The sequence below is a fragment of the Henckelia pumila genome, chromosome 3, assembly GCF_033568475.1.
Source record: "Henckelia pumila isolate YLH828 chromosome 3, ASM3356847v2, whole genome shotgun sequence".
NCBI classification, from domain to species: domain Eukaryota; kingdom Viridiplantae; phylum Streptophyta; class Magnoliopsida; order Lamiales; family Gesneriaceae; genus Henckelia; species Henckelia pumila.
In genome coordinates, this window is record NC_133122.1 from 44528516 (window position 1) to 44600604 (window position 72089).

The 72089-nt window shown below is 34.9% G+C and overlaps 5 protein-coding genes across 8 annotated transcripts in view; 2 read left to right on the top strand and 3 right to left on the bottom strand.

Annotated features, from left to right (window-relative positions):
* Window positions 1–9774: 9774 nt before the first annotated feature.
* On the top strand, window positions 9775–22330 carry LOC140891429 (mediator of RNA polymerase II transcription subunit 15a). 2 transcript variants are annotated; one of them, XM_073299908.1, is made up of 11 exons: window positions 9775–10275; window positions 11658–11769; window positions 11907–12027; window positions 13788–15167; window positions 16863–16933; window positions 17570–17644; window positions 17907–19274; window positions 19376–19717; window positions 20711–20911; window positions 21008–21096; window positions 21960–22330. In XM_073299908.1, the coding sequence occupies exons 1-11, from the start codon at window positions 10124–10126 to the stop codon at window positions 22165–22167; spliced, it is 4119 nt and encodes a 1372-aa protein (XP_073156009.1). In that variant the 5' UTR covers window positions 9775–10123; the 3' UTR covers window positions 22168–22330. The 2 variants fall into 2 exon arrangements, with proteins under 2 accessions (XP_073156009.1, XP_073156010.1); XM_073299909.1 differs by having other exon boundaries at window positions 16872–16933.
* Window positions 22331–27087: 4757 nt separating this feature from the next.
* LOC140890874 (PRA1 family protein E) lies at window positions 27088–29801 on the top strand. Its single transcript, XM_073299007.1, has one exon. It carries the CDS (start codon window positions 27154–27156, stop codon window positions 27637–27639), a length of 486 nt encoding a protein of 161 aa, XP_073155108.1. The 5' UTR covers window positions 27088–27153; the 3' UTR covers window positions 27640–29801.
* Window positions 29802–30906: 1105 nt separating this feature from the next.
* LOC140891783 (ankyrin repeat protein nuc-2) lies at window positions 30907–41486 on the bottom strand. The gene is made up of 13 exons (XM_073300427.1): window positions 41337–41486; window positions 41186–41248; window positions 40576–40746; window positions 39849–39980; window positions 38263–38402; window positions 37309–37395; window positions 36641–36766; window positions 35596–35748; window positions 35120–35185; window positions 34183–34284; window positions 32023–32193; window positions 31814–31893; window positions 30907–31212 (listed from the first exon to the last, which is right to left on the bottom strand). The coding sequence occupies exons 1-13, from the start codon at window positions 41365–41367 to the stop codon at window positions 31158–31160; spliced, it is 1377 nt and encodes a 458-aa protein (XP_073156528.1). The 5' UTR covers window positions 41368–41486; the 3' UTR covers window positions 30907–31157.
* Window positions 41487–62056: 20570 nt separating this feature from the next.
* LOC140891784 (uncharacterized) lies at window positions 62057–63959 on the bottom strand. The gene is made up of 2 exons (XM_073300428.1): window positions 63209–63959; window positions 62057–62460 (listed from the first exon to the last, which is right to left on the bottom strand). Exons 1-2 carry the CDS (start codon window positions 63771–63773, stop codon window positions 62375–62377), a joined length of 651 nt encoding a protein of 216 aa, XP_073156529.1. The 5' UTR covers window positions 63774–63959; the 3' UTR covers window positions 62057–62374.
* Window positions 63960–69721: 5762 nt separating this feature from the next.
* LOC140890991 (uncharacterized) overlaps window positions 69722–72089 on the bottom strand; it is a 4089-nt gene continuing 1721 nt past the window's right edge. For all 3 annotated transcript variants that reach the window (XM_073299188.1, XM_073299189.1, XM_073299190.1), the window contains exons 2-7: window positions 71931–72089; window positions 71291–71376; window positions 71105–71195; window positions 70912–70983; window positions 70664–70774; window positions 69722–70263 (exon numbers count right to left, since the gene is read on the bottom strand). The exon at window positions 71931–72089 is cut by the window's right edge. In XM_073299188.1, coding sequence (XP_073155289.1) covers window positions 69976–70263; window positions 70664–70774; window positions 70912–70983; window positions 71105–71195; window positions 71291–71376; window positions 71931–72089 — 807 coding nt within the window. In that variant the 3' untranslated portion in view covers window positions 69722–69975. The remainder of the gene's footprint in view (window positions 70264–70663; window positions 70775–70911; window positions 70984–71104; window positions 71196–71290; window positions 71377–71930) is intronic.

Here is a 72089-nt window from a genome sequence, read left to right on the forward strand (position 1 = left end):
TTTTTACATATTTGTTAGATGAACTGATAAAAAAGTAATATCGATGACATAAAAATTAATATTTTTTAATAAACTAGCTCACATAGAAGATCCATCCACCTCATATAATTAACAATGGACCATCTTGCATGTTTTTGTAGTCAAGACAACTTTAAATTCCATTTTTGATCTAATAGAATCATTGATTCTTATATATAATTTTCCAAAATATTTTCCAAAAGATTTGCTTTGTCCAAGTGTACTCCTATTAATTGAATGAAAGAAGACGATCATAATTTTTTTTTTTTTGGTCACTTGTTTGTGACTTGGGTCACAAGTCAAAACCAAATTTGTAACTTCATTGTTTGACCAATTGATGTAATTAAATTATATGGATAGATGCATCTTGGCCATTATTGAATGAAGAATATATATGTAATTAGTGTATATTTAAGTATATTTGTTCGCAATATTGAGATTTTTATTAGAATAATAATTAATTTCATATTTATTTTTTCAGTTTATAAATAATTAAAATGTTAATTTATCCTTGTATATAATATGAGTGTCGTCGACATGACAGCCATTAAAATAATAATTATATTCAAATGATTGTTTGTAATATTTTGGACCTATCACTTCACCATCATCTTATAAATAATTGTGTATGTTATCGTTTTGTTTTATATTTATACTTCAAGCATTAATTTTGAAAAAAGTCATTTTATTAGAAAAAACGAACACATAAATTTATAATGTCTATGATACACAAGTTTTAAAATTCGACTCGAGTATTAAAAAGATAAAATATATCAGATTATAGACCGCGTGTTCGAAAACAATATACGTGGATGTAGTAATCCACGGATGCGTGACACAGTACAAAAAAAACAAAATATATCAGATTATACACCACGTGTTCGAAAATAATATACGTGGACGTGATGATCCACTGATGCCTGACACAGTACCAAAAAAACAAAATATACCAAATTATAGTCTATAGACCGCGTGTTCGAACGTAATATACGTGGATGTGGTGATCTACAGATGCGTGACACACACACACACATATATTAGTGTCATGTATATATGTTGCGTTTTTTAACCGTTATAATATTGTTTGTATTATTTTAATATTTATTTGGATGATAGATAGACCTATGTTAAATATGTAATTTGTAGAAGATAATTGTGAATATTTAAAAAAGTTAATAACAATCTTTGTTTAATATAATTTACATTCATTAATGTCATTTTCTTTGTCTTTCTTCATATTGTTATATTGTGATATACTATTGATGTTTTGATAAAGACCTTGAATATACTATAGTGTAAGTAAGATGAGATAGTGAATGAAGAGAGATCACTATTATGAAATATGTAACACCCGGAAATTTTAATACGTAAATTCGCATGCATAATTAGGAGAAATTAATTTTAAAATAAGGGTTAAATGAATTTATGTGTTATTATGTGATTTATATGCATAATTTAAGTTATTTTAGCATTTAACCCAAAATTAGTGATTTTTGTGATTTATGGAAATTAATTGGTTTTGATCGCGCAGACGGGACCGTGGACGGACGAGATACCAAAATATTTAGCCAAAAATATTTTATGAGTTTTATGAGCCTTAAAATAATATTTTAAGGTATTTTGTCAAGAAAATTTTAGTATTTAATTATATATTTATTTAAGGGGCTATTTTTAGCCAAAATTAGTCTCTTTATTGACTTTTATTAATTTTTAAAATTTGCCTATTTAATAATTTCGAGATTAGGAGATATTTTATCAGATTTTTATTATTATTAGAGAGTTTTAAATTATATTTTTCTATGGTATATTATCTATATTATTTAGTTAATATTTATTATACAAAAAAAATTATCCTAAACCAAACCCTACACTCTAAACTCACGTCTAAGCCGCCTCCATCCTCTCCCTCACCTTCTCCTTCATCGGCTTCAACAGAAACAACAGCCCCATAACCGAAAGCTTTGAGTTCTTTGAGTTATTTTGGAGGTTCGTCATCCCGGAGTCCCGTAAACGCATCGTTCGTTGTCAAATAATTACGAAAGGCATGTTTAATTCTTTTCTCAACACCATATAAGCTATTATTTTGGTTTTTACAGCAGAAAGTTTGTGGTATATATGTTTGTTGTTCAGAAGTATATGCAGATGGTATTTTCCTTTCCTTTTTCTCACGTTTTGCTTGATTTTTCATGAGTATGATCACGTTTTTTATGCATGGTAAAGGTCCAGGCGGCTAATCCACATCTGAGGGCATGTCTTAGGGTCCTTGTGGTCGTGTGGTCCTGTTGGTTTTGTCCATGGTTGGTCTGAAACGAAGCACTTCTCCTCTAGTGCACCAGATCGCGCAGATTTGTGTTCTGAGGGAGAAGGCTTCGTTCTCCCTCCTCAGGCCACTATTTTGGGTGAGGTTTGTTGGGTTGGAACCTACTAGATGTTGGCTGAGTTTTTCAATTGGTTTCGCGATTTTAGGTGGTCGGAATCTCGAGAACGAAGCAAAACGCCACAGCTGCTCCTGTCTGCGCGCGAGCTGCGGGTAGGCAGTTTTGCAGAGCTTCGTTCTCCCTCTATACTTGATGGTTTGGGCTGGTTCTTACATGGTTGGAAACGTCTTGAAGAGGGCTAGAGGTAGGTGGTGATGCTCCGGCCAGTGGACGGCCGGAGCATGGCGGCAACTGCCCCGGAAGGCTGCTGCTCGCGTAGCCGAGGGCAAGGAGAGGGGGCGTCGGGTAAGGGGGGTTCTGGGTGGTTCCGGGTCGGGTCAGGGTAGTGGGTCGGGTCAGTAGGGTCTAGGGTCGGGTCAGGCAGGTCCGGGTCCGGGCTAGGTGGGCCGGGCTCGAGTATTTTAATTTTATAATGTTTAATGCTTTAATTGGATTTTTGGGCCATTTAATTAGAAATAAAATTATTTGGGCTTCCAAATAATTTTATTTGGGCTTTTTAAATTTATTTTAAGTTAACCCAATAATTTTATGGGCCCGTGGGCCCATCGGAATTTTTGGGCTAGTCAGTGATTTTATTGGGCCAGTCTAGGAATTTTTATGAATTAATTATTTATTGGGCCTAAATATTTTTATTTAAGCCCAATAACATTTAAGTATTTTATTTTAGTAAAAATTATAATTTTTAAAATTAATTATTTAATTATGGGCTTTAAGTTAGTTAACAGGCTTTAAGTCAGTTAAGGGGTTAGTAGAGAGACCAGCAGTCTGGACCAATCCATGAAAATAAACTAAGTCCGGAATATATATTTAATTATTTTTATGCATGAAGTCTATTTTAAGTAAAAGTATATTTATTATTAAAATTAATTAAATATATATTACGGACATATTTTAAGTGCATGCATACATGAAATATTTTATGATGTGTTTATGATTAAGATTTGAGCATGAAAAATATTTTTATGGAAATTGAAGTGATGTGACAGCATAGAAGTGGGTTTTACCACTGACACAGAGGTAGTTCTACTACCGGCATAGAAGTGGGTTTTACCACTGGCACAGAGGTAGTTTACTACCAGCATAGAGGTGGATTTATCCACCGCCACGTACGATGGTTCTTTAGACTGATCAGTCGGCACAGTTATCAGTCACATTCATGGATATGACCATACACAGTTTTTATGTTTATGACATGCTCAATTATGTTATGTATGATGAATAAAGTTATGTTATGTATAAGATTTATGATTAAGCATTTATGTTATGAAAAATGTTTCCACGCATGCTCATGTACATGTATATGTATTAGTATTTACGTGATGCATTATTTTTAACCTTGTTATAAAGGATTAGACATGTTGAGCCTCTAGGCTCACTACGCTTATATGGTGCAGGTGAGTATGATGTAGCTCCTACCGGTGGCGAGGACGTATGAGCGAGCATGGCAGTGGCCCCGTGACCGTCTCGTATTTATGCATGAGTTATTTATTCAGGATATTTTTATGTTTTCAGTGGTTATGATTACTTATTGATTTTTCATGATTTTAGTAGACATAAGTTATAAATTTTCATTATAGACATTATTTTATCTATTGCATGACTCAAGATTTTATCAAATAAATGTTTATGATTTTATTAAGCGAGTTATTATTTGTAATATTATTTTTAAAGTTTATACATATATGTATGGGCGTATATGTATATAGTATAGTATAAAAAAAAAAAAAAAAAAAAGTTTTTCCGCATTTTATTAGTAGTAGGCGTTTCAAAATACATCTTATAGTCACTGTATATTCTAAACAGTTCCTAGTCAATTGAGCCGTCCGCTAATAAGGATAAGGATCGCTCGAGATTGAGACTAGCATTTGTGATGCCAAGTACCACGTTTCATTGGTAATGAACATGGAGATGTTCAAAACATGCAAATGGATATTCATATGATGAATGATCGAACTACTATTCGGACTTTCCAAGTGGTTATCACTTATCGAGTGGATAAAGTCCGCGGTTTTGGTTATACACCATTAGTCCTTACTACTTGAAACATCATTGAGACTTTATATGCTAGTACTGTACTTTGACTCGTTTATCGGCTTTATTGGGGTCATCAGGTGTCGGGATTGGGTACAGTTACGACACATATAGGAGTCGATGCTTTGTTGTCAAGGATTCACCACATACTTGCGAGTGTGGATATCCTATGCTATCTGAGGAGATATTAGTGTGACGAATCTCTGGCCAGAGTACATGATGTGTTTTAGGTTACTTGGTTTTCCTAGTAACACATGCGATTTCACTATTTGATCTTCAAGATGTAATGCATAGTTATCGAATCTCGAACGACTCTCGATGCACCAATGGTTGTTGATTCGATCGGGATATATGGATGAAGGGACCGTACTGTACGCTAACCAAAATCTACTGGTTCTTGCAGACACTATCAGTGATACCTAGGGAATCATGGGGCGATGTTGCTAGACGCTCTTACCATGATTCGTTGGGCAAGTCGGAAATTGTTGTTCCGAGTCACAAGGAGTTGTGAGCCCAAGGCTAGCTGTATCCCTGAACCATTGAGGGTCACACAAGTAATGGATTACTAAACCCCGTTGAGATAGTTAAATTTAAATAGTTAAATTTAATGAAAGAGAAGTTGGACTTCTTAACTAAAAGGGAGTGAAATTTCCTAAAATGACATAGGGATGGGCATTTTTGGAAATCACTGAATTCGGATTCAGAAAAATTATCTTGACTCTAAAAGATGCAGAAATGGTTTCTGTGCACATTGGTGAAATCAGTTTATCAATCGGAGTCACGATGAATTTTATGTTAATTTTTATATTAACAGGCTTGGCTTGTTGGGCTTGAGTTATGGATTGTGGGCCATAAGGAGTTAGAGTCCTAATACAATCATAACTTAATCTAGTCTAAAAATTATCTATAAATACATGTGTAGTGTTCGAAAATCATAAGAATTCTTCTCTTGCAATTTTCAAAATCACACATATATTTTCAAGGGAAATTTTCGAAAATTCCTCTGTCCCTTTAGATAAAATTCGGTTTGTGATTTTTGTAAAAAATTACATTCCGAATTAACAGATCAAATCTGTTTATTCTCTTCGATAAACATCTGATTGATTTCTAGTGCAATCAATCAGAGGGTTTCTGTTTTCTGTTCGTGGACCTGATTCCGGAGATTGATCGTGAAGCCATCGGTTTCCGGGATATACAAGAAGAGCAGATTAAATTCTGTTGGTGTCCATAATCAAGCCGTTGCTTGAATAGGTAAAAATTTAATTGTGATTTTATTTTTACTTGCATAATTTAATCGTAAAGTTTTGATACCCATGATATGGAATCGTTCCATATCGAAAAATAAAAATTTTTAAACTTCCGCTGCACCGGGTATCAATTCTTAATTGATCTGAACACGTTTTCCAACACTACGGATGCGTGACACACACACATATATTAGTGTCATGTATATATGTTGCGTTTTTGAACCGTTATATATATATATATATATATATATATATAAAATATTGTTTGTATTATTTTAATATTTATTTGGATGATAGATAGACCTATGTTAAATATGTAATTTGTAGGAGATAATTGTGAATATTTAAAAAAGTTAATAACAATATTTTTGTAAAATCAACTGAAATCTCAATTAGTAAATTTAAACAATGAGTGTATAATTATAATTTTAAACTATTGTTATTTTGCATTTTGCACGTGGTTTGTGCGTTAAAGTTGAATAGTTATCTAAACATGATAACTTATTTAATTAGAAATAATATAATTTTTAAAATATAAATAAAGATACGACCAAATTTATAAATAATTATAAGATTGATTTTTTTTGAAAATAAACAAAAACTTTTGTGAAACGGTTTTACGAGTCATTATTTATTGTATTTTATCTATCTAAATATCCAAATATATTCATCTTTCGAGGTCGAATCCACGAAGAAACTTACCTATCTAATAAGTGGAAATAAATCTGGGCTTTGTGGCATAATTATACCGTTGCTTTCAAAATCGGTGGATTTCCTTCCGTCCCAGTTCATTCATTTTTCTTGCTTGAGATCTGAAGCTACTAATTAAAATTAGATTATAGATCGCGTGTTTGAAAACAATATACGTGGATATGGTGATTCACTGATGTTGACACAGACTCACAGTACCAAAAAAATAAAATATATCAGATTATAGACCGCGTGTTCGAAAAAAATATACGTGAACGTGGTGATCCATGGATGCGTGACACACACACAAATATGAGTGTCATGTATATATGTTGTGTTTATGTACCTCTCTCTCTCTATATATTTTTAAATATTATCGTTTGTGATTATTTTAATATTTATTTGGATGATAGATAATACTAAATTAAATATGTAATTTGTAGGATATAATGTGTGAATATTTCAAAATGTTAATAATAATATTTTTGTAAAATCAACTTGAATCCCAATTATTAAATTTAAACAACGAGCATATAATTATAATTTTAAATTATTGTTATTTTGCATGTGTTGTGTGCTTTAAAGTTGAATAATTACATAAACATGATAATTTATTTAATTTGAAATAATATAGTTTTTAAAATATAACGAGTGTATAATATATAGTTCGAGCATTAATTTTGAAAAACAATCATTTTAATTAGAAAAGGCGAACACATAAATTTATAATGTCTATGAAACACAAGTTTTAAAATTCAAATCGAGTACCAAAAAAGACAAAATATATCAGATTATAGACCGCGTGTCCGAAAACAATATACGTGGACGTGGTGATCTACTGATGCGTGAAACACACACTATTATTAGTGTCATGTATATATGTTTTGTTTTTGTACCTCTCTTTATATTTATATATATATATATATATATAATATCGTTTGTGATTATTTTAATATTTATTTGTCTGATAGATAGAACTAAATTAAATATTTAATCTGTAGGAGATAATATGTGAATATTTCAAAATGTTAATAACAATATTTTTGTAAAATCAACTAGAATCACAATTATTAAATTTAAACAACGAGTGTATAATTATAATATTAAATTATTGTTATTTTGCACGTGTTGTGTGCTTTAAATTTGAATAATTATCTAAACATGATAATTTATTTAATTTGAAATAATATATTTTTAAAATATAACGAGTGTATAATATATAATTCGAGTGTATAATTCTAATTCGAGCATTAATTTGGAAAACAATCATTTTAATTAGAAAAAAGCAAACACATAAATTTATAATGTCTATGACTCACAAGTTTTAAAATTCGAATCGAGCACCAAAAAGGCAAAATATATCAGATTATAGACCGTGTGTCCGAAAACAATATACGTGGACGTGGTGATCCACTGATGCGTGACACATTACCAAAAAAACAAAATATCAGATTATAGACAGCGTGTTCGAAAATAATATACGTGGACGTGGTGATCCACGGATGCGTGACACACACACATATATTAGTGTCATGTATATATGTTGTGTTTTTGTACTCCTCTCTCTCTAAATATATATATATATATATATATTATATTGTTTGTTATTGTTTTAATATTTATTTGGATGATAGATAGAACTATTTTTGTAAAATCAACTTGAATCCCAATTATTAAATTTAAACGAGTGTATAATTATAATTTTAAATTATTGGTATTTTGCACGTGTTGTGTGCTTTAAAGTTGAATAATTACCTAAACATGATAATTTATTTAATTTGAAATAATATATTTTTAAAATATAACGAGTGTATAATTATAATTCGAGTATTAATTTTGAAAAACAATCATTTTAATTAGAAAAAGCGAACACATAAATTTATAATGTATATGACACACAAGTTTTAAAATTCAAATCGAATATCAAAAAGGCAAAATATACGAGATTATAGACCGTGTGTCCGAGAATAATATATGTGGACGTGGTGATCCACTGATGCGTGACACATCACCAAAAAAACAAAATATCAAATTATAGACCGCGTGTTCGAAAACAATATACGTGGACGTGGTGATCCACGAATGCGTGACACACGCACATATATTAGTGTCATGTATATATGTTGTGTTTTTTGTACCTCTATATATATTATATCGTTTGTGATTGTTTTAATATTTATTTGGATGATAAACATAACTATTTTTGTAAAATCAACTGGAATCCCAATTATTAAATTTAAACAACGAGTGTATAATTATAATTTTAAATTATTGTTATTTTACACGTGTTGTGTGCTTTAAAGTTGAATAATTACCTAAACATGATAATTTATAATTTAATTTTAAATAATATAGTTTTAAAATATAACGAGTGTATAATATATAAATCGAGTGTATAATTATAATTCGAGCATTAATTTTGATAAACAATCATTTTAATTAGAAAAAAAAATGAACACATAAATTTATAATGTCGATGACACACAAGTTTTAAAATTCGAATCGAGTATAAAAAAGGCAAAATATATCAGATTATAGACCGCGTGTCCGAAAACAATATACATGGACGTGATGATCCACTGATGCGTGACATAGACACGGTACCAAAAAAAGTAAAATATCAGATTATAGACCGCGTGTTCGAAAACAATATACGTGGACGTTGTGATTCACGGATGTGTGACACACACACACACATGTTAGTGTCATGTATATATGTTGCGTTTGTGTATCCATCTCTCTATATATATTATATCATTTGTGATTATTTTAATATTTAGTTGGATGATAGATAGAACTAAATTAAATATGTAACTTGTAGGAGATAATGTGTGAATATTTCAAAATGCTAATAACAATATTTTTGTAAAATCAACTGGAATCCCAATTATTAAACTTAAATAAACAACGAGTGTATAATTATAATTTTAAACTATTGTTATTTTGAACGTGTTGTGTGCTTTTAAAGTTGAATAATTATCTAAACATGTTAACTTATTTAATTTGAAATAACATAGTTTTTAATATATAAATAAAGATATGACAAATTTTTAAATAAATTTAGAATTGAATTTTTTGAAAATAAACAAAAAAAACTCTTGTGACGGTTGGCGAGTCATTATTTATTGCATTTTATCTATCTAAATATCCAAATATATTCATCTGTCAAGGTCGAATCCATTAAGAAGCTTTCATATATAATAAGTGGAAATAAATTTGGGCTTTGTGGCATAATTATAAGGTTGCTTTCAAAATCGGTGGATTTGCATTTAAGTAAGTAAGTAAATAATAATAATAAATAACAAAAATCTAAAAACAAAATAGGTTTGAACTTTCCATTCTTTCTAGCTATCCAAACAATCCCTAACTAAGCATTCCTATATTTTCCTTGATCCTTCCACAATCAGCCCAACTCCCCATATCATTGACCTCCACTGCCCTCCGTCGCGACGGTGGAAAGCCTAGTCTCCCGGTGGTTTCAACTCGATTTAAGTATCAATTCTCTCCACCGGCCGCCGTGTCCTTTCTCGATGTTTCGAATTTTCCTCTCTCGTAATTATGATATCCCTTTTTCCTTGTTGTTCGATATAATTATTCGGACATTGAAAATGGAATAACTTCGTCCTGGTGGGCGTGATTATATTTATTGGTGATTAGAGTTTGTGGGTTATCGATTTGGTAATTTTTCAAGTTTGAGAAATGGATAGCAATAATTGGCGGGCAGCTCAGGCCCAGATGCAGATTCCGGGTCAAGCTATGAGTAGTGAATCGGCGGTGCCTCCGGGAATGGAAGCAGGTGACTGGAGGAGTCAGCTTCAACCGGATTCTAGACAGAGAATTGTTAATAAGATGTAAAATTCTCTAACTTTTTTATATTCTGTTTACTCCATACAGTAGGTGTTTTTAAAATATACATACTTGTTCTAAACTCGAAACTGTATTAGTGCTTGTTGAATTGCCTCTTTTTTTTTTTTTTTTTTAAAGCAAGATTGATGGTTTTTATTTTTATTCATTTTTGGTTGGAAGGAGTATTAAGAGGAATGAGGTGCTAAGAGGAAATTGTTTTTGAAGTTTCTTGGCATATTGGTTGAAACTTGTTGGTTTGAGGGAAATTTGGTTTGCTAGTTTGGTAGGTAAATATGATGGCGACAAAATTCAAAGAAGTCTATCACATTGAATCTTGATTTACTTGTGCATTTCGTAACACCTTTTTCATGTTGACATATGCATGCATTAAGCTGGCATATTTCAAGCTAGACTAAAAGAAAACAGAAGTTGTGGCAAGATGCAAATCCTAGTGCATGCAAGTTGCTGTTTTTCTGGATACAAAGATAAGACTTGAGAGCCATAATAACATGGAGATTGCCTGTTTTGACATACAAACTTAAAGCAAATACGACTCATTGAAATGTTGATAAGGACTGTTGTCTGAGCTGTGTCGAATGGCATATTACTTAAAACACGTCTTTGTTTGCAACATGACACATACTTAAGACTCTTTTTATGCACTTAGGCGCCAAAATAAGCATTTGGCAATCAAGAACTGGTATGAATCTTCCATTGTCAGCCTGTAAACCACTTACTCCTATGTGGATCTGATTTTTCCACTTAACACAAACATATTGTAGCAATCTTTCTGGCTCCAGAAATGTCTGATTTCTGCATGTGCGTAGTTGACTCATTTTTGAAGGAGCTTTTTTCTTTCTGGCCATCTAAAATAGCAATGGTGTTCTATCGGCGGTGCATAAACGGACTGTTGTTTACGTCTTCTTATCGCTGTTGATTGTTATCACTGTTGATGAGTAGAAAAGTGCCGTGGATGGCACTGTTGCCTCCACTGTTTTTTTTCCTTCCTTTTTTTTTGGTTGAAATTGGTTTGAATCATTGAATGGATCTAACTTCTAAAGGAATAATCAAAATTATGAGGATTTTCAGAGGAAAACATAAACTTTTTTATTTCTATTTCCAAACATGGGGCATTTTCAAATTCAATATTCTGGAGAATTTGGATTGACCATGGGAATGTGCTGCATTTTTTGGCATATTAGAGTTGGCATCCAAAGTTATAGCTTGTCGGTTGTCCGTGGAGTAAAAACCTTGGAATGTTGCCAAACAGGCCCTCTAAAATTACAAAGCTCTGCGTGGTTATCCCTAATAGACTTGTTCTTAAAATATTTTTGTAATTCTTTGGTTGAACTATTAGCTGATGATGCTGACATTTAAAAATGTATAGAATGGAAACCTTGAAGAGACACCTTCCTTTTTCTGGCCAAGAGGGACTTGAGGAACTTAAGAAAATAGCCTTGAGGTTTGAGGAAAAGATTTACACTGCAGCAACAAATCAGGTAATTTGGTCCAGGCCTTTTTTGACCTATGCGTTATGGAAAAGTTTACACTTTTGGCTTTTGGGACTCTTAATCTTAATTACGATATCAGTTCCATACGTGGTCACTTTTAAACAATTTTCTCATCAAATTTGCAGTCAGATTACTTAAGAAAGATATCTTTGAAGATGCTGACGATGGAGACTAAATCACAAAATCCTATGACCAATCCTCTTCAACCCAATACTGCAAGCAATAGCAAAAATCCCCAAGATCCAGGTGATAAATATGCATGAACTTGACTGTGCATTGACTTGTTATTAGCTTTTAGCAACTAAGCTTTTAGCAACTATCTTCTTCATTTGATAACTGAGTTGCTGGATAGAATGAATCTAGACTCGCTATTTTTCAAGACAGATTAATTTTTTCAGCATGTACTCGTGGGATCAAACCTTTTATTCTCTTTGTTTTGTTTTCCTTTTCTCCTTTAAGACCACTTCACGTTTGTTAGAACTAACTGTTGGGCTTGAGTATCCATCCACTTTGTGACTCGTAGCTGCTGAGCTCTTTATGTCACTAGTTATGAATTTGAACATGCTCTTATAATTCCTTCCATCACACTTCATATGCAATCCATATTCTTTTTCTCACTTGATATCTGAAGTCTCTAATTGATATTATATTTCTTGGTAATGAAGTTGACAGAAAGTACTGAACTACCATAACCTTCTTCAAGAGTAGTACTTATTAAGAAATTCGAAAGGCTTAATTAAAAAAAAAAAGATCGGTAACACACTTCGTCCAAAATTCTTGACTTGCCATCGTGCTGATTTTAGATTTCAATGTCAGAAAAAAGGTCTTCTGCTTCTTGTTTGGCAAAGTTTTCGATTCTCACAAAAATAATTCAAATGAGATTTTAATTTCAAGTAGATAGAGCAATTGAAAATCTTAACTCCCGTTTCTGCATCTCACCTAAATGATGGATTTTCATCACCTTTTTCTCTTGTTTCTATATGCCCTACCATATGAGATGAGTACATCATATAATGTCGATTACTCCATGATGTGATATGTGCGAAGTATAGATAGACTGTCCATGGTGGATGATTCTTTTGGAAGATTGAGTGGCACGGAGTGCCAATTAACCTTCTTAAATCTCTTTTGCCGAAATTTTTTTGTTGGTGATAAATGCTGACACAGCATTGGATATCCATATGGTAGTATTATCTTAGTCCAAACTCTAAAGTTAGAATATTATATTTCAGTTTGAGGGGAAATATTGAAAAATACATTATACTTTGGAATATGTAATATGCTTAATTTAGTTAACTTAATCAGGATTTTATAACTTTTTAGGTTTTTCTATTGGTTGACTCCTCATGGCTCTAGTTATTTCAGCATATAAAAAAGATTTATACCATTATTATGAAATGAAAATTAGGAAAACATCAATAATGAGTAATTCTCTCAGATTCCCTACTTTTGTTTCTTGCTCCAATAAGTCGCCTGATGTTCTGACTCCAGCAATCCAGTGTTTATTTAATGGATAAAGCTGTTCAAATCACGATTGTTTCATGTCAAAACTGTGAGACTGCTACTTGTCTGATATTTTATTGTTTTTCATGTCATGTTGCCTAAATCCGATAATTTTAGTTGTCTTTCTGTACCTAAAATTTAGTTGTCTTTCTGTACCTAAAATTTAGTTGTAAGCACTTCCATTTGAGAATAGTGTTTTCACTTTTTATGTAATATAATATAATAATTCATTTTCCTTATTTTATTTATTGAGTTTGAGTCAATATTAATACTTGTCTCTTGCTTGCAATCCTTTGTGATTCATTTCTCGCTGAGTTGTGTATATTACAAATAACATCAATGGATATAATGAATCTGGATTTTAGTTCTCTTTCTCTCAAAGTGTTGCTTTATTTTTGTTTCTTGAACTGCCTTCACATTCACAATCTCCCTTTTTCCTTTCATTTTTAATTTGATATGGTGATTATAACAATGCCCATGTGTTTTTCCTGCAATTTTGCCAGCTTCTCAGACAATGCAGTCTCAAATGCAAAATCAGGTGCAGTCACTGCCTATGAATATGGTTTCCAATCAATCTCAAGTGCGGCAACAACTATTGTCCCAGAATATTCAGAATAACCTCACATCATCTGGAGCTCAGCTCCCTGGTGGTGGCATGACTCAGGGTGCTGTGCCTAATGTTTCTGGTCAGAATCCTAACATGCAAAATATACAGAACATGTCTAATGTAACTCAAAGTGTAGTAGGGAATTCTATGGGGCAAAGTATGCAATCCACTATGTTTGCCAACTCTCAGAGACAGATGGGGAGGCAACAACAAGTTGCATCACAGGATCAACAGCAACAATCTCAAAATTCACAGCAATATCCATACAACCAGCAGCTACAACAACAACTTATGAAGCAAAAGTTTCAACAAGGAACTGTCCCACAATCTCTTATGCAAGCTCAGATCCAGCAGCAGCAGCAACAGCAACAGCAGCAGCAGCAGCAGCAGACCCTATTGCAACCAGGCCAGCTCCAATCCACTCAACAGGCTGTTATGCAGCCTTCTTTGAGGCAACCATCAGCTTCATCCACTCTTCAGCAGAATCAGCAGCCGCCTCTTCAACAGTCAACTCAATCTATGCTTCAGCAGCAATCACAATCAGTCCTGAGGCAGCAACAGCCTTCTGTCATGCATCAGCAACATACTTCTTTGCCTCAGCATTCAGTTCTACCTGCACAGCAACATCAGCCGCAACAGCTGAGTGGACAGCAGCCCAATACCTCAAACATGCAACAGAATCAACTGATTGGGCAGCAAAACAATGCCCTTGATGCACAGCAGCAGCATCAACAACAACAAAGGATTATGGCTCAGCAGAACAGTATCACCAGCCTTCAACAACCACAGACAATTAATCAGCAAAACAACCTTCCAAATATGCATCAGCAGCTGTCAACTGGGCAGCAGAATAACCTCCAGAATGTGCATCAGCAACAATTAGGCTCTCAAACTAATTTATCTGGTTTCCAACAACAGCAAATGGCTGGAATTCAGAATGGTGGCTCCAGCTTGCAGCCTAATCAGCCGGTTCATATGTTGCAACAACCCAAGGTCTTAGTGCAGCAGCAAATGCAACAGAACATGGCAAACTTGATACCTAATCAAGCTCATCAGTCGCAGTCACAACCACCGCAACAGCAGTTGATGTCACAGATCCAGTCACAACAAGGTCAACTGCAACAGCAATTAGCCTTGCAACAGCAGGCAAATCCATTGCAACGAGATATGCAGCAAAGGATTCAAACGTCTGGTCCCTTGCATCAACCACATAATACTATTGATCAACAGAAGCAGTTGTTACAGTCTCAAAGAATCATACCAGAGGTGCCTCTACGTAAGTGTATGATGTTAAGGTGTTTCCAATACATGTTCATTGTTGCCTAACATGGTAGTCTTTTTAAATGACATATTTGCTTTTTTGCCTTTTCTTTTTACACAAGCATGTTATTCTGCTTAGGTAGTGTTTGGGATTGCTAAGAGCCATATACTCTTTCTTGCTTTGTCAAGGGGTTATTGTTTCGTAATTTAATTTAAAGCAAGTGGTGGTTTTACTTCTGGTTCTTACGTAGACTCTTTTTCTTCTGTCAATTTCTATCACATAGGACGAAAGAAACTAAATGGTACTTAAACTTGTTACCTGTTGACTCTGAGGTGGTTGCAAGCAAAAGAAAAACACTTTAAGAAGGGTTATCATAATATGAATTTAATATCATTCAAACTTAAAGGGGATATGAAATCATGTGCGTCAAAATAATTTTTTTTAAAAATTATTTTAAGAATTTCTATTGATTTTTTCCCTTGTTGATTTAGGTATCCCAACCTGTAAAAATGATTATCTCTTGACAGTACACATACCCTCAAATTTTCTATTTTTTTACAAAAAATGATTGCGGAAGTAACTCAACAATTTCTATTTATCCTTTATCCTTCCTCATCCTTATTTTTCAAATAAGAATTCCATATATGAATTAATTGATTTACTCTCAAAACAATGTAAGAGTGTTTTTATTTTGAAATCAGCCAGGATCATGCCTTGATATTGATGCATTTCTTATCTTTCGTTTGTTGTTTGCTTTCAGTAGAGAATAGATAATAATGATTCATGAACAGGCATAAAATTCATATTATATTGCTTTCATAACAATTTCTGGTTATTTTATGGAATATGGGACTCCGAGGTCCGAGTTACTGAAATCCTAAAACTCGAGTTGTTTAATAGCTGATTAAAAAATCCTTGATCATGTTATGTTTCCAGCAGTTGATCTTTCTTTATTTTAACCTTTTCATTACATAAATGTGCTTTGAGGTTGACATTATGATGTTAACTCTTCCTGCTTTACATTAGGAGGTAGTTCCTGGAAGAACTTGATTCATAAGATTTCAGTAATTTATTGTGTACAGTTCATCAATTTATTTACATGGAAAAAATCTTGCATTAGAACTTTTATCATTATTCTAAAATAGTTTTTAAGTAAATTGTAGAACACTATGATTATTTTTATGTCTGTACCCATCATTTTTAAGTGATGTTGTATATCTGACCTTATCACTGATGTTTTTGGCCCTTTAACCATTGTTTCACATAAGAATAAGAATATCATATTAGTGCAATTTCTAACATGACTCTGATTAGTAACACTTGAAACCTAGTAATGTTATTTACTGTAATCTAGTTGAGCTTCTAAAAATTGCATCTCTTTCGGAGATCGGTATGATCAATTTGGATACTCACTAGTGAAGGCGATGAAGCGAGACTAACTTCAGCGTTTAACTTGGTGCAACCTGTCTCTGTAACTGAAATATTTCCTGGATATACCAATTCTTGCATTTTAGTTAACTAAATATGCTCTTTTTTACCCTTGTGCATTTACTAACCGGATGGGTGAATTGTCTTTTGCTAATGAATCAACATTCTCTTAACTGCTACTTCTTTTGTCATGATAAATGTCTCTATACATGCGCTACTAACATATGCACAAGCATTTTACTACTTTAATACAATTCAGATAGCTAATGTGCATCATTGTAGCATCTTTAGATCCCTCATCACAGACTGGAAATTCGAATGGTGGTGACTGGCAAGAGGAGGTTTATCAAAAGGTACTGCATTTATACATACATTTTTCCAGCCAACTAATTTGCCCAGTATCATGATACATATGGTTTTCCAAGGCTTAGTTATTGTGTTTTAGTGACAAGAGTGTTAGAATAACATACAAAATATGCTGTACTCCCAACCTTTGCACCTAGGGACATGCCAAGGCACATAATGCTAGTGTGGGGCGTTTTAAGCTAGTTTTGAATGAAATGATTTTGTATTTTAACTGAATTTTATTTCCAAAAATTATTTGCTTTATTCTTGATAATGGTTTTGTAATAACATATTATATACTATATGACAACTTTCTTCATATTTCTAAACTTTGATTAAAAAAAAAATTTAATTGGTTCTCCCAGTCCCATGTTTGATAAGGTGCACATTCTTGTGCCTTGACTCTAGGCTAAGGGTACTTGTGCATGTTTAATAACTGTGAAGCATGTACCTTGAGCTAGTGCTTGCCATCTTAAGCACGGGGTATATCACGTTTCCTAAATATTTCTCCAGCAATATATTTTGTATATCATCCTAGTTATTTCTCCCACCATATATTTTGCAATTTGTATATCACGCTTCCGCATTATTTCTCCCTTGAAATTTTTTACTTTGAATCTGAAACTCCCAAAACTTGTCTGCAGATCAAAACCATGAATGATATGTATTTTCCTGAATTAAATGAGATGTACCAGAGAATGGCTGCTAAGTTGCAACAGGTAGGATTTACCCTCTACTCATTATGCTTTATTTGATCATTTTTTGAAGAAATTGATCTCCAAAATGACTTGAACTAAATGATAAATGTTTGTGTTGTTGGGTGTTTCTTCTGGAGACCAAGGTTTCATTTTGTTTGCTTTGTAGCTTCTGAAAACTAAACCTAATGAGCTCAATTTTATCGTTTTCACACATTCTGCTCCACTCCCCAAATCTTTCGTAGCTCTCCCTTTTAATGATATTGCATGATTTCCTGCATTGCAGCATGATTCCCTTCCTCAACAACCTAAGAATGAGCAGCTTGACAAGCTCAGATTCTATAAGCTTATGTTGGAACGTTTGTTATTGTTTCTGCAAACTAACAAGAATGATGTTAATCATTCTCACAAGGAGAAGATTTTGGGGGTTGAGAAGCAGATTGTCAATGTTATTAATTCGAACAGGCCACGGAAGCCTGTTTCTTCTTTGCAGCAAGGGCAGATCCCCCAGCCTCACTTGCCTGCAATGCAGCAGCAGTCTCAGCAGCCACAAACTCAAATTTCTCAGATGCATATCCCAGAGAATCAAATGAATTCTCAGATGCAGCCGATGAATGGACAGAATTCTGTGACGACTACACAGCAGAACAATCTGAACAACTTGCAGCACAATTCCCTATCTTCTGTAACTATTTCAAATTCTCGTCAAAGTTTGATGGATACGCTCCAGCCTGGCTCAAATGTTGATCCTGGACAAGGAAATTCTCTTAACTCAATCCAACAAGTACCTTTGAGTTCTCTGCAACAAAATTTGGTAACTGGCGCACAGCAAATGAATATTAATTCAATATCATCACAAAATGGGTTAACAGCAGTGCCATCAAATATGAATCCCTTGCAGTCAAATTCTAACGTACTTCAACCCCATCAAATAAAACCAGAGCAACAAATTTTTCCAACACAGCAAGTAAAACAGCAGTATCAGCAGAGGCAGATGCAGCAGCAGTATGTGCAGAGACAACAGTTAATTCAGCAGCAGCAGCAGCAGCAGCAAACAACTCAGCAGTCAACTGCTCAGCAAATGATGCAGCTTAATCAGATGAATGACAACAATGATATAAAAATGAGACACCAGATAAGTGGCAAATCTGGAGTCATTCAGCAACATCCTTCCTCTGGCCAACGCCCATCATATCATCACCCCCAATTGAAATCTGGAACTCCGTTCTCTATTTCTTCTCCTCAGGTCCTTCAGGGTGGATCCCCTCAAATTAGCCATCATCCTTCACCACAACTTGACCAACAGAATCTTCTGGCATCTCATGTCAAAACTGGAACCCCTTTGCAATCAGCAAATTCTCCTTTCATTGTCCCATCTCCTTCAACTTCCATGGTTCCATCACCCATGCCAGGTGATTCTGAGAAAATCAATCCTGGTGTTTCGTCGCTGTCAAATGCTGGAAACATTGTGCACCATTCAACTGCTGGAGTATCTGGACCAGCTCAATCTCTTGCAATTGGGACTCCTGGGATATCAGCCTCACCTTTGCTTGCAGAATTCACCAGCCCTGATGGCACTCATGGTGCGGCGTCAACCATTGTTTCTGGAAGCAGTAATGTTGTGGAACAGCCACTTGAACGCCTAATCAAAGTGGTTTGTGGAATTTTTTTTGTGACACTTGCTCCATTTGTGAATGAACCTCAATACCATCATCTATTGTAATTTTGATTACATTTGCTGTTTCTTTTTATCAGGTGAAATCTATGTCACAAAAAGCTTTGAGTGCCTCAGTTAGCGACATCAGCTCAGTTGTCAGTATGGTTGACAGAATTGCAGGATCTGCTCCAGGAAATGGATCACGGGCTGCAGTAGGTGAAGATTTGGTTGCTATGACTAAATGTCGTCTTCAGGCCAGAAACTTTTTTACGCAGGATGGACCCAGTGGAACCAAGAAAATGAGACGTTATACAAGTGCAATGCCATCCAATGTTGTTTCATCTACATGCAGTGTGAGTGATAATTTCAGGCATATAAATGGAAGTGAATCTGATGGAGAATCCACTGGGGCATCGAGTATCAAGCGGCCAAGGATTGAGGTATTTCCTACCTGTACTTCGTTTTTAAAAAAAGTTTTATGGCAGTTCAGGTGCTATTGATCAGCAAATTTTACTTTCGAACTTAGCATTTTGATTAAGATTATTTAGCAGTTTTGCTGATCTCATGCTATCCATAGTCTTCCATATTTTTGTTACCTTTGAAGGTTATCAAAAGCAGAATGTTGCTCATGAATGTGACATAAATTGAACACACATTGGTAAATATTCCCATGAGATTTTAGAATGGGGGTTTCGTAGATTATTATGCTTCCATGTAGATATGGTCGGTATGACTCTCGCAATGAGCTACTTAGTGGAACCGATAAAAGCATTTATTAACTAAATATTACATGCGGAATCGTGAAATTTACAAATATGCTATCACACCTCTGTTGCTAGTCATTCAAAGTCAAAGTCATTAATTGATCTCCAGGTGCTCCAGGTGCAACTCAGTCCACCTGGAGGCACCCTAGGCACATTGACTTTGAAGAGGTGCGCCTACATGTTGGACCTCAAGGCGCGGCCTGTGCTAGCTTGCTTTGAAGGAGTCCCATTGCGACGAACTCTAAATTACTATCCTCCAGCTACTGTGACGAGGGATGGTTGGTGGGCTCCAGTGAATTTGATTTTGCAATATTTAGGTTTTGTATCATTGTATGGTGATTGTTTTTATCATTTGCAAATATATTTCTCAACCCAAATCTTATAGGTTCTGTTCTTATTTCTTATTTTTAAAATGCCGTCAGTCCAGAGTTAAAAATTATTGGACCTTCTGCCATGCATGTGCATGGCTATGATCCTTGATAAGTCAACTTTTCGTTGTTGTATTGATGTTTCTTAATTCATTTTAATTGCAATGTTTCATGAAATTTTGTTGTACCTACTTTATTATTATTATTATTTATTATTATTATGATGATGATGATGATGATGATGATGATCAGGTAGAATATTATTGGTTCTAATAAAGACAAGATTCATAATTGTTTGTAGGCTAAGCACGCACTTGAAGAAGAGTTGCATGAAATTAATCAACGACTTATAGATACTGCGGTATATATAAGTGAAGAAGATGTTGATCCAACTGCAGTTGCTGCTGCGGCTGAAGGTGGTGGAGGAACTATTGTGAAGTGTTCTTTCAGTGCTGTGGCACTGAGTCCAAATCTGAAATCACAATATGCTTCAGCACAAATGGTAAGCTTTTATGTCCCGTGGACCCTTTCTGGATTATATTTCAGTTTCTCGAAATTGCATCCCTGATTTACATTGTGGTTTTGACAAAAAATGCAGTCTCCAATACAACCTTTAAGGTTGTTAGTTCCCAACAACTATCCAAATTGCTCTCCTATACTTTTGGACAAGTTTCCAGTTGAAGTCAGGTGAGGATTCAATGCAGTATGCACTTCCTTGTCTATAGCTTGGTCGTCCGGTTTCATTTGTTATTATCATCATTATCATTGATACTGTTATTATTGGTTAATCTTTTTTATCCGCAAGTCATGGAATCCGTTTTGCATGCTTTGTAAACAAAAAGGCTTGATTGTGTTTGCATGCATCTAGAAATTTAGTTGACCGTGTTAGTCAAAGATCTCAAGCACACACGTGTTAGAAGATCCCATTTTTGATAAACTGAATTGCTAAGTCTTGACTTCAGCATATTAGATGTAGTGACGTGGTATGAAAGGGATATATGAGAGCAGTAATTAAGCATCCAAACTCTCCTGTGTTGTTTAAAAAGTCCCCTGACTCGAATACCAGAAAAGTGTAGCAAAATTGGCTTGTGAAGCGTAAACCCATGGTTCCAAGCTACTGGGATGTGGATGGCTTGAGAGATATTTTCCTCTGTTCATAATCTGCTCAGAGTAGTTAGAGTCTAATAGATTCTGTCTGTCAATATACCTTGCAAGAGGCATTTTTGAAAACCATCTTAAACGTCTGATCGACCATTTTCCAAGAAGCATTTATCTTAGGTGTTGATCTCACCGAACAAGGTTGTTGGACATGGTATGATAGCCAGAGTAACCCAAATTCCAAGTGATGATTGAAGTTTAGATAAATGCTTTTAAAAATACTAGATATGTTGTCTACCGCGTCATTGAAATTGGTCAACAATCGGGAGAGGAACGACTAGCGCTGCTGGAAAGTTTGGGTCAATGAATCCATACATTTTGTATTCTGAAATAGATTTGACCACCTATTTTTTACTTGAGTTTTCGCTGATAACTGGAGTGATGAATTCCAGTAAAGAATATGAAGATCTATCCAGAAAGGCCAAATCAAGATTTAGCATCTCTCTCCGAACTCTAGCACAACCTATGTCAATCGGGGATATAGCAAGGACTTGGGACATTTGTGCTCGTGCTGTTATCTCCGAATACGCCCAGCAAAGTGGAGGGGGAACCTTCAGCTCAAAATATGGAACTTGGGAGGACTGCTTGAGTACATCATGATCATTATGATGACTCATGCAAGAATATGATTGTGCAAAACAGTGATTCTACTGATTTCTTCTCATATTTGCCAGTAAAAAAATGTAGACCATGTAGAAATGTACTTTGTGGTGATCTTCAAAATGTTGGATGGGTAATTTCAAATTGCTCGATCCTTTGAATACTTTTCTGAGGAGGATCAAAATATCACCGTCTTATAATATAGGTGTTGTGCATAATGTAGGCATGTATAGTTGAGTTAATATGGTTTATTTCTTTAGAGATTTAAATTTACAATGCTTTGCTTGAACGTTTTCTCGACTTTTAGGTACTGTTTGGGGTATTTGTGAAGGTGAGATGAAATATAATTTTTTTTTATCATCTCATGTTTGTCTCATTTTTTTAGTCATCTCAATTTTTTTTTTATCAAATGGTATGTGATGACACTATATATTGCATTAGACATCCCTCTTCACTTATCAACGTGTTGTAAATGTCATATGCACGAAATTTTATGATTATAACGTATGAAAATCATAATTGATTTATATTTTGTACACACATTCAAGGCATTATGAAATAGTGAATATGATAATCATGTATAAAGTAAAAACCTATTAATATATTATTCATTTTTATGGTCATTTCTAAAAATCGAAATTATTTCACCTTATTTTGAAGTGAATCGTTTAGAGATTAAAGAAGCAAAAATATGAAGTATTTGAAAATAGAAAGTTTGAAAGTAACTCAAACTGAAGTTTTGAGTGTTCGCAAAAAAATTACTTCAAACTTAAAGTTTGATAAAATGACTATCTTTTAGCTTATGTAACATTTTTTATATAACTAGAAAATTGCACGTCACGTGATACATTATAATAACTTTATTAATTGTTTGCTTAGCTTTTTTAATTAAGTGTTATATATTTTACTATTAATTTCAAACTTTGGTTATAATGATTTGATCTCTAATTAGTTATTGAAGTGAGAACATTATGTTTTTTATTTTTTCTCTTTACGATCGATTTGTGGTATCTAATCGATGCTTTTATGTTTTACACCTTGGATTTAATTTATTTTTTTAATTAATGACTTTAAAACAATAACATATGTTATATATTTGTCGAGAAATGTAAAAAAATACATTGATTTTTTATAAACCGTAAGACTGAGCGTTTGCATTTTATTAAAAGCTATATATAGTTGATATATAATTGTGCAATTCAAATATTTTAATATGTGTAACAGTTCAAACACTACATTTTGATTGTTTTACATAGCAAAGAGATAATTATTGTACCCAATAATCTCCTTCCCAATAATTATGCTTGCAATCAATGTGAATCGAAGTCATGATCTTCACTTTGATACATATTGTATGGCCGAATGCTTATTGCATTTTCAATAATTATAGTCATTGGTAACAATACTAATCCAATATTTTAAACTATGTTGTATCTCAAACATCATGTTTCGATTGTTCTTCACAGTATGAATAGTTATTGCACTTCAACAAAAGTAATATCTGTTAAATAATAATTTTACTTCTATTGATTTGTAAGTTAAAACAGTAATTTATTTGAAAGTTAAAACAAAAATTTATTTGAAAGAAAATAATTTTTTTAGTTCCATTAACACATCACATTTTACTTTTTAGTCAATTGATTTGTCAAATTTAAGTTTTAATACACTAACTTTTAATTTTAACTATTTTTAATCCAATTGTTGACGTGACATCTAATAAGTCAAAAATTTTTTAAGTTGCATCATTATTATAATGCCCATGTCAGTATTTTTCGATGCAAAATAAAATATTTTTCTGTGTCACCACAACAATTAGGTATAAATAGATTAAAATAAAATTTAGTATACAAAAAATAAATTTTGAAAACTTAGTGACCAAAACCTAAATTTAAGAAGTTAGTGAAAAATAATAATAATTTTTTAATTTAAAAGTTTTAATTGAAGATAAAATTTGATCTTCTATGAATAAAGTGTATATAAATCATATATATTTTTTACGTCTGATAAAACATGATGTCTATATGACTTGCTTTGATTTTCAAGTTTTTTGCTCATGCATAATACATTCACAAGTTTGTGTATATTTTCTAGCGTATTGAATAACTTTGTTTCGTTAGCTTTGAAAATCAAATTTAATGTACATTGAATAATATTTAGCATATAAAATAATTAATGTCCTAACAAAAATACAATACAAAATAAATTTTTCTAACATAAACTCTTATGTTAAAGTATTAACAAATTTATGCCAAAAAATTAATTTAGTCGTACAATTATTTATTTAATTAATTATAAACATAATTGTTTCATAATTTTGTCATAATCTTATTTTAAAATTAAAAATATTAATATGTAAATGTCTCTTATTTTTTTTTATCTTTTTTTGAAAAATCATATACATATAATATGCAATAATCAAGGTAAACTTTTTTTATTTCTTCAAATCTTGTAATATTTTTTTTCAGTGAACTATCATAGTTAGATTACATAGTCATCACCATTAGTTTTATAATATTAGTCCTACAATCTAGAATACCAAAATTTTAGTTAGATTACTAAATTCAAAAAAAAATTAAACAAATTAAAACAAATTGATTGGATAAAATATGAGAATATCTTTCATTTATATGTGAAATATAGTCACAATTATTTATGATATGATTTACTTGTCTTGAACCAGATGACTAAATTAATGATTCTATTCATTTTTTTCGCGAAACTATAATGACCGAAATATTATGTTAAAAAGTTTAGAAGACTAAAACATAGCGATGGTGATAAAGGTTGAAAGTAAGTTTTAAAATTAATATATATTTTTTAGATTAAAATAGCTTTCAATTAATAAAACTTTAACTTTAGAACATGAATTAAATATTAATAATTAATTCACATAAATAAATAAATAGACATAAATTAAATACTCATTTAAAAAGCTACAAAATGACATAAAATAACCTTGAAAATGACAAAAAGTTAGTCATTAAATGAAATAAAATAAATACAAAACTGTAAATTCATAACTAAATAACCACTTTTATATAAATAAATATTATATTATAATGTAGTTCAAACATCAACAAGAAAGTTGGTTATAATTATATATTTTTTAATTTGGACAAAAAAATATCAGTGTTGATTACACTTTTAGTTCAACACTAAAATATTTTTAATCCCAAAATTTTTTTAAAGGATTACATAGTTAGTTATCACCATTATTTTTGTAGTCCCCCTTCTTAAAAAAATGGAATTTCAAATATTTTTGTTAGCCTACCAAATGCAAAAAATAAACTAATTGATTGAATAAAAGAGGGTAATACATTTTTAATACAAGTGAAATAAAATCTCGATTTATGATATGATTTTATTTATTTTTAACAAGTCGATAAAAGTTAATAACTCGATTGAAATTTTTTGTTTTCTAAAAGTTTAATACTAAATTATGTTAAAAATTTAAAAGACTAAAAACATAGCAATGAAGATAAAACTTGAAAGTAAGGTAAAAAAATTAATAAATTTTTTAGATTTATAGACAAATTAAAAATATTGCTTTCAATTGATAAAATTTTCTTTTCGAACATGAATTAAATATTAGAAATTAATTTTATCTACAATAAATACATAGATATATACAAATTAAATACTCATTGAACAAAACTATACAATGAATAAAAAACTTCAAAAACCTTAAAAATGACAAAACTAATTATTAAATTCATAAATAAAGTGCTACTTTTACCTTCGATTCGATAAAAAGTATAAATGTTGTTGATTACACTTTTAGTTTATCACTGAAATATTTTTGGTCCTTAAAGTTTTCTAAGATATTACTTAGTTAGGCATCATTGTTAATTTTATAGTTATTCTTCCTAAAAACAGGAATACAAGAAATTTTAGTTAAATTACCAAATTTCAAAAAAATAAACATATTGATTGAATAAAGTATGAGATACGTTTTCTATATAAGTAGAATATAATATCGATTTATGATTATAATATGATTCTACTTGTTTTGAATTAGATGATTAAAATTAATGATTTGATTTAATTTTTTATTTGTTTAAAAGTTTAATAATCAAAATATTATGTTAGAAGAATGAAAACTAAAAGCATAGCGTTGAAGATAAATGTTGAAAATAATTTCACAAAATAAATAAATCTCTTTGATGTAGAGAAAAAAAAATTTAATATAGTTTTCAATTAATAAAACTTTAATTTTAGGACATAGTTTTTAGGACATGAATTAGAATAAAAAAATAGTGACATGCAAATTAAATACACATTGAATAAATTTATAGAATGACATCAAAAACCTCAAAAAAATTTGGAAATGACAAAAAAATTAACTATTAAATGAATTAAAATGATGATAAAAATGTAAATTAACAACTAAATTTTAATTTTAGAACATGAATTAAATATTAACAATTAATTTTACTTAGAATAAATAAATAGTGACAAATTAAATATGCATTGAATAAATCTATAGAATGACATAAAAAACCTCAAAAAGTCTTGGAAATAACAAAAAATTAATCATTAAATGAATTGTAATGAGAATAAAAATGTAAATTCACAACTAAAGTGACACTTATATATATAATAATAATAATAATAATAGATAATAGATAATAGATAATAGATGAATTGATTGGAACTTCGTTGTGTAGAAGTTGAGTGAGATCCTTTTTCCTATAAAAAAATTATAGGTATGACAACAACAGCTCCAAACTTGTTTGACATGAAACTTCTCCCAAGACAAATAAATTATAATTTTCAACTAATCCTAAGTTGTATACAAAAAAAAATATAAATAAATAGTTTTATAATTTTAAAAAACGTTGTATGATAATCATACAAATTATATTTGTGTTAGAAAATTTATATATATCGACAAATAATTTTGATTAATGGAAACTTAATTCTTCAATCTGTCCTCAACAAAGAAAGGGTATTCTTCTCAGCTGTGTTTCAAATCCAAATCGAAAAATGCCCATAGCCTCGCCCTCCACATACTACGCCGCCCGCCGCCGATGGAGGGTCTTCTTCGACATCTCCGCCTTCTCCCTTCCCTTCTCTTACGCCGAGGCAATGTCACGATTCCGCCAAAATCTCAACCATTTCCGCGTCAATTACGCGCTCATCATCCTCATCATCCTGTTCTGCAGCCTCATCTACCATCCTATTTCAATGATTGTTTTCTTGGTCGTATTTGTAGCCTGGATTTCCCTCTACTTCTTCCGAGACGACCCAATTGTTGCTCTGGGCAGAATCGTCGATGATCGTCTCGTTTTGGTTGTGCTGAGCTTGGTCACTGTGGTGGCATTGGTGTTTACTCAGGTGGGGATGAATGTGCTCGTGGCTTTGATTGTTGGGGTGGCTATTACTGGTGTTCACGCGGTCCTTAGGGGTACGGAGGATTTGTTCTTGAATGAAAGTGAAGCGGCCCAAGGTGGATTGATTTCTAACGTGTGAAAATTTGATCTTGTTTGGAATTTGGATGCATGTGGATGGGATATAAGGGTTTTACAGACTTTTTTTCTCCCCTAGTATTTAAGGGATCTCAGGACAAAAAAAGAATCTAATTTCATTATTCTTTTGGATTTTAAGGAATTGTGTGATGTATGCTTGGAACTTGGATTAGGTGAGGTCAGTAGTTTCAACGCTTGGTAGAATTAGTTTTAACTGGTGGCATTTGTGAGGTTTAATTGGTATTGTTGAATGTTGAGTCCTGAGAACAAGATGGTATTGTATTTCTTGTTGTTTTTCATTAACATGCATGGATAATTGGAAGCTGAGGAGAAAGTGCTGAGAAGTTGAATGAGGCAGTACTATTTCTGAAATTTTTTTTTTGTAAGTCAGATAGGAGAGTCTTTTAGGCTAGCTGGGAAAGTGATCTTCATTTTGTCTTTCTTTAAGCTTTTATTGTTTTTTAAGATGTGACGGTGAAAAACTGGTTTGACTATGCTTTACTGTCAACTGACTACTGAGGAATACATAGGTCTTTTCATTCCGACATGAGAATTCAGTTGGCTTTCCTCCATTAAACTTTTTACAAATTCAGCCTCACCTAAACAAGGCTAGGAAACAATATCGATATACTATTGACACCCAAGCCCGTTTCGTTGGAGCTGAATGGATTTATAGGACCAAAAATAGTAAGGACGACCCCAGATTGGACAGATGATTGTCACTTAAAAAATTGGAGTTTCTGGAGTTTATAAGCACGTGTGTTTTGGTTACAATTTCTCTTCCCGATAGGTGGTTTTAACTATTTCACTATGTCAGAATTATATAATGTGTATGAGGTGAAAATTAGAAAGGCATCTACAATCACTAAACAGGTGCTATTCTTCTTTTCCTTCTATTCACTGTTTCCTCCCCAAGCCCTTCATTTCTTGTTCTATTTGTGCTGTCAATTGAGGTGGGGCAATAGCTATTAGTGGTTATAAAAGAAGTCAGGTGGTTGTGGGGAGAAGTTGATGCCAATAACAGTTCACCTGGATGATCTCATTGAACTAAGAATCATAAGCTGGGGCTGGTTGGTCAGGAATCCATGAGGCAAGTGGGTGGGGAAAGTAATACTTCATGATAAATCACGGGTTTTAAACCACTTATAAAGAAACTAATGGGTAATCAGTAAAGGCTTGGAAATTCCCGTGGTGGTGTTCATGAGATCTTCAGGAGCAGATTGAAAAAAGTCTCAGCGAAAGTTTGAGCCTATTTAGACTTGAAGAGCTTCAAAGGTGGATGCTCCAAACCAATGATTCAGATAAACTGAAGAAAATCAGCCCAAGTGGTTGATAGATGATTGGCCTTCAATGTCAACAACTGATACCTGCCTTATTGCTAGCCTTACCATGCTGAAGAAACAAAACTGCAGATGTAGGTGGTCACTGGTCATGTGAAAATCAATAAACTCTCAGATGTGAATAGCCCAGCCATTAGATTCTGTTCAGTGGAATTTGGCACTTCAGGTGTCATGCATTGTCAAACCAAATAGATAACTCATTTACCCTCAGAAGAAACACGGGACCGTGGAGGAGCTATCAGAACTGTTGTAATGGGGACACAATTCTTCACTACATGGATCAACTACAGCAATATGTTTTTGGTTTTTTTTTTTCCCTTTCCCTTCTTAATTGAATATTTTACTGGCTCATTTAGGTGTGAACTTCATTATTCCGTTCAATTGCTTTTATATGGTGATTGGCAATGATTGCTGCATTTGAATCCTCCTAGCTTATGTTTATATTGGCTGGTAATAATTGTGTTTGAGCAGCCTATTTAAGAGTTAACACAAGCCCATGTCCTCCCTCTCAAACATCTGATCCATAGTTAATCAAAAGCTGAAAAAAATTACTTAATTCTTAATGTTCGTTAGAGAATGACAAAAGAGGCCCCGTCTCAGACCCCCAGCCTATTTTCTTAGGCCCCGTTTGGTTTCAAAAGCTAGGCCAAAAAAGCACTTTTTTAAGTGCTTTTCAGTTAACAAGGTGTTTGGTTGACCAAAAAAGTGCTTAAATAAGCACTTTTTAAAGTCAAAATTAGAGCTTTTTTAAAAGCAAAAAATTGTAGCTTTTAAAAGCACTTATTTTAAAAAATCTCTACAAAATCCAAACGGGCTCTTAAGCTCAGCGTTTAGTGAAAACCCGTGCCATTTACTATGTACCGTGCAATGTAATTGTTATTCAAATTGGTTGTCTGTTATATTCACGTTAAATAATATTCATTTACTTGTATTTATTTCTGCCTATATTGAACTCCAAGCAACAAATTTATTGATTCGTTGAATTTGTAGAATATTTCTCCCTCCTTACTGGTTTGGTTTGGGTACGCACATGCCTTACCTGTGTCTTGCACCTTAGCTTCAGGATATCCACGCCTCTGGAGCTCGTAATATAACCAGGACTTGTAGATGCTATTCAGGATGAACTTTGAATAACATCTTAACCAGGACTTGTAGATGCCATTCAAGATGAACTTTGAATAACATATTATCGCCGAAGTAGATGATAGATGTTGAAACATACAGAAGGAACGCTCCAATCATATTCTGATTTCTGAGTTGTTATAGCCATAGGCCCATAGTATCGAGTAAATTCCCTAGGTTACTTTGTCAAAGACTATACATTTTACCTGCAGCAAGGGGAATAAATGACCAGCATAACTTCTCTTTCTGTGCAATACTTTGTTGGCATTCATTGAGTTTGTTCGGCAGACGAAAATTATATGAATTTTGCAAAATGCGTGCACCTAATCAAGCCTATCCTATATCAAAACATTTTGAAATATGCATCATTGGAACGACTTTTCTGGAAAGATAGCTTGTATACAGATGCTAGAATGATGTACCATCGTATCATTCAAATGTTCTAATGTTTAGAAATGCTTAAAAAAACTTATTCTCAACTTTTCTTTATTATTGAAGTTCACTTTCTTTAAGCATTCTAAACACTAAATCAAACATAACTAATCAGCTAAATGGGTGCCAAACAGGTTAAACAAGAACATAATCTCCATGCTGTCTCAAGAAACCCTGTCAATTTCGAATTGAAAATGAGACAAGTCATTCTCCACGTACTCATAAATGTGAACCAAATTCTCTTAATGGCAAGGTCGGACTCCGTAAATGTTAATCAAAATCTCTTAAATGGCAAGGTTTCCTACGTACATAATGCATGTTAAAACTGAGAGTTCTTGGTTGGTGGTATCTTATATAATTTGAGAGTAAATTTTACAAATGTACGCTTCATCTTTGTAGTTATTTTGATTGATTTTTTTTTTGATATAACTGTGCTGCTTCATATGGTTGGTGGCTACACAGACTCTGCATAATTTGTATCATCCCAGCTCACTAAAATGGTGAGGTCATAGAATTGTTAGGAACGCCTAGAGAAAAATGGTAAAGCTAGCGTTTCGAAAAATGAAAAGAAAACAAAAGAACAGTTGAGTTGAAAACATTTAAGAACAACAGTCTAAAACTAAGACCATCAAGACTTTGGCTGCTGTGTGCCATGAAATTCCCTTCCAGCTTCAACAGCTTCCCTGAAATACGATCGACGTTGATTAGCATCTCAACCCAACCACACCATCATAAAAAAACCTTCAAATTCCTTGCAATCCAAAATGAAAGTAGAATCGCCTTCCAGTAATCAGTTAACTATTTTACTCAATTATACTTCATTTATATACTTCATTCATTTATAGAATATGGCACCAGATGATACCGGCTTCGCAGGATATACTGTACAAAATGCAAGTGATGTTCTAGCAAAATGAGGAGACTGGGTGCCACATGCCTCTTGGTCTAGTGACATCTAGGATCACGATATAGGACAAGGTCTCGAACTTGAGACCCATGTAAAAACCTCTTCCTCAAATATAAAAAGTTACAAAAATATAAAAAAATAAGGAGACTGGATTTTCTGTAGCTACAATATGGCCAACAGCCAAATAATAAATTGCAAACCAGTTCTCAAAGGTAGAAGCCAGCTACAAAACACAAATTCTGTGAGGTCTTCATTATATGAAGAAACTAACAACACACTCATGTAAATTCACCCATCTGAGAAAACTTCATAAAGACGTGCAAAGTTCAAAGTTTGAGCAAGCAACATATCTAGATGGAAGAAGAGGTAAATGTAACCTGAAAGCAGTTACAAGCTCTTTATTTTCAGGATCAAGCATTACTCCTTCATAGAAGGCATTGGCTGCCTCTTCAAACTTCTGCAGTACAATAATATATTGAACGACGGGAAGGGAAAAAACGAAGGAAAGAAAAAGAAAAGGTCAAGTAAGAACAAAGCTATCAAATTTTCAACAGTAACTATTTGGTTTTGAAGAATGAGATTGTACCTGCATGAGACGGAGAGCAGCCCCTTCACGATAGCAGGCCTTTGGCCAATCTGGTCTAAGAGCTCTGCATGCCTTAGCATCAGCTAAAGCATGCTCGGCTTGCCCAAGACGAACCCAGCTAAGGCTTCTATTAGAGAGCAAAGTGGCATCAGTTGGATCGAAGTCAATTGCCTGACATCCACCAACGAATCCAAAACCAAAAAACATATTACTAATACATTACAAAATTTAATACATCTCCTGCAAAAGGAGAAAAACCTAGAGCTATATGAATTTCACAGGGTCAGTCGAGGCCCTTTCTGTGAGAGTGATAGTATGATGATGTTCATTATATGACAACAATGCAATGGGAGAAAATAAATAAGAATAAATCCTTCAAGTGTGTTATAGAGATAAAATTCATGGAGTATATTAACTCTGGGCCATATAAAACAAATAATTTAGACAGCTAAAATTCATGGAGCATATTAACTATTTAACTCTGGGCCATATAAAACAAATAATTTAGACAGCCAGTTAAAAACCAGGCGTTTTAGCTGAAACCCTACATCCTTCTAAGTGATGTTAGTAGTTCGGGCCTAGGGGCACTCTGAACCCTTGATCCCCACTGGTTTTCTATATTTAAAATGGAGTCCAGTGTTTTAAATAGCACGCTATAGCGCATTTTTATGGCGTAGCGCTACATAGCGCTACTACTTTAGCGTTTTGCACGAATAGCACACGCTATTCTCAGAAAAAAGCGCATTATAGCGCAAATAGCGTGCGTTATATCGAAACCGGGGCTTGCCCCAATGGTTTCACCTTGTATTTCCCATGAATTGGCTCGGGTTCGAGCCCTCCCTTCCCCATTTAAAAAAAAATAAAAAAAATAGCGTGCGTTATAGCGTTATAGCGCAAATAGCGTGGGCTATTTGGGCAAAAACTAAAGGCCCATAATTGACATATTTTGACCAAAATTAGAGGTTCAAACAAGCAAGGTTGGGTCTTGTTAATGTGGAAAAAGGACTGTATGGATGTTGAAACTATATTTTGGTATCTAATGATCAATTATTATGGTTTCATGGCTAATTATCTCACTTATTTACCTGTATATAAGTATTTTTCTATTTTTTTAATTAAATAAATTAAATAATTGTCATGCACGAATAGCTTGCGCTATGCGCTACGCTATGACAGGACAAAAACGCTACGGGCCAACGCTACGCTTTTTAAAACACTGAAATGGACCAAGAAGATATGATTGGAGTTCTCACGCTCAGTAAACCTAACCACAAACATAAACACCGCAAAAATCTTGGGGTTAGGGTGGGTAGGGATTTTAGCACCCTTGAAATTTGTAGATCCATGTCTTTTACTTGTAATGGACTTCTACACGAATGTCACAAGAATTCATATAGGCAAACAGGAGACCACATATTTGAGGATAAATGTAAGTAAATTTCTTAAAGATGCAAGATATCCCTTCTCACTTACATTAACTTAAAGATTCCCCAGACATTAGATTTTTGAAGGAATCGTGTCACATCAGCCAAAGAGCCATTTGGTATTATTGTTCGATTGATTAAAAGCAACTCGGAATAGATGAACTACCACTTATCAAGTGGATTTCCAAGTGCATTTAATCATCATGAGCCAAAAGTGGCTAAAAAAATGTCTCATGCGGCACTCTTACTTGCATAATAATTATCATAATCATTAATTTGATTAATTGTGATTTAGTTGCAATGATTTTCTCTACCACACAACTCTTATCACGTTTGCTCACTGCACATAGAAATTATTGCCTTATTTCAAACGGAAGTGAAAATAACAAAAGTTTTGGACACTGTTTCTCATGGATTTATTAATTTAATTTATTGTGAATTAGTTGCAATGATTTTCTCTACCATACTACTCTTATCATGCTTGCTCACATGTACATAGAAATTATTGCCTTATTTCAAACGGAAGTGAAAATAACAAAAGTTTTGGACACTGTTTCTCATGGATTTATGCCTCATGACTGAACCACAAAAATCTTGAAGTTTTTTTATACCTCTCCCCTATCATTCCACTATTTAAAATTTAATTAAACAAAAGATAACTGTACATAGAGCAAAAGGAACAGTAGAATAAAAGAGACAGAGAGATGTAAACGTTTGATGTAGATAATTAAGAAACCTGGGTATAAGCATCAATAGCGGTCATATAATCTTTCCTACTATAGGCAGCGCCAGCTCTTGCCTTGGCTTCAGCAGCATTATTCTTGGCCTCAGGTGTTACCTAGATATTGACCACCAACATATAAGTCGAGCTCAAAACACTAATTATTTTATATTCAAACAAGTTTTGGCAGCAGGCACGCATATGCACACTTCCAATACGCCACAGTTACGGACGATAACATACCGAGGAATAAAATATCACAGTACGCACTTCAAGAAAATAAACAAAAAAAATTAAAAAGTTGTCACCAGTAATTTTGACAAAAAAATATTATTGATTAATTTCAGTCCACTGCCTGGTTTTTTACTAATAGATATAAGATAGGACATTTCCATGTAATTTATGCCTAAACATGAAGTCCTTTTGGGAATTCGTAAACACCACCCACATGCATCAAACATGAAAGTGTAGTAAATTTTCTGCTTTCTTCCGGCAATTCCGAACAGTCTTCACTTTCTGGTACATCTGACGTTATGAGAAAAATGTATCATAATCTAAACCAGAAAATTTCATAAATAGCCTTTTTCAAAGCCACCACTTACTTACAGGTAGAGAAAAATGTAAAAATGCTTGAATGCCACTTTTTAACCCATATATTAAACAATGTTCACATTCAAAATGTAAAATCCATCAGATGAAGGAAAAATGTCACTTTTTAACCCTTATATTAGAAAATGTGCACGTTAAAAAATCCATCAGTTGAAGGAAAAGTAATTTAAACTAGGCATACTGTGCACTCACTATGTATTACACACGGACACTTGACGATAGGTGAAAGGACACTAGTAGCACTTTCAGGACATGCCAGTATTTCTTCAAAACAATTTCCAATTCCAACCGAAACAAATATACAAAAGATCAAAAACTAGGATCAATGCAATTCAAGAAAGACCTCAGGCAACTTTGGAGGGATAACATCCTTCGGTTTGCTGGAGTCCTGCAATCCATCTCTTTCATCCTGCGATGTTTTATTACAACCACGTAAAAATCTGATGAGAATATATGAATAAAAAAACTTGCTAACAGCTTCTGCTAATTGTGTGGCTATTTATGTTAGAGTAACATCAACTAAAATTTGTTTTTATTGAGAAGGGAAAAAAAATCAAGGCCCTTTACAAAACAAAGGAATTCTAATGCTAGAATAACCAAATAATATCATAAAAGCTGACAGCAAGATGTTACCCGTTGGCTATTATGACTTTACTGGAAATAAACATTACGAATCTCACCCAAATTAGCAAAAGGAAATGTTTCCAATTTCAAAAGGATTCGCTGAAAATAAGCATTACAAATCTCACCCAAATTAGCAAAAGGAAATGTTTCCAATTTCAAAAGGATACGGATACAAAAAGATGGTGAAGTACCCACCTCTTTCCTTCCTGTTTCACTTTGCACGTGATCAAGAATACCGTCGACACTCCACTCTGGAACATCCTTAAATTGCGATGTTGCAGGGAAAAGAATTTCAACAGCAACCCTGTTTCCTCTTGAAGCTGCAACCTGTATAGGCCTCAAGCCGTCCTGCAGCATGAAAAACTTCTAATAAAAATTCAACTTAAATGGACAAAGATCAAAGTCAGGAAACTTCTTATTTCCTCCCCAGCCCAATAGCTCCAAAAATTGACACAGCAATAAGACTTCTAAAATATGAAAATAAATTATGATTATAAATGCAATCATGAGTGTTCCTACCAATAAATTATGATCTGATTGTGGGACAGGATACTGTCATAATGAAAATGTGGTAAATATAGCTTCTTCCATAGGTAACAAAAATAGAGTATACAAAATTGAGAATCTCCTTGGCTGGAGTAGTTCCAAGATTCTTCTAATACATTTTCCTCCCATAGTTTGAATAATTACATAGATTGACACTTTACATCTGGATAAAGTTAACTGAACTCAATTAATAATAAAGTGAAGCACTATTGATCAAACTGACCCCATTGAAGTACGTGGAGCTCCTTCTTGGATGCCACGTGCCTCAGTTAGATTCTATGGTTGATCATGCTTATTACTTATGTTTTGGTTAGCTGCCGAAAATATCAATTGGGAAAATTATAACTACGCTCTTTGGATATCTGTCTCGTGGATGAAATGGTCGAGCCAAATAAAACCCATGCGTAATATATCTCTCTGCACTGTCTATGTGTGTAATATATCTCTCTGCACTGTCTATGCTCATACCCGTGTGTGCATGAAAGACGAAGTGACTTTTGGATCCAAAATACAAAACATGAATGGGGGAAATGTTTTGTCAGTTTTATTTAGGAGAATCATATCAAAGAAAGATGTCAGATCTCTCTAGATCAAGTAACTCAACTTGAAAAACTAATGAACATAAAGGTGATTTTTATTATTAAGAGAAAGCAGATCTCCAAAGAAACTGTCATGGGACATAATAGTCATGTACCTCATCAGTTGCATCAGGATTAGCTCCAGCTTGCAACAAACAGTTGATGATTTCTGGGTTACCGCCATCAGCAGCAATGTGCAAGGGTGTTGCTCCACCGGCAGAAACATTGACATTTGCTCCAGCCTGTATGAAAACGAAGAAAGAGTTTCTATGTGAACCAGAGAATGCAAGTTATTGCAACACTTTCCATAAGAAAATGGATCCATATCCACATAAATTTTATAGCTTTCAAAGCTCGTCATCCTTTTGAAGTAAAATTACATTATATATACAAATACAACATTACAGAATCATTCATAGTAAAATCCACAGTTGTTAAACCACTTTTAGCTCAAACATTGCTCATGCCAGCTAAAACAGGTTAAATGATTTTAAGAATGCGATACAATATCATGATTTACATGTAGGTTGCAGTCAAACTATTTTAGTTCATGCAAACCAGCAAAATATTTCAACACTATTGTAGATAATGCAAAATAAGTGATTTCTTTTTAGATTCCATTAAAGAAATATCATCAGCCAAATAATCAACACAGTCGGAAAGGCAGCTACATATATTATATGCAAAATAAATCAGAACATCAACACTGAATAATTGCACTTTTACAATAAACAGGACAGTGGTCACAGCAGCAAAAATAGCCAAAGCAAAAGCAATAAAGAACCTTAATTAGCAACTCTGAACATGCCAATGAACCTGCAGCAACCGCTGACAACAGAGGTGTAACATCATCTTCAGTCGTGGCATTAGGCTGCAATAAGATCAAGGAAAAAAATCAAACAAAACCAAAAACCAAACTTCAAATTAATCAAAAGGATGGCCATAAAATGTGATTGTCGAGAAACTGAGGGTAAAGGAATGAAAAATGATATATTTTGGTACATCATCTAATACATTAATGTTTCAAAAGGTAATGGAAAATTCTTTACATGCTTCAGTTCCTAACTTCCCATGTATTTCCCATGAAAGTTTCACAGTATTTTATAACAGCAAGATTTTCACGTGCCTCCAAAGCCAGAGGTCAAGGAGAGATGAAATAACTGAAGCAGTATGATATGTCAGGTTCATTTAGTTGGCTGTGTAGACTTGTTGGTACACAGAATGCCGTGTTTGGGGAAAAGACAAAGTTACAGTGTCTGGTATTAAGTGCCCCCATGTCTTAAATTACTCCATATCGTTCTGCCACATAGGTTCATTTAGCACAATAATAACTAAAGTTTTTAATTAGCAAAACAGCCATACAAACCTTGTGTAAAAGTATTGCAGATGGTGGAGTAAATTTGCGATTAGGTAAAATGGAATGACAAGTCAGCAGATGTGTGAGGTTGTTAACATTAAATGCAATAGTTCTGTTAGTATTCTTAATTAATAGCAGGGTGTTGATTTAAGAAAGAGTCGTTGATTTAATTTTAAAATTCTCAATGTGTACTATCATCTTTGATTCACAGATGCAATTCTCTACCTCTGGGACCATCATGTAAGACAATTCTTCTACAGGCTCAGGGTATGCATATATGAGTTTTCTTCTAAAAAATTATCAATCAGTTAATGCACAGAGATGCATGATACCTTCGCATCCAAATTAAACCTTTTGATGCAGATAGTGTGATTGGCTTACATTGGCTTTATGTTCCAGTAGCACTTTGACAGCATCATGCTGGGCATGCCCAGCAGCCCATATAAGTGGAGTACCAGCATGACTTTGAAAATCAACATCTTCACTCTTTGCAATAAAGAGCTTCAATAACTCAATATCCCCTACGGACCAAGATTTAAACATATTAAATTATGAAGTGAGGGACGTGATTATGTTCGCTCGACCTAGAGAAAATCAAGAAAGTACAAGTAAATGCATAAACCACAGAAATGTGGGCTAGATCCAGTTTTACTTAAGAAATAACAAAAATCATAAAAAGAAAAAAATCAGGTTTACCATGACACCAACTGCATAAGAACTTGAACTATTGGAATGTAATGACCATTGTTCTACACAAAATTGAAAAGCATAAAGTGGAGGAATTTTCTGGCGAACAACTAACAGGTAAAGTACAAGATGATAATATGAAATTATGATATTAAACAGAAACAGATGAAATAAAGCACCACAACGTTTGTTCTTACAAATATCCTAATGACGTAATTACAGGAAGAACCATATATAATACATCAAGCAGCGACAATTACGTGGTGTTTAAATGTGTGCAGTTAAAGGTTAATCATAATTAGCTAACTTGATCACACCTGGTGAGTATAAACATAACGAATAGCGGTGGACCGTAGACAGAATATTAACAGCTATTCCGAATGAAAGCCATCATTTGGCAGCTATGTTATTTACAGTTTATTTTCTGGTTGACAATTTACCAATTACTTTGTCAGCGGTGGTGGTTCACAAACTCTAGGCTGAGCTTTTCCGTCAATCCCAAAAAAATCTCAGTCTAGAAGCAGGTACTCATTGATAACATTATTTTTACACATCAGCTCGTTAAACTTGTGTCGACTGTGTCAACTGTGTGAGTGTGCACAAATTAAGATATGAGAAGAAGATGTAAAGCATTACTCTTCCCTTTATCATATGTTAGTGTCAGTTTGAAAAACTGAGTCCTTTAAACAAACACTGCCTGGAATGACCACCTTGTGTGCCACATATAGGATAAAAAAATAGGACGATTTGTTTGGAATGGATAACTAGCATGGATACTGCAATAAAGTGGAGTTAGCGATTGATTGTTCCTCATTGAACTCTCCCCATTTGTCAAACTCTTGATAGTTACCAGTTTAACACTCTTTGACAGGACTATGTAGCCCATCTTTTCCGTGCAGGTTAAAAACTCAAAGAAAGAACTAGAACAAGCACAAAAAGAATCAAAACTGCATGATGACTATCTGTACCAGAAAAAAAAGTTAGAAGTTATTAAAAAGTTGAAAACTTGATATAAAAGATATTAAAGAGATGAAGTTGGTACTTCACAATGAAGGTTGGACATTTGCTACAACTCCAAAACCAATACTTTCTCCAAAAATTCAATAGTTCATTTAGTCTCAGAGTCACTACATGATTTTCCGACATGAAAAATTGTTGATTAGATAGGAAATTTGCTACAGTTAATTAAGAAACCAAACGAGTATACCAGCAACAAAGGAACCCTAACCCAAAACTAACAAATGAATTCGAAAAGCAATACAGAAACCAGAAAATTTTACCTATACCGGCAGAATGATGCAATGCAGCAGCCCCCAATTCACTAGGTATAGAAGGATCGGCACCACATTTCACAAGATACTTGGCAGTGGCAGTGTGTCCTTGCCGAGCAGCGTGAATAAGAGGAGTATCTCCTATCCATGGATAAAATATGAAGACAAAACTAAGAAAATAATCCAATCACTCATCTCAACCAAATGGTAAGCTAGATTACACGAAAAAATGGGAAGTTTGACAAAGATATATGCCTTTCAAAATTAGAAAACATGAAACTATGTTCACCGGTGCCCAATTCAAACCTAAAATCACAAGCGAATTTCCATAAACAGCCACTAGAGCTCCAAATACGATGCTTATGCATAAGAAATCTTGTGTTTGACAAAATTTTTTGAGGAGAGATTAAATTGAGAGAGCAAAGAAGCCGTTTAAATATAAAATGAAAACCTAGACAACCGAATAACTTAAAATAATAAAATCATAAGAAAGGGGTTGAGATCAACTCCTAAGGCATGAACAAACTCCAAAACTAAAACTAAAACTAAAAGTTATGTGCAGCTATTGTGGCAAAATGTAATGAAGATAAATGAACTAGAAATTAAGGTAATTGAAGCTGAGTAAACAAGTTTTAATCCGATTAATTAATTTCATAAAATTTTCATAACTTGAGCAAAACAACTGACAGCATATTGAAGAAAAACTGGATACAGTGATTTAAAAATAAAAAATTACCGTCTTCATCTTTCACATTAACATCAATATTACACTCCTCAAGTAAGAACTTGCACGTCTCAGTTTGACCCTCCCTTGAAGCAAAGTGCAGAGCACCTCTTTGGTTAGCATCCTTAACATCCGCTATTGTTTGCGCTAAACCTTTTCCATCATCGAGTTCTTTCGCCAATTCTACTCTCGTCAACCAAATAAAACTTACTAAAAACTCCAATGCAAAACGATAAATACGAAAATAAACATCGAAAAAAGAAACCAAATTACGAGGATTTAAGCAAAACAGCATTACACATAAAAAATAGTCTAATTGGGAATAATTTTAAAACTCCTTGTAGCATCTCTCACAACAAAAGCAACCAAGTTCCAGAAGCTATTAACCAATCAGTATTTATGCAGCCTATCCACCACCCGACAATATTAACATTTAACACTGACCGCATTACCATCCACCCTTGCTCGTAAATCCTTCTGAGCACCAATACTAGGAAATTAACCAATACAAGAACTCAATCCAAATGAGACCCACTAAAGATTGAAGCATGCCCGTGAAGCCCATGTATGATATACAACATGAATAGAGTTTGCACTATACAGTAAAAAAAGCAACACTTACTCTTGAGGAGATCTAAATTCCCAGTCTTGGCAGAAGTCAGAAAAGTTTGAACCTTTTCCCTCACTGCGATCAAACAAATAAATAAACGCATAGATAAAACTTATTTGAAAAGGGTAGGCCGCAAAGTCCCTAAAAAAGGAGCGGAAAGTACCAGCCAGAGCATCAGAAGCATCAGGAGCCATAGCCGCCAAATAGTTGAAGCTGATAACAGAGCAGGGCAGCAGGGTTTTTCTACCACCTCCGCAGCATTCTTTTATAGGAATCCTTGTTTCTTGAATGTCGCTGCTATACCAGAGTTTCAACTATGAATTGACCGTGTGTGTGTATATATGATATTGATTTTGTAGAAATATACTAATAAATATATATTATCAACAATTAACAATCTATTCAAATCATACATCAAAGAGTTTTTATTTTTACACATAAACGTAATTAATTATATATTGTTGACACGACAAATGATGAGATATTAGATCTATCATTGGGTTGAAATATACCCAATAATAGTTACTAAATTAATTAGTTACTTATGCTACTAGCCTTCTGTGCATCCTTTGCGTTCAAGTCGAGTTTTTTATTTATAGAAATAGAAATATACTAATAAATATTATCAATAATTAATAATCTATATATTCAACAAAATAAACAAAACATGTACTAAATTAATTAGTTAATAATATGTTGACTAGCTTTTTCTGTGCACACGTTGCGTACATGTCAAGTCGAGTTTTATTTTAAAAATTAAAATGAAATTTAACTTTTTTAATTTTAAAAGTTTTTTTAGAATTTCTTTCCCGCATAAAGTTTATTTTAATTAAAATAGAGGCTAAAAAATATGTATTTTGGAAACATTGTTCCTACAGTTAGAAATAACTTTGGATTTTAGCAATTTGATGAATTTGTTAGTTTGTTTTTACAATTTAAAGTTTTGTGTATCAAGAGACCACTATGTCTTTCTTGCATAATATATAACTAGTACTCGTGTAATGCATTTTTGTATAGTACATTTTTTAACGGAAAAAATAAAATTAAGTGGTGAAATTATTTTTAAAAAAAAAGAAAGGAAAAATGACGTTTTCGTATATAAACATCCATTAAAAATGATAAAAATTACTCCTTATTATATAACTTATGATAGATTGTAAAAGAAATTAATATTTATCATTTTTTGACAAATTTTTTTTAATGAAACCAGACATGTATTTATCAATCCGAACTATGATTAGAAATGGCTTCTTCATGACAAATATGAATTTCCCTCCATATATACAATTAAATGTTTGTGTTTTTTTTATATAAACTTTAAAGTTTATCATGTGAAGTGCTTGATTACATGAATTATGAACGGGATTTCTTATAAAACAAAATTATTTTTTGTATAATTTTTTTGCTAACAAAATATTTGATATTATGTTAGCATTATAAAAATTGGGTTTTTTTTCAACATTTTTCTGATAGATAAACTTGTAATATTATTTAATGAAATTGTTGCATAATGCATCCATTTGATTTGTTAGGGGTAGATGTAATTTTTTTAAAAAAAATCTATATTTTATATTTGGGAAATTTACAATTTTCGTCAGTTTTATGTTTTTTTTTTTTACAATTGTAATCACTTATTTTATTGCACTAGTAAAAGATACGTGTGATGCCCGTGAGAACATCTTCAATTGTCGATAAATGTTATTAAATAAATGAGTTGAAATGAGATGAGATTAACGTGCACTTAATTAATAATTTTCATTGTTTTTTAGTCAATAGTAAAATTCAATTTAATATAATATGTACATCATGCATTATAAAATGAATGCGAACAATCTTTGTTCAAAAATTTTATGTGTTACAAATTTAATTGAATCTATAGTTGTTGAAAATCATGGTTGTAATAAATATTATAATTTTTTATAAATTATTCATTGAGAAAAAATATAGAATTTGATGTTTTGAAATATTTAATAAAATAAATTTAAGAAAAATATAATAATACATAGTGTTAAAAATTTACTTTACCACTTCTCATTATGTTAAAAAAATAATATAGATAATGCATTACATTACTGCGCTTTTTTTTCTTTTATATAACATTTTTTTTCCTTTCACGATTTTTTCGTTTGCTATCCGTTTTTTATTCTTTTTTAAAAAAACAATTTTCTCATCATTTTCAATAACAATTCTTGTGATGGTGCTTCATCAATTATTTTCATTTATATATCTTTATTCTTTTATTTTTTTGTTGGACGACCTCGTTTTTATTTGTTTTTAATGCTGAAATATTTGCAAGAGTATAAATATTTTCAGTTTATTCAACTTGTGTTATTGTCTTTTATTACTTGTGAGTAAATATCGTTAATGATCAATGATATAATTGTACGTTTTCTTTTATTTTAATTTCATATTAAGTTGTTCGAAATGTACTATTGCAATTATTTTGTTGCTGAAATTTTTGTTTGAGTTTTGCATGCTTTTGATTAAACATGCTAAAATTCGTTCTTTATTGCAACCGTCTTGCAGTTTTGAAATTATAGCTAGTAGTAAATTGATTAACATAGATATATTTTCAGACTTTAATAATTAAAAAAATAATATCAATCTTATAGTTTTGTTAAAAACAATTGAAGATACATGAATCTTCTAAGTTACAGAGCTATAACCAGTTTATCCATCTCCATTTCTTGAAAAAATATTCATTCGTTAATTGCAAGATCATCTCATAAATAATTTTTATCGTTTTTAGTCTTTATTATGAGAAAAAAAAATAGTTAACTTTTTAGATTTCAATGTTTACATATATGGCATGAGTGTGTTGGTGTGCTCTTTATTTATTATTTTGAATTAAAGTTTGACTCAATTTGGTTTAATCTATTTCAACACCGATGTGTAGTTTAATTTCAAATATACATATTTAATAACGTTTGAAAATCTAATATTTATAATATATAATTATGAACTCATGATTTAATTATTTGACACAATAAGTATTTATAAAAAATTTGCGAACGTCATTTTTTTGAGCTGAAACTTTTATATTATTAGTCATAAGGAGAAGTATCGAGTAATACTAATGAATAATTTTGTAAATATTTATTTACAAAAAGTTTAAAATTTTATCTTCAAAACATGTACTTCTAGTTAAAGTTATAACCGATTTATCCATCTCCAACTCTTGTAAAAATATTCCTTGGTTAATTTGCAAGATTATCTCATAAAATAATTGTTATAGTTTTTAGCTTTATGAGGAGGAAAAAATATAATTAACCTTTTAAATTTCAACTTTTACATATATGATATGTGTTTGTTTGTGTATTTTTTTTATTTATTATTTTGGATTAACTTGACTCCACTTGAATTGATTTATTTCAATACCGGTATGTAATTTAATTAGTATATATATATATTTTTAATGACATTACATATCTGATATTTTTATATATTTATTATGAACTCATGATATAATTACTTAACTCAATAGGTCCTTTGTAGTAACCCAGATTTCATTTTAAGATAATAATATGATAAACATGATTAAGGGTTGGTAATTAATCAATTTCGGAGTGTTATTGGACTTCGGAAGAGAATATGGGCTTTTGAGTTTGGGCCGGATCGGAAGCTCCGAACTCAGATCGGAAGCTCCGATCCCAGCCACTTCGAAACCTCATCGGAAGCACAGAGATCGGAAGCTCCGATCCTGGAACGGAAGTTCCGATCTCCGGCTGCCAGCTTTACCCGATGACTCAGCCACGAGTTTTGACAAGTGTTGATCGGAGGCGAGATCGGAAGCTCCGATCGTCGGATCGGACGTTCCGATCCCGGCGTGTCATACATGCAAAGCGTGAGCTGGATCGAAAGCTCCGATCCCGAGATCGGTGGTTCCGATCCTGGCCGAGAATTTTGCCTATAAATAGGGCTTCTCAGATTCATTTCTAAATACGAATTTCCGAGTTTCTTTCTTCAGTTATATAGTGTGAGATATACACTTAAGGGTCCTATCGGTTATAATAGAGGTTCTGGAATAACCAAGGTGTGGTTATAGTCATCCGGGACTAGCGACTCCAAAGGGCTAACTACGGACGAAGGTATGGTCCGGAAATCTGTTTAAGTTTTGGGAGTACTTATTAGCTTAGTTAAGGCTTATAGAATTTATGTAGTGATACGGCGAACTTTTGAATATAGGCTTGGAACCTAGGATCCTACTTTACTTGAACTAGCCTAGAGGTACGTACACATTGACTGAGATTGCCAGCGAGTATACATGTTTATATGTTGCATTTATTTGGCATTATTATATGGCATGATGTATGATTTACCGTTTTCTATACTCATATGTCATGTGCATATACACGTTGAGCCTATACCTTGTTATACCTGACTATAGAGCCGCTCAGCTCTATACTTGATAGTCTGTCACTGAGAGTACCACGACGGCGGGGGCATTTATGTCTGTCTACTCTGGTGTACTAGACGAGTGTGGTTGCACCCAGAGGTTGATCCGTGCGGTGGCAGCACTCATGTGGCGCCGGTTCTGAGCATGATTTTTCAGATGACCCTGTACCAGTCATCATGTTGCATGCATTATATACATATGTTTAATCATGTCTATGTACTGGGCGTTAGCGCTCACGTCCTAGTTGTCATCTTGGACACCCTATTCCATGGGGCAGGTCGCAGGATGGACGGAGCTGGTAGTTCAAGTCAGGACTAGGGAGCAGGAGCCTTGAGGATTTTGATTATACAGCAGGATTCGATATAGCTGTATAATGTTTACTGTTTAAGGTTTCGATTTGGTTGTATCACTATAGATTTAAGCCTGGATTATGTTCCTAAGCTGATATGTAAATTATGGTTTTGTTTCCGCATGTTTTACTCTGTTAAGTTATTTTGCTGTATTAAGTTTAATGCATGCTATTAGTTGCCAGTTAGTAGGTGATATCATGCAGGGTCACTACATTTTTGGTATCAGAGCATGCTTAGATTTTGGGATTAGTACTTGGGATTTAGAATTAGTTGTGAGTAATTCTTGCGCATTTGGAATTTTAATGTGCAATTCTTTTTAGGATATGGCTGACGAGAGTCACGGTAGTATTGGCCAGGGAGGTGGTCATCATCATCGTCATCACCGTCATTATGATGATCAACATCGTCATTATGAGGGTAGACGTCGCTACTCTATCAATAAGTTCATGCAGGTAGGATCGAAACCCTTGGTGGGAGCCGAGAATCCTGAACAAGCTAGAAGCTGGATGTCTAAACTCGAGAGTACTTTTCGTGCTTTCGATTGTACTGAGGATCAGAAATTGGAAGTTCTAGAATTTGTTCTAGAGGATCGAGCACGTTTTTGGTGGGATTCCAAAGCTGCTCAGGCACGTACTGAGAGAGGACAGGTGACTTGGGGGGATTTCTGTCGGGAGTTCCAGAAATTGTATTTTCCTCCGGCTGTTCGCCAAGCACGATCTATGGAGTTTCTTACTCTGAGACAAGGATCAATGACTATTGATCAATATCAGCAACGATTTCTTGATCTGCTACCTTTCAGTCCTCATATCAATGAGAGTGATGCGTCGAAGTATGATATCTTTCTACAACGTTTGAACCAAGATATCTACTCTCAGGTTGTCGTCTGTGATGACCCGGTATCTTTTGAGACTTTGGTGAACCGTTGCCGTCTTGTGGAGACTAGCAACAGGCGGGCACAGTTGATGATGCCAGGACAGCCTAGTGGATCTTTTGAGCCTCGAGCTCAATTTGTTGTGCAATCTGTACCTACGTCTTCTTCTACTCTTACTACTTCATCTGGATCTCGTGGTTTACGAGGTATGTTCCGTTTTGGGAAGAAGGAGGAGTTTTGTAGTCACTGTGGAGGGAAGCATCCTGCAGCTTCATGTCAGAGAGCTACTGGTGCTTGTTATATTTGCGGTCAGCAGGGACATCTGCGGAGAGATTGTCCTCAGCGCATGGGTTCTGCTAGTGGATTGGGATCACAGGTTGGATCTCAGGCTTCTATTGTTCCACGTCAGCAGCCAGCACCACAGAGTTCTTCTGGTTATCGTCCCCAGACTCAAGGGCAGGTGTTTGCTCTGTCTCAGGAGCAGGCTACAGAGGGAAGCGATCGCATGTTGGCAGGTACCTTTCTGTTATGTGGTATTCCTGCACTTGTATTAATTGATACTGGAGCATCGCATTCCTTTATTTCTAGTCGCTTTGTTAAGAGACATAGATTACCTTATGTATCATTAGATATGGATTTAGTTGTATCTACTCCGTTGGAGCAAGAGATAGTAACTAAGCGTCTAGTGATGGGTTGCCTTCTGGAGTTTGAGGGTAATGTATTAGCAGCTAATTTGATGATATTAGCGATGGCAGATTTTGACTGTATCTTGGGAATAGATATGCTGACTTTGTATCATGCTACTGTGGATTGTTATCAGCGTCTGGTACAGTTTCATCCTACTGAGGGTGATAGCTGGTATTTTTATGGTGAGGGTGCGCGACCTCCGATGCCACTTGTTTCGGCTCTGAAGGCATGTCATGTCTTGGAGTCAGGTGGGGAGGGCTACCTCATCTATGCAGTTGATATGTCCGCGAGTAGTCCGGGTATTGATCAGCTACCGGTTGTTAGCGAGTTTCCTGACGTATTCCCTGATGAGATTCCTGGTTTTCCTCCGGTGTGAGAGGTTGAATTTGGTATTGATCTAGTACCAGGAACTACGCCTATATCCCGAGCGCCTTATCGTCTAGCACCTTCAGAGATGAGGGAATTGAAACAGCAGTTACATGATCTGCTTGATAAGGGATATATTCGTCCGAGTGTTTCTCCGTGGGGAGCACCTGTTTTGTTTGTCAAGAAGAAGGATGGATCGATGCGATTATGTATTGATTACAGGCAGCTGAATCGTGTCACCATCAAGAATAAGTATCCTTTGCTGCGGATTGATGATCTATTTGATCAACTACAGGGTACTTCTGTTTACTCGAAGATAGATCTGAGATCTGGATACCATCAGATGCGGGTACGAGACTCAGATATTTCTACGACTGCTTTCAGGACCAGATATGGGCATTATGAATTTCTGGTGATGCCATTTGGTTTGACGAATGCACCGGCAGTCTTTATGAATCAGGTATTTTGAGAGTATCTGGATAGATTTGTCATCGTCTTTATAGATGATATTCTTGTCTATTCTCATGACAAGGATGAGCATGCACAACATCTAAGGATTGTTTTACAGACGTTACGAGATAAGCAGCTGTATGCGAAATTGAGCAAGTGTGAATTTTGGCTTGATCGGGTAGTGTTTCTCGGTCATGTGATTTCTAATGAAGGAATATCTGTTGATCCTAGTAAGATAGAGGCAGTGCTGAACTGGTCTCGTCCGACGACGGTTGCTGAGATTCGTAGTTTCTTGGGTCTAGCTGGATATTACCGTCGGTTCATCGAGAATTTTGTACAGTTGGCAAGGCCTTTGACACAGCTTACACGGAAAGATGTTTCCTTCATATGGTCCTCGGATTGTGAGGAGTCATTTCACGAGCTGCGTAGATATCTTACTACTGCACCTGTGCTAGCTCTACCTTCTGGATCAGGAGGTTATGTTGTCTATACTGATGCCTCTGGTCAGGGGTTAGGATGTGTTCTGACACAGCATGGACATGTTATTGCCTATGCTTCTTGACAGTTGAAGACGCATGAGAGTAATTATCCAGTACATGATCTCGAGTTAGCCGCCATTGTATTTGCGCTTAAGATTTGGAGGCATTATCTTTATGGCGAGAAATTTGAGATATTCACGGATCACAAGAGTTTGAAGTATTTATTCACTCAGGCGGAGTTGAATATGCGACAGAGACGCTGGATGGATCTTCTGAAAGATTATGATTGTGAAATCAAATATCATCCAGGTTCTATTAATCTTACTGCTGATGCCTTGAGTCGGCAGGTGAGACTTTCTGCACTTCAAACTAGTGAAGTATCTCATATGATTCAAGAGTGCTGTTCATTGAGTTTTACGCTCAAGCACAAGAAAGGGAGGAATGGGATTCGTTTATATACTATTCTATCTGAGCCAGCATTGTATTCTCGGATCAGAGATGCTCAGATATCTGATGTAAAGACTCAGCGTTTGGCACGTCTAGCCAATGGAGTTAACACATCTGGATTCCATTTTCAGGCAGATGGTTTATTGTGCTTATCTAATCGAGTGGTTGTACCTAATGATGCGGAGCTCAGGAATAATATTCTTTCTCAAGCTCACAGGAGTCGATTATCAGTTCATCCTGGTAGCATGAAAATGTATAAGGATTTGCGAACTAGATTCTGGTGGAAAGGGATGAAGCGAAGTGTGTATCAATTTGTTTCTAGATGTTTGGTTTGTCAACAGGTAAGGTTGAACATCGACGACCAGGTGGATTACTGCAGAATCTTGAGATTCCCGAATGGAAGTGGGAGCACGTGACTATGGACTTTGTTACCCACTTACCTATGACTACACGTCAGTGTGATGCTATCTGGGTTGTCGTTGACCGTTTGATGAAATCAGCACACTTTATTCCTTATAACCGGGAGTATTCTTATGATCGCATGACACGTTTATACATCTAGGAGATAGTGCGATTGCATGGGATTCCAATGAGCATAGTCAGTGATAGAGACTCGCGATTTACCTCACGTTTCTGGGGTAGTTTTCAGGAGGCGTTGGGTACCACTCTGAGTTTAAGCACTGCATATCATCCGGAGACTGACGGACAGTCAGAGCGGACGATTCGTACGCTGGAGGATATGCTACGTTCTTCTATCATGGATTTTGGCTTATCTTGGCAGGATCAGTTACCTTTGATCGAATTTGCCTACAATAACTGTGGGGACCTCGGGTCTTAATCTCTCAAATCACAATATTAATCTAATAACAAGAATAGACGATAAGCAAATGACCAAGCGTCCGAAGCTGTAAAATTTTTTTTTTTTTTTTTTAAAAGTGGCTGCGCTCGAGCTGCTGAAAAGCGCCGCTCGGGCGCGCCATGCTCAATTCGAAGGGCAACTTTCTGCCCTGGGCAGCGCTCGGGCTGCTGATTTCTGCAGCTCGGGCGTGGCCCTGGACAGACTTTTGCCCAAAAAAAAATACAGTTCCCAACTTGATCCTTGACAGCTCCAAAACTTGATTTTGTGATCTAAACACAAGTATAAACATCTAAACACAGTCCCAAGCATTGGTACATGCATTTTATTACATCAACCAAGTCGATAAAGAACCGATAACGACAACAACACAAACTATCTCAAGTTTGTTACATGTATTCCAAACTTAGTACATGTGTTCCAAACCAACAAAACCAAGGTTTCATGCTTCTAAAGGTCAAGACCTCATCTACAACCCGAGTCCTCACGTGCTAAACTCTCTCCCAGCTGTCAATGACGTCGATGATCAGCTCCTGCCCTCTCTGTTGTCATGCACACATACAAAACAAGACAACAGCCGGATAACTCCGGTGAGATACAATTCTCAGTATAACCAACATATCGAAAGCGTTAAATAAATCATAACGACTCTATTTAAAACTCAACTCAACAAATAGAGTACTCAACGCTTTAAAGACGAATTGATTTACATAATTTCGAAGCCATCAAGATTCATAACTGATCTTGACATGGATATCCATCTAACGAATTCGTAAACGACTCGCAAATAAGGTTAACCGCAACCTTGGCTTAGAATCAATTCGATATAACATCATATCAACTCAAATTTAAAGATCCACTACCTAAGATGGATCGAAAACACCACAATCAAATCAAAACATAAACAAGTATGTGATTTTTGCGGGCCAACTCAAAGATAATCGTTCTTGAGTTTCAAAGTCCCTACTTCGCGATGTCGTCATTATACCTTCGTTTATTGAGGTTCTGAACTCTTCAAATCTGTAATATATAATCAAAACACATATATCAAACTTCATATCAACCTATCATTTCAGAAACGAGTCAAAACCATCAAGATTTCATCAATCAAAACCACTTCAAACCTCAATCAACTTTCTTCGGTTCAAAGTCGGCGTCTCGTGTTGTTGGCCTTCCAAACGTGACTGAAATTGAACAAGACACATTCTTTAACATTGATAACATCTCAACAACAACATCAACTCAGAATTCGGCTATCAAAACAGTTCCAAAACTCGATTAAACAACGTAGCGATTCAAAATCGGTAACCGACGTAATTCCCGACTTCGAAACTTGTAACTAAACTCATATATCAGCATACATCTTATAAAACTCAGTCATAAAACATCTTATCAGCAGCTATACTTGTCAAGATACATGCTACAAATCATAATCAATCCCTTCAAGCATTCAACTTTGATCCGGTGTCGAAACTAGATGCAATACACAACTCAAGACATAACCGAAAACTCAATATCTGATATCTGTCAATTTTCGAAATTCAAACCATGCTAAAAGATATAAAATCTTACATCAAATCGAAGCCCTTGTCGTAAGGATTCCAGAACACTTTTCGGAATCGAAATCGGACAACCGGAACAAAAGTTACGGCAAATCGAAAATCAAACTTTCAAAGGAATTGAAGAAGAACGAAACTCTGCTCTTGGTTTCGAAAGTTTTCTGAACAAAATCATGCTTACACGTTGCATAAGCTGAGTAAGCAAATAAAATCTGATAACTTTCAATAAAATTGCACTTTAGTCCCTCAACTCTTCAATAATTGCAATTTAGTCATCGGCCCTTATTTTAATTCAATTTCAATCCTAAATAATTTAAGAATATTAGAATTTAAATCAAAACTCTAAATATTCCCAAATTAAATATACTCGGATTAAAATTAAATAAATTCGGATTAATCTCAATTAATCCCGGGCCTTACATTTCTCCCCCACTAAGACATGAGTTCGTCCTCAAATTCATAAACAGTATAGATATGCAGTCCGCATGCTCATAAGAATAAAAATAACTGAAAACTGAATAAGAACTCACATCAGTGAAATAGATAAGGAAATCGTTGTTTCATATCTTCTTCGACTTCCCAAGTCGCTTCTTCAACTCCGTGTCTACTCCATTGAATCTTCACCAATGGAATGGTCTTCGTTCGGAGTTGCTTCGTCTTTCTATCAAGAATCTGAATAGGTTGCTCGAAATAACTAAGAGTGTCATCCAATTCAGCTTCATCGGAGTGAATCACATGAGATGCATCAGATATGTACTTCCTCAACATCGATACATGAAAGACATCATGTATTCCAGATAAAGACATAAGAAGAGCGAGTCGATAAGCTAGATTGCCTATCTTCTCGAGAATCTCATACGGCCCAATATACCTCGGAGATAATTTCCCTCGTTTACCAAATCGAACGGTGCCTCTGAACGGTGAAATCTTCAGAAACACTCTATCTCCCTGATCAAAAGATAACGGCCGTCGTCGTACATTCGCATATCTGGTCTGTCTGTGCTGTGCTGTTCTCATTCTCTGTTGTATCAGTTTCACCTTTTCAGTCATCTGTCTGATCATATCTGGCCCTAACTCAGGTACCTCAGAAACATCATCCCAATACAAAGGTGATCGACACTTCTTTCCATATAACGCTTCGAATGGTGCCATCTCTATACTCGTCTGATAACTGTTGTTATAAGAAAATTCCACGAGTGGTATAGAATTGTGCCATGTAACACCAAAATCAAGTACTACAGCTCTAAGCATATCCTCAAGCGTCTGAATAGTTCGTTCAGATTGACCGTCGGTTTGAGGATGGTAAGCAGTACTCAAATATAAACGCGTACCTAGAGCTTCCTGTAGGCTATGCCAAAAGTGCGAAGTAAACCTCGGATCTCGGTTAGATACAATCGACTTTGACACACCATGAAGTCTTACCACTTCTCGAATATAGAGATCCGCCATTTGATCATGACGATAAGTCATTCGATAAGGAATAAAGCACGCAGATTTTGTCAATCTGTCAATGATCACCCAAACAGCATCGCATCCTCGAGATGATCGTGGAAACTTCGTTACAAAGTTCATGGAAATGTGATCCCATTTCCATTCAGGAATTGATAAACTCTGTAATAAGCCACCCGGTTTCTTTCTTTCAGCTTTCACCTGTTGGCAATTCAGACATTTGGATACAAATTCAGTCACATCAGACTTCATTTGTTTCCACCAGTACTGACTCTTCAAGTCGTTGTACATCTTTCTGCCTCCAAGGTGAACACTAAAGCGACTACAATGGGCTTCTTTCAGAATATTCTGTCTCAAGTCTGCAATATTGGGAACAACTATTCGGTTATTCACATACAAGATATCGTCATCACTAACCTTGTACTCAGACTGATGTCCTGATCTGATCATTTCAATCGATTTCTGTACATTCTGATCAGCTTTCTGTGCTTCTTTGATACGAATCAACAACTCTGGCTCAACACTGATTGCATAAACTCTCATAGGCCTTCTATATGTTTCAAATACATATCCAGAAACACAACAATTCTCAATCAAATTAGATACACCTATAGTAGATAAAGATAGAGCACATACTTTTCTACTCAGGGCATCTGCTGCTGCGTTAGATTTTCCCGGATAGTATTTGATTTCACAATAAAAATCCTTCAATAAATCAAGCCATCTTCGTTGTCTCATGTTCAATTCAGATTGTGAGAATAGATACTTCAGACTTTTATGATCAGAAAAGATTTCAAACTTCTCGCCGTATAAATAATGTCTCCAGATCTTCAATGCAAAAACGATAGCAGCCAATTCAAGATCATGAATCGGATACCTAACCTCATGTGGTTTCAGTTGTCGAGAAGCATAAGCAACAACATGTCCTTTCTGCATTAAAATACATCCCAAACCCTGGTGAGAAGCATCACAATAAACAATAAAATCACCAGTACCTTTAGGGATTGTCAACACAGGCGCAGTAGTCAATCTCTTTTTCAGTTCAACAAAACTCCTTTCACATGCCTCAGACCAAACAAATGGTGCATTCTTCTGTGTAAGCTGTGTAATAGGCTTCGCTATAGATGAAAAATCTCGAATGAATCGACGATAATAACCAGCTAAGCCCATAAAACTTCGAATTTCTGGCACAGACGTCGGTCTTTGCCAACTGATCACAGCTTCTACTTTGCTTGGATCCACTGATATACCATCTCCTGAAATTATATGGCCAAGAAACACGACTCGCTGCAACCAAAACTCACATTTGGATAACTTGGCATATAATTTTTCTTCCCGTAACGTTCTCAATACAATTCGGAGATGATCAGCATGTTCACACATATTCTTAGAATAAATCAAGATATCATCGATAAATATGATCACGAAATCATCTAGATATCTTTGAAATACCCTATTGATCAATCCCATAAAAACTGTTGTTGCATTCGTTAGACCAAAAGACATGACTATGAATTCATAATGGCCATACCTGGTTCTAAATGCAGTCTTAGGAATATCTTCGTCTCTAACCCTCAGTTGATGATATCCAGATCGCAAATCAATCTTCGAATATACTGACGATCCATGCAATTGATCAAATAAATCATCGATACGAGGTAAAGGATAGCGATTCTTTACCGTTGCTTTGTTCAATTGCCGGTAGTCAATACATAGTCTCATCGATCCGTCCTTCTTTCTAGCAAACAAAACCGGAGCACCCCATGGAGAGACGCTCGGTACGATATAACCCTTGGCCAATAAATCTTCGAGTTGGTCTTTCAGTTCTTTCAATTCAATCGGTGCCATACGGTAAGGTGCTTTTGATATCGGCTGTGTACCAGGCATTAATTCAATACTGAAATCTACCTCTCGATACGGTGGCAGTCCTGGAATCTCGTCAGGGAATACATCTGCAAACTCACTTACCACCGGTATATCAGTCAGTGTCGGACTAGTCTTCAATACATCAACAGCATAGATCAGAAATCCCTCTGCTCCTTTCTGTAACAACTCAGTCATAGAAAGAACAGATATCAAAGGAATTTTAGATCTTGATCCCTTACCATAAAATTTCCATTCGTCAGCCATATCAGGTCTGAACTTCACAATCTTCTGAAAACAGTCTAATGTAGCTCTGTACTTGGTTAGCATATCAATACCGATTATGCAATCAAAATCAGACAAACCGAGTACAATACAATCAAGCTCAATCTCATGCCCCTCACACTGTAATATACAATTTCGTACAGACTTCATTGATACAATACCTCGACCCAGAGGTGATGAAATAGATACAACAGTAGCTAAGGGCTCAACAGGTAATGAATGCAATGCAACAAACTACTCAGATATAAAAGTATGCGATGCACCAGTATCAAATAAGACATAAGCAGGATAACCATAAAGAGAACAGTTACCTGCAATCACATCATCTGGTGCCGCTTGTGCTTGCTCCTCAGTCAATGCAAACACCCTTGCTTGTTGCCTTGGAGGTTGATTCACCGTCTGACCTCCTCCTCTACTCGGTGCGGCAGGCTGTGGTTGAAAAGAGTGAACTGAAGATGTAGATTGACCCACCGGTCTCGATGCTCCTGCACCCTGTGCACCTTCAGATCCTCGTTGTGGACACACTCTTGCAAAGTGTCCCATCTTGTTGCAAATGTGGCAGCTTCCAAACACACCTCGGCATTGTTCATCAGTATGGCGACCTCCACATTTGGTGCAATATACATCAGACTTCTGTCCAGCTCTAGACTGTCGGGATCCACTAGAACTAGAAGAGCTACCACCACCTGATCTCTTGAACTGTTTGCTCTTACCCTTGATGAAATTTTTCTTTCCACTGCTGCTACCTCCAGCTTCAAATCGAGGTGGCTGTGGTATCTGTGGCTGTTCTTGTGGTTGTCTCACTGGCTGTGGCACAAACTGTGCTCCTCGTTGTTTTAGTATCTCTGCTTCAGCACCCTTTGCTCGATTCAGAGCATCAGCAAAGGTATTCGGTCTTCCCGAATTCACCAGTGTAAACACATCAGGATTCAAGCCATTGATAAATTGATCGGCTTGAGCTTCGTCACTAACAGCGATATGTGGTGCAAACTTCAACAAGCTAGTGAATTTGGCAACATATTCTTCAATATTCAACTGTCCCTGTTGCAAACTTGCAAACTCTGCCCCTTTGTCCTTGCGATAAGACACAGGAAAGAAACGCTGATAGAAAGCAGTTCGAAATACAGACCAAGTAATAACAGTACCTTGATTTTCCAGTGCTCTCTTCGTCGCTATCCACCAACTCTTGGCAAGGCCATGCAGTTGATGAATTATCAGTCTCACACGATGATCATCTGTATAATCAATGGACTCAAATAACTGCTCAATATCTTCCAGCCAGCTCTCACACTCTATAGCATTCTCTGTTCCTTGCAACTTCGGTTGTTTGAATGACTGGAATCGTTTCAAAAGTTTCTCCATCGGATTAGCATCACTGAACTCATCAGTAGACGTACTACCCTGTCCATGTTCAGACACTGTCACTGGGACCTGTGCAGCATTTGTCTGTTCAGGCTGATTCACAACCAATGGTTGTCTAACTCTCGGTGCTGGCCGGGGAGGCATATCTGATAATCAAACAGATTAGTGTACAGTTCAATCTCAAATACATCAAGTCTGTTGCAATCCACATTGCCTTCGTAGATCGATTTTTGATTCATCCTCATATTACATGCTAACACTTCAATCAAATAACGAAATAGCATGTAATTCATAACATTGTATAGCATACTCTTCGCAAATCATCACAGCGTCATGTGACAATTTAATATCTGTAATCAATAAATCATATACCATACAATTATGAAAGCAATAAATAAATCAGAATAGAAGACTCGATCTACCCCGCTCATCTAGTCATAGTCCGAGAAACTTAACGCTCTGATACCACCTGTTGTGGGGACCTCGGGTCTTAATCTCTCAAATCACAACATTAATCTAATAACAAGAATAGACGATAAGCAAATGACCAAGCGTCCGAAGCTGTAAAAAAATTTTTTTTTTTTTTAAAAAGAGGCTGCGCTCGAGCGGCTGAAAAGCGCCGCTCGGGCGCGCCATGCTTAATTCGAAGGGCAACTTTCTGCCCTGGGCAGCGCTCGGGCTGCTGATTTCTGCAGCTCGGGCGTGGCCCTGGACAGACTTTTGCCCAAAAAAAAATACAGTTCCCAACTTGATCCTTGACAGCTCCAAAACTTGATTTTGTGATCTAAACACAAGTATAAACATCTAAACACAGTCCCAAGCATTGGTACATGCATTTTATTACATCAACCAATTCGATAAAGAACCGATAACGACAACAACACAAACTATCTCAAGTTTGTTACATGTATTCCAAACTTAGTACATGTGTTCCAAACCAACAAAACCAAGGTTTCATGCTTCTAAAGGTCAAGACCTCATCTACAACCCGAGTCCTCACGTGCTAAACTCTCTCCCAGCTGTCAATGACGTCGATGATCAGCTCCTGCCCTCTCTGTTGTCATGCACACATACAAAACAAGACAACAGCCGGATAACTCCGGTGAGATACAATTCTCAGTATAACCAACATATCGAAAGCGTTAAATAAATCATAACGACTCTATTTAAAACCCAACTCAACAAATAGAGTACTCAACGCTTTAAAGACAAATTGATTTACATAATTTCGAAGCCATCAAGATTCATAACTGATCTTGACATGGATATCCATCTAACGAATTCGTAAACGACTCGCAAATAAGGTTAACCGCAACCTTGGCTTAGAATCAATTCGATATAACATCATATCAACTCAAATTTAAAGATCCACTACCTGAGATGGATCGACAACACCACAATCAAATCAAAACATAAACAAGTATGTGATTTTTGCGGGCCAACTCAAAGATAATCGTTCTTGAGTTTCAAAGTCCCTACTTCGCGATGTCGTCATTATACCTTCGTTTATTGAGGTTCTGAACTCTTCAAATCTGTAAGATATAATCAAAACACATATATCAAACTTCATATCAACCTATCATTTCAGAAACGAGTCAAAACCATCAAGATTTCATCAATCAAAACCACTTCAAACCTCAATCAACTTTCTTCGATTCAAAGTCGGCGTCTCGTGTTGTTGGCCTTCCAAACGTGACTGAAATTGAACAAGAGACATTCTTTAACATTGATAACATCTCAACAACAACATCAACTCAGAATTCGGCTATCAAAACAGTTCCAAAACTCGATTAAACAACGTAGCGATTCAAAATCGGTAACCGACGTAATTCCCGACTTCGAAACTTGTAACTCAACTCATATATCAGCATACATCTTATAAAACTCAGTCATAAAACATCTTATCAGCAGCTATACTTGTCAAGATACATGCTACAAATCATAATCAATCCCTTCAAGCATTCAACTTTGATCCGGTGTCGAAACTAGATGCAATACACAACTCAAGACATAACCGAAAACTCAATATCTGATATCTGTCAATTTTCGAAATTCAAACCATGCTAAAAGATTACATCAAATCGAAGCCCTTGTTGTAAGAATTCCAGAACACTTTTCGGAATCGAAATCGGACAACCGGAACAAAAGTTACGGCAAATCGAAAATCAAACTTTCAAAAGAATTGAAGAAGAACGAAACTCTGCTCTTGGTTTCGAAAGTTTTCTGAAAAAAAATCATGCTTACACGTTGCATAAGCTGAGTAAGCTAATAAAATCTGATAACTTTCAATAAAATTGCACTTTAGTCCCTCAACTCTTCAATAATTGCAATTTAGTCCTCGGCCCTTATTTTAATTCAATTTCAATCCTAAATAATTTAAGAATATTAGAATTTAAATCAAAACTCTAAATATTCCCAAATTAAATATACTCGGATTAAAATTAAATAAATTCGGATTAATCTCAATTAATCCCGGGCCTTATAATAACAGTTATCATCGTAGTATCGATATGGCACCTTTCGAGGCATTGTACGGTCGACGGTGTCGTACTCTATTATTCTGGGATGAAGTCGGGGAACGACAAGTCGAGGGTCCTGAATTGATGCAGCAGATTGTAGACAAGGTAGATTTGATCAAGCATAGGATCAAAGTTGCTCAAGATAGACAAGCCAGTTATGCTAATATTCGTCGCAGGCCACTTCAGCTTGAGCCTGGTGAATATGTGTTCCTTCGAGTATCACCTTTCAGGAAGGTGATGAGATTCGGCGTGAAAGGCAAGTTGTCTCCTCGTTTCATTGGGCCTTTTCAGATACTGGAGAAGATCGGAGATGTTGCATATCGTTTGGCTTTACCGCCACATCTTTCCAGTATACATAATGTTTTTCATGTGTCGTTGCTTCGACAGTATATAGCTGATGAATCTCATGTGATTCAGTCTACTGATATTCAGCTAGAGCCAGATCTGTCTTTTGTTGAACGACCAATCCGCATCCTAGACAGGAAGGAGAAAGTTCTTCGGAACAAGACTATACCACTTGTGATGGTACAGTGGCAGCGCCGAGGCGTTGAAGAAGCAACTTGGGAAACTGAGAGTCGTATGCAAGCAGAATATCCTGAGTTGTTTGCGTTGTATTTTTTATTACCATGTAGTTGTAATTACAATTATTGTAATAAAACGTGGTTTGATATTTCATACTGTTATCTTGATTTGTCTTTAGATGTTATTTCGCGGACGAAATATCTAAAGGTGGGGAGAATGTAGTAACCCAGATTTTATTTTAAGATAATAATATGATAAACATGATTAAGGGTTGGTAATTAATCAATTTCGGAGTGTTATTGGACTTCGGAAGAGAATATGGGCTTTTGAGTTTGGGCCGGATCGGAAGCTCCGAACTCAGATCGGAAGCTCCGAACTCAGATCGGAAGCTCCGATCCCAGCCACTTCGGAACCTCATCGGAAGCACAGAGATCGGAAGCTCCGATCCTGGAACGGAAGTTCCGATCTCCGGCTGCCAGCTTTACCCGATGACTCAGCCACGAGTTTTGACAAGTGTTGATCGGAGGCGAGATCGGAAGCTCCGATCGTCGGATCAGACGTTCCGATCCCGGCGTGTCATACATGCAAAGCGTGAGCTGGATCGGAAGCTCCGATCCCGAGATCGGTGGTTCCGATCCTGGCCGGGAATTTTGCCTATAAATAGGGCTTCTCAGATTCATTTCTAAATACGAATTCCTGAGTTTCTTTCTTCAGTTATATAGTGTGAGATATACACTTAAGGGCCATATCGGTTATAATAGAGGTTCTGGAATAACCAAGGTGTGGTTATAGTCATCCGGGACTAGCGACTCCAAAGGGCTAACTACGGACGAAGGTATGGTCCGGAAATCTGTTTAAGTTTTGGGAGTACTTATTAGCTTAGTTAAGGCTTATAGAATTTATGTAGTAATACGGTGAACTTTTGAATATAGGCTTGGAACCTAGGATCCTACTTTACTTGAACTAGCCTAGAGGTACGTACACATTGACTGAGATTGCCAGCGAGTATACATGTTTATATGTTGCATTTATTTGGCATTATTATATGACATGATGCATGATTTACCGTTTTCTATACTCATATGTCATGTGCATATACACGTTGAGCCTATACCTTGTTATACCTGACTATAGAGCCGCTCAGCTCTATACTTGATAGTCTGTCACTGAGAGTACCGCGACGGTGGGGGCATTTATGTCTGTCTACTCTGGTGTACTAGACGAGTGTGGTTGCACCCAGAGGTTGATCCGTGCGGTGGTAGCACTCATGTGGCGCCGGTTCTGAGCATGATTTTTCAGATGACCCTGTACCAGTCATCATGTTGCATGCATTATATACATATGTTTACTCATGTCTATGTACTGGGCGTTAGCGCTCACGTCCTAGTTGTTATCTTGGACACCCTATTCCATGGAGCAGGTCGCAGGATGGACGGAGCTGGTAGTTCAAGGCAGGACTAGGGAGCAGGAGCCTTGAGGATTTTGATTATACAGCAGAATTCGATATAGCTGTATAATGTTTACTGTTTAAGGTTTCGATTTGGTTGTATCACTACAGATTTAAGCCTGGATTATGTTCCTAAGCTGATATGTAAATTATGATTTTGTTTCCGCATGTTTTACTCTGTTAAGTTATTTTGCTGTATTAAGTTTAATGCATGCTATTAGTTGCCAGTTAGTAAGTGATACCATGCAGAGTCACTACATCCTTACTCTAATTAAAATACATAACATTTTTTTGTTGAAAAATATGTTCATTCCATTTACAAAAAAATAACAATTAACCATAATATTTTGGTGTTTCAATCTCTTAAAAAACTGGATTATAATTTTAATTAATATTTTTATTTTGGTATTTCAATCTCTTAGGAAACTGAATTATAATTTTAATTAAGATTTTTGTAGAAAAAATATTTTCACTTTATCTACAAAAAAATAAAAACCAAAGTATTTTAGTATTTCAATCTTTTTGGACACTGGATTCTTATTTAATATACACACACTTTGTCAATTTTGACCTTATCATAATAACTGATTTTACAAAAAACATTCTCATAGATTTTATCACGTGTGTACAAACCAAGGATAAAGTTGAAAATACACAATAAAAAACTTTGACATTGATTTAAATTTTTATAATTGATGATATAGATAATAAATATTAAATATTTACATATAATATAAATATTAATTTACTTTTATGCCCTAACTAAAATGTTGTTTTTACTTTTATATCTCTATATATGTTTTTATATGGTTTTACTTACAGTGTAAATAAAAGGATAAAATTGTTATTTCACAATGATAAACTTTATCTTTTTATTTACACTTTTAGATAGAGTAAAGTAATAGATAATAGATAGATTAACTCGGAATCTATCCAATAAGTATCGAAAGGCAGAGGACATGAGATTACACATCATAAAAAAATATGTCTTAGTTCTATATATTCAAAATTTGACAATTCTAGTGTACGTTGATGTGATATTTTAACATGAGCACCAAGTCGACACTCGACATCAAGGTATGTCAATTCTATATTAACGTCATGTCGGAAAATCGATCAAAACCGTAAAAAAAATACAAAACGAACAGAGTACTTAGATTTGGTGAGAGGCTGCATGTGTATATTTAAAACAATGGTTGCAATGAATATGAAAAATTGATAAGCATTAAGCATCACCCTCTTGAATTTCTTTGTACAAACAATCCATACATAATATTTGTAGCCAGCAAGACTTCAAGAGGGAGGGGATTGCATGAGAGAACAAGCCACAGCTTGTGCCCAATGCCTCAACTTTGTCTTTACTTGTTGAGGATCGTCACCTGCACCACGTACATGCATATTACATTATCAAGTACGTATCTACACTAAAATAAGTTTTTTATGATAATGTTAAATTAATTTCTCTTTAACCATTCAAAATTAGGATTTTCTTTTTCTATACTCCACATCTCATAAAATGTCACGATTAGGTCTCCAGTGAAACGAGTATCCATGTCTAATAAATATTTTATCATAACAAGTAACATATATTTTTTCATGGCTCAAGTCGGATAGAAAATTTGTGAGATCGTCTCACGGTTTAGCTAAATATATATAAACTAAGCTATATCATATATATCTTGGACGGCAAGGGTGGGTGATCAAATATTTTTTAATAACCTCTCAAACCGCCCAAACCGAATTACACCCCTGAGTTTGTCTGTTATTCAGATCAATCACAAAGGATGTAGTATATGGGCGAAGTTCATGATAAGGTAAATAGTGATGGAAAAAAAATGTTGGATCTCTTAAGACACTATTTGGTTCATAGATTAGATAACGATGGATTAATAATATAAGGATTTTAAATCAATATAATTGGATTAGACAATGGTTAAGGATTTTAAATCAATATAATTGGATTAGACAATGGTACATGATACTAATTCTTTGAAGAACTTGAGCCAAATATTGGTTAAAACAATGATTATTAATCAATCAATGTGTTATCCTTCATACCAAACAGTGTCTAAGGTAACATCAAATGATATGTTTTAAGGTGAAACAACTAAATAAATTGGAACATACCAGGACTACAAATCCTCCATGAATCGGAAAAGCTCGTCCGGCTCCCGAACGACGATGATCGGGCACCGAGGGACGTCGCCGAGGACGAGGTGGAGCCACTAATACTGCTAGCTGGGCTTGAGATGGGACTAGTACTAGAAAACTGGCGGTTCACAGCAAAGTAGAGGTCCAATGCGGGAATAGTGGGACATAGCCTCTGCCCATCTTCTTCATTGAATCCAAACCCTAATTCTATGCAACCCTTCAATTCATTCATGTCCTCATCCGTGATCACCTCGTCGTTATTTATCCCGTTCCGACGCCTCTCTTGGCTCAGGAATTGACGACGGCGCCTCTCCCACGCCATGTCACGTGGTATTTCGCACATCGAGAGTTGTTTCGATAGCCGTTTCTTCGTCCTCCAGAAGGGCGGCGCGTGCTCTAAACGTTGCAAATCCTCGCTTTCGTCGCAAGACGAGGATAACGATGACGACGACGAAGAATCGATGACATTCTCATTATTTGATGAATTATTTTTCGGCTGTTCCATCGACTTTGATTCTAAACTAAAAAAGTACATGCACATGCGATATGGTGGAACAATGGGAGTTTTGACAGCCTCGAGTACGCGGCGAGGAGGGTGGCGAACCTCCTCGTGCCACCGCGCGGTGGCGAACGGATATCAAAGCGATTGTCTTCACCAAATCTCAAGGATATGGAGATTTCTCTCTTTTAATATTTTTTCAAGTAAATTTATTGGTATTGTGGTGAATAATAAAAACGTCACAACTAGTTGACGAAATTATGATTTGAGAGAGCTTTAATGGGAGAGGAGGCCCTTTGATTGTGGAGCTTCTCTAATTTAGCTTCACCTTTCATTGTTAACAAATTCTCTCTCATCTTATTCTACTTTGGATTACTATTTGCTATTATATTAAATAATTAACTTCTACACAACCATTCAATTTCAATTGTTTATGATTTTTTTTTTTTTTGGGGTTTAAAATAATGAAATTCTTTGTTGATACCACTAAGTGAGATAATGTCTTAAGTGTGTTATTATAACGAAATTCGTTGTTAGTTTGTATGGCCATCGAATAATCAATTGAATATTTTCCCGTGCTTACCACTTTATATCGAATTCTCAATGACTTCAATAGGATTTTGAGTGGGAACATCAAGGGAGTGATCCGATGGTAATCCTTTTCTTCGTTCCATCGTTTCGTTGTAACCAACGAGATCATCAAAGTGCTTAGCAGGATAGTGTATTTCCAATTTTTTCTTTATTTTGCCTTGCTCATGCATGGTCCTCACGGTGTAGACACCTTGAAATCCCACGTCTTTCGCGAGCAATCGACGGTAGCATTAGAAATTCGCTCTGAGTATAGATGATTGCAGAGTGACAGCAATGAAACACGATGAACCGGTAAACGATCCTAAGTACATCTATATATATGCAAACATATACACATAACTATACAACCGAAGACCGGTGGAGTGATGAGGAGCTGACTAAGATACTCGAAAGAGCTGAGTAGTAGAAAGTTGTAGTCGAAGAAGAACTACATGCAACTGTTTGGCCAGACGAAGGAATCAGAAAACAGAGTATCATTAGCTGCATTGAGTGCTCATGGAGCCACGTCTGGGAATACAGGGGACGGAGCTGGGATTTTTTGTTCGCGGTGGGACATCCTATTTTCATAATGAATAAGAATGTAGAACCCAGAATGTACAAGACAGGTAAATAAACTCAAAACTCAAAAGTCTGATGAACCTTCAGCTCAGAATAATGAAATGGAGCACAAACTCAATGCAGCAGGAGTTTCAAGGATTATAGAATAAAATCTCAGTTTTTCCAACCCAAACTCGATTCAGATTTCAGCACCATTTATATATCCATCACAATGATGCATACTCATGATCCAAGTTCCAAAATTCAAACTTTATGCAAAGAGCTGCTGATTGATGATCAGTTGAAGCAAAATACACGAAAATAACACGATCCTTGGCAAGACTATCTTCCCAGTTGAAGAAAATCATCTTAGATCCGAAGAAAAAATCCACTTTCTTGGAGAAAGAAATCAAAAATCAACAAACTTCTTCCAAACCCATTTCAACACCACCAAAATTTTGTTCATATTTCTACTAGTCAAATAATTTCTTCCAACGAAAACAATCCCAGTAAACCTGAAAAACTCAAAGGCGGAGAAAGAAGAAAAGGAACAGGTTTACAAAGATGATACAGTTTTTGTGAATGTTAACTTAGAATTATACAACTCAATTAGCTTTATAGAGCATATGTTGCTAAAGAAACACACAATCCAGGAACAAGAATACATCAAGTTTATATTTTTTCTTCAAATTTAACCGATCTTATATAAAATCCAATACAAAATGAAGTCGAAGGACCCATCCAGAACAACAGTAAGAAAAAGCATACATCTATTACCGATCTAAAGCATTAGATCACATAATCTAAGATCCAAAAATTTCACCTCCCAAATATTACATTACAACAGATAAAAAAATCAAGAAATTTGCATACCCATTTGGTAAACAGTCCTCCGCCCGATCTTCTTCTTGTTCGTCTTCTTAGTGCTAGTCCAGGTTTTCTTCTCATCCTGAAGGCCCTTTTCCCCCACAATCCCAGCATGAATGAACCCATCTAAACTACTCATTCTCCTCCTCCGCCGCCGGATAGTGACGCGTCGCTGAATATAAGGAACGCCCACGACGGATCCGGCGGTGATCTGGTGGATGGCCTTAACCAGCAGATCGAGACCCGGACAGCGCGAAGAAGCAGTCATCAGTGAAAATGGCGAAGAATTTGACGAATCCTGAGATGAAGCTAAAGAATGGGTGGCCGTAATCGATGATGATGATGAAGATGAAGAAGAAGAAGACCATGACGATGTAGATCGAGAAAGAGCCGAGCAATCTGCAGCTGGGATTTGCTTCGCGCCACGAATCCTCATCGGAAAGATTGTTAAATCTGATCGAGAAGATGATCGGAAGAAATGGGTTTGCTGCGAGACACCGAGCTGGTGTTGGACTTCGATGGCGGAGAAATGAGTGCGTGCAAGGTTTTGTTGGGTATATAATATATGATATGTAGACTGTAGTAGCATACATTTACGCGGTACTACATATACATATACATATACAGTATACGTGCTATAAGTATAATGTATAATCGAAGATTTACTTACCCAAAAAATCATTTAGAATGTTGAATTTATTTACATCCAGAAGTATATTATATATGCACTAAAACACACATTAAAAGCATTAATACAATGGCGGGTCACAAATTTTTGAACAAATTACATTGATACCAAACATACCATATCACACCATATTCGTGTCGATAATCAATATCGATGCATCAATGTACGTATTTTTCCAGCCCTCTCGAATTTCTAGACCCGTTTACTTAGGGAGGATGCATATATATGCATATATGGAGTTCTGCATAGAGTCTTCGATTCAGGTTTGATCTGTTGGATCAATTCGTCGCGCAATTAAAAAAGAGAGGGTTGGATTGTGTTTTCACGGCCGAAACATGTCAACCCGTTTGGGCAGATGGGGGCAGGACAGGCTGGGAGCCCACTAATTTTTTTTAAACAAAATTAAAATTATATATTATAGTTATTATTGAATTTATTTTTAATAATTTATGTATGATGGACAAAAATTATATATGATAGATAATGTAGTGACTCTCCTTCTATTTTACAAGTTTAAATAATAAAACATGCTTAAAAAGTCATAACTTAAGCATAATAGGTCAAAAATAAGGAAGACTTGAAACAATTCGAAACCAACCGAACTGGTTCGGAAAAAATAAACCAGATCGAATCTTCAGAACCCAGAGAGCCACGGAGACTCGTGATGCGTCAATTTTACCTTAGTTGGCACGTAACAGTTCGGATCTTCCAAAGCCAATTCATATATTCCGAACTCAAGTGTCTAGAAACATATCGAATCACTGAAACAGCAGGCAACACATACTTAGTTCGGATCTTCCGAATCTAGTCTATAAATATGAGTGAAAATCCTCATTTATGATGCAAAATCAGAGAGTTCTCGAGCTATTCAGCTTATATTAAGTGTTTGTAGCGATATTATCGATGATTGGAACACTAGCGAAGCACTAGCAAGGAAGGAGCTATTGGACTCATAGCGAAGTTATGCTCAAGTTGTGAGCTCTCGATATCAGTAGGCTAACGATGGACAAAAGTATAGACTTGAATCCCCATTAGCTATTGGACTAGTTAAGTCTAAGGTTGTGTTTGTTACCTTAGATTAGCTTGGATTGTGGGTTTTTAACTGGTGTTATCCAACGTTTGGTTACAATTTAAATAAACCTACCTAATGTAGCCTACACAGGATTGAGTTGGTTTAAGGTGAGTTAAATAAACTATTGGCTGACCCATGTATTAACAATCTCTCTTTTTATCATTCTCACACTTTCCGTAAATACCCCCAATTGGGGCTCTTGTCCAAACTCTTTATCTTGAACGTGTAGATTGGAAGTGTTGATCTGCTTGAATCAACCCATCCTTGGTACTTTACAGGCTCTACTTTGTGTCCTTTCCTGAAGAAAACTCATGCAGAGGTTGCAAAAATCGACACATCTGGAGGAATTTTGTGAGATCAGGCCGCTCTCATCTAAATTTCCGGCGGGGGTGACCGATGATCCGGAGCATGTGTTGGAGGGTTGGACAGCTGATTTTGGTGTTCGTGTCTACAAATGGTGTGGTGTAGGGTGCGATTTGAGAGAGAACAGAGTGATAGAACTTAATCTAAGCCAAAAGTCATTGAGAGGAAATTAAAGATACTACTGACTCTTTTCAATCTCTAAGGGGGGGGTGTATTCAATGTGGAGAATTAATGACTTTTTTGGATTTTAGAAATCTGGTGATATTCAATCATGACTTTTATATACTCTATACAAATCTAGTGGTATTCAAAATAGACTTTTTTAGAGTTTTAAAAGTCAAGTGGTATTCAACTTTGACTTTTAAAAACTCTACAAAAGTTTATTGTTATTCAAAATGTCAATGAACTTTTAATAACTCCATGAAAATCATGGACATACAAACATTAATGCTTAAGGTACAACTATAATTTGTAAAAAAATGTCTTTGGTCTAACCCAAAAATTTGGATGGATTTCTAAAATTATAAAACTCATAATTTCTCTCTATTTCTCACATCTCCTCACTCCTCTCTATCTCACTCTCTCCCATATTCAAAATGAATTTATATATATATATATATATATATATATATATCAATGTATTTTTTCGTTCTTTTCCTAAAATAAAAATAAAATATTATTCAAAATATTTTAGGATAGTTTAAAATAAAAAATATATATTATTCAAAAAATTTTGGGATAGTTTAAAATCAAAATAAAAAATATTATTCAAAAATTTGAAATTTTTGAAATATTTTGTGCTTTTTAATTTATGATTAATACCAATAATTATAATATTTAATGATAATAATATATGATTCAAAAAATTATAACATGATTTAATTTAATTCAAATATTTGAATAGCGGATAACATACATGATAAAAACTAGAATTGACAAAAAAAAAAATTATGATATAATTGATAAAATAATTTATAAGTTATCATATGTTTTTTTAAAAAAATTAACTTTACACAATCGCAAATTTTTAAGTTTTTAATTTTGTTACATTCATATATATATATATATATATTTAAAATAAATGAAATCCATTTTCATCAATAAATTAAAAAAATATTTCAAATAAAATTATTATTTATGTCAAATAATAATTACTTCAAAGAAAAAAGAAAAATAATAAGATATATTAAAGATACAAATTCATGTAATTGTATAAAAAGTTTACAAATCTCTATAAAAGTCCTGCAAAAGTCTACAAATAATCCATGGAAATCTGTTTGTAAATCCGTGAGATTCTATAAAAGTCAATAAAAATCCATCAACTCCACAAAAGTTTATCATTTTAAAATGTCATTAAAAGTCGTTAAAATTCTGGATTGAATACACCCACCTAACACTTGGGAATTCTTGATTTGTCGTGGAATCTCTTCAAAGGGCGACTGTCTGAAATCGGTTCGCTTGTATCTCTCAAAGAGATGAGTTTATCTTCCAATATGCTTGAAGGGTCTCCATCGAAAGGGAATTAATTTTTGGGCCTTTATTTTCATTTTCCATTTTAATATAGAGGAGAAAAAGTTAATGACAAAGGGGCATTTTGGGTAGTGAAATATAATATATATCTATCTCTTCACTTTATCACATAAACAAACACCATACACACTAACACATATTAATAATCATTCACACCAAACACATCTTTCTACAAATATTATTTAAATTATCCCATTTATATCAATCGAGTTATCAATCCCTCGTTTATACCATCACACCAACTAAACGCACCCTTAGATGAGATACATTGTTATGATATTCGAGTGATATAACAAAATAACAATTCAACCAAATTTAAATCCAGATAAGAGCCTATCAAAGCAAAAATGTCTCAAAAAGCAACCCTTGTACGCAATAACAAGAGTCATTACAAGAGTGTCCAATTGAAAAAACAGTCATTGTATTCAAAACATGAAAACATCATAAATTACATGAAATATACACAACACAATTTAGACATAAATTTGGACAAGTCACTATGGCCATTGGCAGGAGAGTTGTCTTCTCCACCAACAATTTTTTTTTATGAATCATCAAGAAAAGTAAAAGCTAAGCCTACTGAAGAGAATTACGATTCAACAGGCTGTTTCTGTGCTTCCCAGCTCCTTGAGAGGAGGATTTTCTGCTGTCTCCTTCAGTTGCTGGGGGTGATCCTTGAATTTGCTGGTTCCATTTGATTTACGTGCACTGATCCCATCCTTGCTTTTAGGAGTAAAGGGAGAGCATTTACCTTCTCCGTAAATGCCTACACTGTGACGAATTGCTTGTCCACGAAGTCCTTTTTCCGCTGAAGATGATCTGGCTTCATCACCATAGCTCTTTCTACGGGTCAGATTTGGGGACTTGGGACGCGTCAAAGGCACCTGCATTAATAAAATATTTCACGGTGAGTAGGAAAGACGATAAGGAAATTGAGAGTATCTGAATATGGGAAATATGATGAGGCCTTCACTTTTTTCCTTGGGCTCATACCAGAAGGTTTTGACGGATTTTATGAGAAAGGGTATTAGTAGAAGTGCTTAGAAATTATGATGTATGTAATCTGCATAAGTGCTCTATTATAGACTTTTAAGATAGATATTCATTGTGTAGATGAAATCATGAAGATAAAAGAATCATACGAGAAAAGGAGGTCTAGATATGGTGTCAGATCCCATGAGCAAGAAGGGAATATGATCAATACAGAATCATAAATATCACATGCCCACATGCATGCATGCCACTTCATCCCAACCACAAAATAAAATTGATTTTTCTTGGCACCTTTTTAAGCTCAACTTTCAGGGGAGGCCCTTCGCGATAAAAATTAGGAATTGGATTTGCCTTGTATGTCATGCTCTTCCTTAGCTGCTTTATAGCCTCTTGTTCTTCATCCTACTTACAGATCAAGATAGAGAGTGACAACTAAAGTTTGAAAACGGAATGGATCGTGGGTTGTGGCTAGAAAGAAAAGCCTAGTAAATAATAATAAAGCAAAAAGATTAAAAATAAACTAAATCATAAAGCCATACCCTGGTTCTAGCTTCATATTCAACTCTCTCTTGTTCCAAAGCTTTATGCTTTTCATCCAACTTAGAGTAAAACTTTAAAGAGGGGTGAAGAAAAATATAAGAAATTCTTTTTTTTTCTAAAAGGACAGAAAACATAAATGAGAACAAATGACAGAACGAAATTTTAAATCCTGCAGCACTCAATCAGAAGTACCTCCTTGCGCCTCTCTAAACGGTCCCCACATACAAACAATGGGCCCACTGGCACCGTGACTTGGAATTTATTTGTTCGGGATGTTGCAGTGCTACAAAAATTAAGGAAATTTTACTTTACCATAACACAGCAAAAGAGAGATATTTGATGGCAACGAAAAGAACGAGGAAAAGAAATCAAATATACGAGGAAGCCAAGGAGCAATTGTCATCGTCATCGAGGTATTTTTTGTCATGAGGTTGTCGATGCCTTGGAGTAAACGGGGAATTGAGCTGGAACAAAAATGTTCAACATCAGAACCAAATGCAAATTCCTATGCTACCAAGTATCTTTATCTATCTTAGACTTATGTTAAGTTCTAAAACTTTCAACATGAGGCATCTCTCTCTCAAGAAGTGTAGAGCATACCAATTACCACGCAATAAATTGATGAAGTAATTTAAATTTAGCACTGATAACAACAGCAAACCTATGCCTGATATAAAAAGTGAAAAGGCTTCTCCAAAAAAATTCATTTCACTTCATAAAAAGTAAGTGTTAGATGAAGTGAATGCATACTATATCAACAAGAAACCATTATAATGGCCATTTTAACATGACAATCATCTACTGCCATAAATACATACATGAGATCAAAACCGCAAATTTAATGCATTTGACAAATAATTTTATTCATTCACAAAATCTTTTTGCACAAATTTTGAATATGTCATATGTGGGCATGAAATGTGTATCCTTGGTGACTAGCATACAAAATTTGCAAGCTCGTCAATGTCTTAAGAACAGGGAAGAGATACAAGTACAAGGTACATATAAAAGCACTAACCTGTGAATTTGTACCAGTTCCGGGAGATACCAAGTCGCTAGACTTTGGCGAACATTTTGCAACCGAATCACTGGTTTCACACTTTGGAGAACATTTTGCACCCGAATCACTGGTTTCACACTTTGGAGAACATTTTGCACCCGAATCACTGGTTTCACA

Coding starts and splice junctions, on each gene's coding strand:
- LOC140891429 (XM_073299908.1), top strand. CDS start 10,124: ATGGATAGCAATAATTGGCGGGCAGCTCAGGCCCAGATGCAGATTCCG. Junction 15,168..16,862: donor CATACCAGAGGTGCCTCTAC/GTAAGTGTATGA, acceptor GCATCATTGTAG/CATCTTTAGATCCCTCATCA. Junction 20,912..21,007: donor AATATGCTTCAGCACAAATG/GTAAGCTTTTAT, acceptor CAAAAAATGCAG/TCTCCAATACAACCTTTAAG.
- LOC140890874 (XM_073299007.1), top strand. CDS start 27,154: ATGCCCATAGCCTCGCCCTCCACATACTACGCCGCCCGCCGCCGATGG.
- LOC140891783 (XM_073300427.1), bottom strand. CDS start 41,367: ATGGCTCCTGATGCTTCTGATGCTCTGGCTG. Junction 40,747..41,185: donor GAATTTAGATCTCCTCAAGA/GTAAGTGTTGCT, acceptor TGACGAGAGTAG/AATTGGCGAAAGAACTCGAT. Junction 31,213..31,813: donor GAGCTTGTAACTGCTTTCAG/GTTACATTTACC, acceptor ATCGTATTTCAG/GGAAGCTGTTGAAGCTGGAA.
- LOC140891784 (XM_073300428.1), bottom strand. CDS start 63,773: ATGTGCATGTACTTTTTTAGTTTAGAATCAAAGTCGATGGAACAGCCG. Junction 62,461..63,208: donor ATGGAGGATTTGTAGTCCTG/GTATGTTCCAAT, acceptor TACGTGGTGCAG/GTGACGATCCTCAACAAGTA.